Source organism: Theropithecus gelada, chromosome 9 (genome assembly GCF_003255815.1).
Source record: "Theropithecus gelada isolate Dixy chromosome 9, Tgel_1.0, whole genome shotgun sequence".
Taxonomy (NCBI): domain Eukaryota; kingdom Metazoa; phylum Chordata; class Mammalia; order Primates; family Cercopithecidae; genus Theropithecus; species Theropithecus gelada.
Window position 1 is genome coordinate 58,626,989 of NC_037677.1, and position 72,089 is coordinate 58,699,077.

Genomic DNA, 72,089 nt, shown 5'->3' on the forward strand with positions numbered 1-72,089 from the left:
ATCACGAGGTCAGAGGTTTGAGACCAGTTTGACCAACATAGTGAAACCCCATCTCTACTAAAAATTCAAAAATTAGCCGGGCATGGTGGCGCATGCCTGTACGCCCAGCTACTCAGGAGGCTGAGGCAGAGAATTGCTTGAACCCGGGAGGCAGAGGTTGCAGTGAGCTGAGATCACGCCACTGCACTCCAGCTTGGGCGACAGAGTGAGACTCTGTCTCAAATTTAAAAAAAGAAAAACTGAGATGGACTATCGCATCCATGGGGGACCCCTAGAAATAACCAGAGACCCAGCAGTGCCTCCTTCCTTCCAAGTTCTGGGCCCATGGTCTGTCTCAGGTTAGGACACAAGGACTCTGCCTTGGGAATGTGCAGTCATTCCCCAGATATCACAAGTGCGGCTCCTAAGGGGAGCCAGGTTTCCCTTAATAAACTTTTATGGCACTATCATCCATTAACTTACCTAAACCTGCTCTCTGAGCTTGGCCAATCTTCCCGTTTGCAAAGGATGCCTCTTTGCCACAGAAGTCGCTTTAAAGTCACCATCTCACCACACAAGATGTTTTTTCCATTCCTCAACATGTCCTGTCTTTGGATTTCCAATAAGCTATTTTTAAACAGTCTCAGGCTTTGGATGGTTTACTTGTTTTTCAATGATTTCCCATGAATTTTTTTTCTAATTAGTCTCTAATTTGATGAGACTTATGAAACATCTCTTCTAGAGTCTTGGGGCCCTCTATTTGCCCCAGTTCTCTCAAGCTGGGGCTTTCTGGACTTTGTATTACTTTGCTGTGGGTGCCTGTCTCTGGTTTCTGCTCCCAGGGGCCCTACCACTGCCAGACTTGTGTATTTCAGGTCAGTACGCCAAGCTAGTGTCCTTTACTCCAGGGCCTGGTCAGGGCCGTGAACAGTGACCACCTCAAGACTGTCCTTGGAGAGCTTTCATGTTTATTGGGGCACAGTTGACAGGATTGTCCCTGAGATGATCAAGGAAAAAAAAGTAGAAAGTAGGCATTATGAAGTACTTCATTTCAGGGAGGAAGGAAAGCAGGCTTTGGGTAGGAGCGTCGGGTAAAAGTAGTCAGAATAGGCTTCCTAGCGATGTCAAGGCTGGAATTCTCTGGCTTCAGCGCCCAGTCCATCAGACCCACAGCTTTCTTTTATTACCAGGTTTGTCACGCCCCATTTATTATCTCAGAATGGAAAGCAGAGATAACATAAGCAACCTATCCATGGAATTTTTAAAAAATCAATATATTGACCCAGCTGTAAGGTAAAGGAGAAATCAAAGGAAAGTCAGTTATAATAAAATATGTATTTCAATATGTAAATGCTCAGGAATAATGAAAAAGTGGAATGCTTGCACCTAAAGACAGACCCACCCAGCGGGAGTGCGGTCAGTGTCCTGGTGACTTAAGGGCCACAGTATGGCTGCATGAATGGTGGTTTCTGAAATGGTGCACAACTCTTGGTAAGGATCTGTGCAGAACAGAGGACAATTTCCTTCTCAATTGTCACAAAAGTTGCAATCCTAGAAAATCCAGTGTATATTACAGCCATGCAAAAATACTCTGTGCTAATATGTAGAACAGCTAGGTTTAGAGCTCTAGTCACTGTAAACAGGTTTTTCCACTGGGGTGACTGTCAAACCTAGGACCCCTCTGATGGTTGTGCAGGTTGTACACTGCACAGCCATTTACTTCATCATGGAAATGAATAGTGCCCCCTAGGGCTGCGGAGTTCACAGCGACCTAGGTGGGCATTTCAAAAGTTGTATGGAATGCGGGAGAATTATTCGCTGAGTGAGACTGTCCTGCACATTGCAGGATCCAGACAGCACCCTTGGCTCACGCATACACACATACACTAAATGCCAGCATTTCCACATGGAGAAACAGAGACAGAAGGGTTAGATAACTGGTCACTTCCTGGCCATGGCTTTGAGCAAAAGAGGTGGGGGGCATCTCCAGTCTCTGAGAAGGATGCGCCTGGACCCCACAGAGAATCACAACAACCCACAAGAGGATATTCCCCAAGGCCTGGCCGCAGGGGCTGCTCCAGCCAAGTCAGCTGATGACAAGAAAGACCCACAATATAGCCCCAAAGGGTCTGCTCAGCTCCATCCTGGGCCTGTCTCCCTGGCTGGGTGCTGTGACTAGACCTAGCTGTGGGGTAAAGGTGGACTGGAGCCTCCTCTTCTGGGCTGCTGGGCATCCATAGCTGGCAGGCCTGATAAAGCAATTCCTTTACAGGGAAGGGAAAAGTGTGTGTGTGTGTGTATGCATACACACACACACACACATGCCCACACACTGACTCCTGCCACCTCCGCTGCTGTCTGACACGTGGGCAGACATTCAAACCCCTCCTTGTAGCTTTCACACCCAGGGGTGGGGACTTGGCCAAGGCTGGGGTGGGGGTAGAAGTGGAATGGGCTTTGAAGAGGGGGAACTCTGAGATTTCATGCCAACCATTTTGAACAAGACCAGGTAGGAAGGCAGGAACGGGGAGCTTCGATTCCCAGCTGAAGCTGCTGAGGCTGAGCAGTAGTTCCCCCACCCTCACACAGGGCCTGACTCTAATGTCTTCTGATGGGACAAATTGGTGAGCACAACTATTAGCTGAGTGACATCAAAAGGCATTAATCTCTGGTTCCTGAGCAAGACCAGCACCACATTAGTGCCTCACACCCAGTCATTATTAAGACTTTAGCCCAAGGGTGTAATAAATGTTTTATGGCATGCAAACCAAGGTAATGGAATGCAAATCCCATAATATAGCCATACATTTATTTTCTAATGGAGCAAATGATGATGTATTTTATCTGAGAAGAGCTGCCTGATAGGGTCTGCTTTGGAAATTCGAAGTTAGAGACCCAAAGGGTGAGTGGGTGGCTCTCCTCTGGTGTGGACTGGGGGTGAACAAGGTGGCCATCACGGTGGGACTTCCCAGAAATGGTCAAGCCTTCATACACACAAACCTTTCGGACAAGCCCATCACTCTTGCTCTACGTCCTCTAAGTACTGCCCCCCTTTTGGGGCATATATCGAACATTCTGAGGCTTAATTACATCCCCTTTGCAGAGTGCCCCCTCCCAGGATCCCCCACCCCTAACCAGAGCTGCATACCAATAAGCTACTCAGCCAATACGAATTGGCTTTCCGAAAATATGGCCGCATTAAGGTGCAAAATATTAATGGATGGAAGGGCGCAGGGCTATTTCTCCAGTGAAGTTAGGGCTTTGCGTTGGTCCTGTTTTTATTAAGAAGCCAACACTGTTCAGTTGCAGCCCTGGGGCTGGTAGGGAGGCTGGGCTAACTAGCTCAGGCCACTGCAGCCTTGGGAAGGGCTTTGGTCAACCCAATGCCCCAGGTCTTTCTGGCTGCTGCTGCCCCAAGAAGAACTTCCTGATTATTACAGTTGTCCAAAAAGTGTATGGGCTCCCCTCTAAAGTCAAAGGACCTCTTCATTCCCAGGAACCCCTTTAGTGCCCTCTCTTTTGTCCTTCCCAGCCCCGGGAACACAGCACCCACCTGGGCAGCTATCAGGCTCATGGGCCTTATACTGATGTCCAGGGACCCACTCTGTACCTAGATTTATGGGGGCATCAAGAAGCCTAAGACCTGTTCCTGCCTTCAAGGTCCTAATGATGTAACTAGGGAAAAAGACACACATATGGAAAGAAATTAACAATGTAAATGATTTAATGGTCACCTGAGTGGTGTGTTTGAGGAGTACAGATTTCCTTGCTGGATTTTTTTTTTTAAGGCATCCATTGAGAAAAAAGAAATGAACACTGTCAGAGAGGAATCCTGATGGAGATACTGCTTTGGGCTAGAGGTACTGAAGATCCCTTAAGATCGAAAATGTAGGACTTGGCTCTTCCCCCAGAGAGCTCATACTAGGTGTTCAATTCACACTGGTTTCTGAATGGCTCGAAAACAATGATATCAGTTCTCAGAGGACTGAAACTGGATCTAGAATTGGCATTTCAATGCTTGGCAGTACTTTTGATCTAATATGCCCTCTTGTTTTCTAGAACAATAACTGACAACAATAATTCATTGAAAATTTACATCAGACCCTGTGCTAAGCCTTCGTTATTTTACTGAATTTTAAAACAACACTAACAAGAAAGTACCTTTATGATTCTATTGAGAGATGATAGAAGAAACTAAGTCTCAGAGTGAGTCTTACCCAACTTAGTAAGAGCTGGGATTATAACTGGACCTCCCTGCCTGCAGAGCCCATACTATATTGTCTGCCTCTCCAAATCACGGTAACAGGGGTCAGAGGAGTAAAGCATTGTATTCAAGGACACAGAGAGAGCCTCTGGCTTCAGGCCCCTGCTGTCTGCTGCACCACAGTGAGCAGCTCTTGGTTTTTTGTGTGTATTATCCCAGGGGAGGTCTCCCCACACCCAAGGGTCTCTCTCTCTCTCTCTCTCTCTACCTTCAACTAGTCTGAGCCTAGGAAGAATATCTTCTTACTCTAAGGTATGTCAGATCATGGATGAACACAACTAAGATCTGATAACAGTAAATCCAGTGTCCCAAACGGATTCTGAGCCTAATTTGAAGATTCTCTATGGATTTGATTTCTCTGTGCTTGGATGCTGTAGGTTGATTGCCCTTGAAGGATAGTTAGGCTGGGATGAGCTACGTTGTTGGGTTCTTCTCCGGTTTGACCTGGTAAAGCTTCAGAACAGGCCTCTATGGAACATTATCTTCCAAAGTCTAGAGAATGGACCAAGCCCACCTGTGGGGGAAGAAAGATAATAGCGATCAACTCTAAATTCTTCAGACTGGGTTCAGGGACAGATAGGGGTGGACTTCCAGCAGCCTAAGCAGGGCCAGGAATAGGGAGAAGAGAGATGAACCTAGGGTACAAAATTTAAGGAGGCACTCACTCTCAGAGTCGCACAAGTGCAAACCTTAAAAACAAGGGCCCCCCAAATGATGCACGGCCAGACCCTGACCCTGAACTGCCCTGGCTCTATCACAAACGGGAAAGTAGAGGGAGGTGGGGACCATGTCTCCTTGGCCCATCCTTGAGTTGGAAAGTAAAAGTAGAGGTTAAGAAACCTTTGGCAGCCACCCAACATCCTTAACCATCTTTTTCTTTCCATTTCTTAGCTCCGCTTTCCTTGATATTCTGCTTAGGCACAGACTAGTTGAAGGGAGACAGAGAGTCTCTTGGGCCTGGGTAATAAATACACCTAAAAACCAAGAGCTTCTCATTGCGGGGCAGGAGACAGTAGGGACCTGAAGTCAGAGGCTGTCCCTCGGGAGCAAATGAAGTGATGGGCTTCACTCTCAGGTTCATGAAGCCTCTCCCAAGTGAGGGCAAGATTGTTACTAGCAGCTCCAGGCTTACTTCTGGCCAGTCCCAGTGGAAAAAGAGAGCTCCTCCTTACCAGGAGCTGCAGCAATAGCTTTCACTGGCCCAGCCCGAGCCTCATGGCCATGGCTGAAATGATCCCTGTGGCTGGGGCCTAACCTGCCCTGAATGGCTAGCTCTACTCATGGGCTGACTCCTGGGGCCCCCAGACATTCAACCACATTTGGAACCACATAGATTTAGTGAAGATGTGGGTTCTCCAAAGAAGAATCTGGGTGCTCTTGCAGGAGGGATGGGTGCTGAACAGGCAAACTCAAGAGTGGTCAACTCAAGAGTGGGAGATGCTTCTAAAACTCTGGCTTCTCTGGAGGCCCACAGGACTGCTGCCCAAATCTGCGTTATTTGCAGGCCTCCTCTGCAGGCTTTCCTAAGGCATGAAATACTTAAAATGCTTCTTGCTCATCTTCAGCCACCTAACCCTCTTCCCTAAGGCTCTGGTCAATGACTTGTGCGTTACACTCACTCAGGAAGAATTTGCTGACGTTATGAAAGAATGAATGAGGAACTGTGCTAGGACTGGGCCCAAAACTTTTATTAACTGCGAGGTTAAAAGCTATCGAGGGTCAGGGGCACTGCAAAGGGGCAGAGGGAGTGAGTCAATTAACACCTGCCTTTTTATTTCCAAATCGAATTGTTGCATGAGGTTTGGGGATGATGTAACCAGTCAGCAGGGTTGGGGGCAGGATTTATGAGCTAGGGTATGTGGAGCAATGGTCTGAGCAGGAAGCTGGTGAGAGGCACTTACCCTGACTGCCCTCACTTGGAATCCTCCCGAAAATAATAGCTGTATGACATGAAGGCATCTTGGCAGAAGGACTGCTGCACCCAGGGTGGACCGGAGCTGAATCACTTTTTCCTGGGTTGGTATGGAAGGGTGTCCAGTTCAGGCATGGCTTGGTGTTGGGAGGGGAAAGGAGTGGGAACATTAGGGTGAAGGGGCAGTCAGGATAGCACATTAACGCAGCCTTGGGGCCCGGGAATGGGGACATGCACCATTGGAGTCATCCTAGGTTGAGTAGGGAGTGGCATTAGCCAACACAGGGAATCCATTTGTTAATATCCATTCATTGTCTCCTACCCAAGAGGAGCAGGATTAACCTCGGCTGGAAGTTTCTGGGAATGTGGCTGGCACGGTACAAACTCGCTCACCACTCCATGGCCTGCTGTAGGACTCGGGAGGGAGAGAGGAAGGCAGGCCTCCCCTACTGCCTTTCCCACCAGTGCTTGGGTCCAAACGATGAATTTTCGACTGGGTCATTAAATGCTGATTAAAGTACTGGAGAAAAGAACAGAAGAAAAAAACCAACATCAAGTGTTGTATGTACATACACGCTCTCACCCTAGGCCCCCCTTTCCCTTTCTGAGGCTGCCTCGAAGTTCGTTCCAACCCTCCATTGGAAATGCTATAAAAGGCCAGGTTAATTAAGTCCTATATATTACCAGCGCAAACACTTCCAACTTTATTCCGGCGGCTCGGTGAGTGAGGAGGAGGCCGGGCAAGGTCCAGGCAGCTCAGGGTAATAAAACAGAAGACTCAATTACCTTGTACATTTGCAGTTTTATAAAATCATTTAAAGTTCTGCCAATGAAAAAAAAAGCACAGTGGAGAGGGATTGGAATTCTGACATCCAGCAAAAGCTTAGGGAACCAGGGTTCCCTTAGAGTTGCCACAGATAGCAAAATCATCCTGGCCATCTCCCTGTTCCCTGGGCAGGAAAGTCCTCTCCATAGAGTGGCCCACGGCAAAATATAGAGGAAGGGAAAAAGGAAAGGGACTCTCCAACAGTGCACTGAGCACCCACTGGGTCTGGAGTGCTGTGCTAGTGCCTTACATAACTCATTCGGGTGGGTATTATCCTCATTTCCAGATGGGAAAACTCATTTCCAGATGGGGAGACTCAGAATGAGTCTTTGGTGTCTAACCAAGAGAGATCCAACACCCAGCGCCTGCGTGCCTCACCCGTTATATTCCAATTCCTGCCTCTCCCTTTAAGCTACCAGGCCTGCTAGCTGCATATCATGGCCCAATGTTAGAGGACAGTTTCTGAAGCCCATGGGCCTGGATTCAAATCCCAATTCTACCACATCTTAGCTGTGTGCTCTTGGGCAAATTACTTAACATCTCTGGGCCTTAGAGATTTTACTTTTCTCATTTGTCCCATTTAATCTGCTAACAATGCTATCAGAAAGGTACTAATATCGTTTTCACAATGCCGTATAAAATGCTCGGAGCCCAGAATATGATATATATTGGTTATGATTGTGATTATTTTCTTTCTTTCTTTTTGAGGCAGTCTTGTCTGTTGCCCAGGCTGGAATGCAGTGATGCCATCTTGGCTCACTGTAGCCCCAACTTCCTGGGCTCAAGCAATTCTCCCACCTCAACCTCCCGAGTAGCTGGGACGACAGGCGTGCACCACCATGCCCAGCTAATTTTTTTTTTTTTTTTTTTTTTTTGGTAAAGACGAAGCCTCACTATGTTTCCTAAACTAATCTTGAACTCCTGGGCTCAAGCAATCCTCGAAGCTCTGCCTCCCAAAGTGTTGGAATTATAGGTGTGAGCTACTGTGCCTGGCCCTATTGTGATTATTGTGCTAGCTATACCTCCACTTGTCTTGACCCACTCATTATGCTTTCCAGTATAATAGCCAGTGAACCAGCTATACAAGCCATGTTCCTGTGCTAAAGAAAGGATTAGAGGAGCTCTCCCAACTTCATTTTCTATACCACAGTGACCTAATTCATACACAGATTCTCCCATTTCTAAGTCCTACGGAAGGGCAGAAACCTCCTTCCAATTGAGGAACCCTGTTTTTTCTTGTGGGATGAACAAAAACAAGAGCTATATATAAATAAAAAACAACTTATTTTCTTCTTCAATAAATAGAAACTGTTTGACATGCCTACACCTTGAGAAATGGGAGTAAAAACCTTCCATTCAACAGCAGCACCCAGCGGGAGGAGTTATTCTCTGGGCTATAGCCACAGTGACCCACAGCAATGTTTCCCAGGAGGCTGGAGAGAAGCCCAGAGTTCTCTTGTCTTGATCAAACCTGTCCGGGCCTCAACGGAAGAACCTGGGTGGGGCTGGGGCTGAAAGGCAGTGTAGCTATTGGCCACCAGGGGCATGAGGAGATAGCAGCTGGCACATGGTAGACTCTGATCACTTGTGCTGACTGACTGAATGACATTCTAACACCCTGAGCACCTCCCAACCCCTCCCACCTGGAGAGCTTCCTCTGAGCTAGGCAGATGAGCTACGTGATGCTTTCTTAAAAGATTCACTAGGCCGGGCACAGTGGCTCACGCCTGTAATCCCAGCACTTTGGGAGGCTGAGGTGGGTGGATCACCAGGTCAGGAGATGGAGACCATCCTGGCTAACACAGTGAAACCCCGTCTCTACTAAAAATACAAAAAATTAGCGAGGTGTGGTGGCGGGCACCTGTAGTCCCAGCTACTTGGGAGGCTGAGGCAGGAGAATGGTGTGAACCCAGGAGGCAAAGCTTGCAGTGAGCCAAGATTGCGCCACTGCACTCCAATCTGGGTGACAGAGCAAGACTCTGTCTCAAAAAATAAATAAAATAAATAAAAATTTTAAAACAGGTTCACTGTAGTATCTCCAGTGACACCCCCTTTTCTAGAATCTTGACATCCTCGCTCCTTGAAATTGGGCAGAACTTGCAAATGAAACGTAGCAGATGTCATGCGGCACAACTGCCAAAGGTAAATCCTAAGAAGTAATGTGACTTTCACTTGTCACTCTCTCCTGGGAACCTGGCTGCCATACTGTGAGGAAGCCCAAGCTAACAAGAGAGGCCACACATAAGATATTCTGGCCCAGAGTCCCAGCTAAGGTCCCAGCTGACAGCCAGCCCCACCCACCAGACACGTGAGTGAACAACCCTTCTGATGATGCCAGCCCACAAAAGTTGAGTCACCTTCAGCCTTCGAATCTTCCAGCTGAGGCCCATATACTGTGGGGCAGAGACAAAGCTTCTCTGCTGTACCCCATCTGAATTCCAGACCCATGGAACCTATAATCATAATAAATGGTTGTTTTACACCACTAAATTTGGGGTATTTTCTAACCTAGCAATACATAAGTAGGATAGCCAACTGTACCTTTCAATGTTAGTTTCAGTTCTGGGGACAGCTGTGTAAGAAGGTCATTGACCAGCTGAAGAAATTCCCAAGCACTGTCATCAAGGGAGAGGGGCCTGGAACTCTGACACAGATGTTGATGGCTAGATGGGAGTGGAGGGTGAGCAGGACTCAGTCATGACCCTCCTATCCCTGAGGGAGGAGTAGGCTTGTTCTGGGGCAGCAGGGAGGTATCACGGGAAGAGAACAGGCTTCAGACAGGGATCATAGTGTCTCTCTTGCAGGACACTTATGCAGATTAAATAAGTGGCAAGCTTGATGCAAAGACTCTGAATAAATAATATCATGAAAGGTCTTTTGATTACCCATTCCAATCTGCAAATAAATAGGAGGTTTTTATTTAAAAAAAAAAAAAAAGCGCTGTAGGATGTCTCCTCCGATTTAAGGAGGGGAAGGAAAATTAAAACCTAACTCTCCTTGTCTCAAGGTTTTAATGTGTAGAAAATAGGCATAAGGAGGAGGATGTGGATTGAAGCTTTGGCTTTACGAATAGCAGCAGATGGCTGGGTACTGTGGCTCACACCTGTAATCCCAGCACTTTGAGGGGCCAAGGTGGGCAGATCATTTGAGGTCAGGAGTTTGAGACCAACCTGACCAACATGGTGGAACCCTGTCTCTACTAAAAATAAAAAAATAAAAAAAAAAAATTAGCTGGGCGTGTTGGCACATGCCTGTAGTCCCAGCTGCTTGGGAGGCTGAGGCAGGGGAATCCCTTGAACCTGGGAGGCAGAGGTTGCAGTGAGCCAGATCATGCCTCTGCACTCCAGCCTGGGCGACAGAGTGAGACTCCATCTCAAAGAAAAAGAAAAGAAAAAAAAAATGAATAGCAGCAGATGTCCAATAACAACAAAGGAAGGGCAGCTATCGGAGCCTGGCATTCTCTGTGCGGCGATCTTTCATTCAAGATTCAAGTTCTTTTTTTTTTTTTTTTTGAGATGGAGTCTCGCTCTGTCACCCAGGCTGGAGTGCAGTGGCGCGATCTCAGCTCACTGCAAGCTCTGCCCCCTGGTTCACGCCATTCTCCTGCCTCAGCCTCCCGAGTAGCTGGGACTACAGGCACCCACCACCACGCCTGGCTGATTTTTCGTATTTTTAGCAGAGACAGGGTTTCACCATGTTAGCCAGAATGGTCTGGATTTTCTGACCTCGTGATCCGACCACCTCGGCCTCCCAAAGTGCTGGGATTACAAGCATGAGCCACCGCACCCGGCATTCTCTTTTTTTTAGAGACAGGGTCTTGTTCTTTTTTTTGAGACAGGGTCTTGCTCTGTCTCCCAGGCTGGAGTGCAGTGGCATGATCATAGCTTACTGCAGCCTCAAGTGATCTCCTGGGCTCAAGTGATCCTTCCATCTCAGCCTGGGACAGGCATGCGCCCCCATTCCTAGCCAATATATATTTTTTTAATTTTGTAGAGACAGGGTCTTACTATACTGTGTGGGCTGGTCTTGAACTCCTGGCCTCAAGCAATCCTCCTGCCTCAGCCTCCCAAAGTGCTAGGATTATAGGCGTGAGCTACCAAGCCCAGCAGGATTCAAATTCTTTCATTGTTATAGGATTATTCAGGCTTTCTATTCTTTTGTCAGTTTTGGTAATCTGTGTTTTTCTACGACTTTGTCCATTTTGTCTAAATTTTCACGTTTATTGGCATAATGTTGCCCAACTGCCTTTTTAATCAATCGGGAATTTCCCTCTTTGATCAAACCTCCAAAATTGTGTCGTGGGTAACCCCGTGTTCTCTTGTCTCGTCGTCATGGAGGTAGTGGTTTTGCCACCACCACTTGTAGCCACTGCCGCATTTTCCTGGGCTTCCCAAGGCAGAGTGGAGAATGCATTCTGAGTATCAGTAAGTTAGAACTGCTGTTCACCCAGAAAGTTCAAAGAAAAGCCAAATCCCTTCCCAGCACAGTCTCCCGAAGACAGCTCAAATGTGCCACTGGATGATGAGGGTTTGGGGCAGCAAGCCATCTTCCCCACCCCACTTTCAGCGAGTAGCTCCTTTCCTCCTTGCCGATTTCCCAAGCTGAGCCAACGCTGAGCTCACTTTGGCAGGAGTGGTCATGCATGTTCCACTCTCGTGTCTATTGCTTGTTTATCCCCCACTGAGGACAAGCAGTGTCTAGCAAGCTGGGATCAATCTGGGGGTGAGAGGAGAGCTTATGGGGCAGCAAGGGGTTATCTATTCATCCCAGAGTGATCTCCCATTTGCTTATGCTGAAGTGAGGATGGACGGGTGTCACCTTAGCAATGGTTCAGTGAGCTGCCGGTTTGGGAGGTACCCTGCTGTTTGCCTTTTCCAGGGGAGCCCCCTCCCTTCTTGATAGTTTCAGAAGAACTGCAAAGGATGGGACTGGTGGGTGGTTCTACCGAGCCCTGGCTTTTTGGAGAGTTCCTGACTAGCAGTCTTCAGACTCTACCTGCTTCCTCAGTTGGGTTTTCCCTGGCACCCCCCTGAGCTCTGCCTCCTTCCAAGGGTGGCTGCCCTGAGGGTCCTGGCTGTGCTGTCCTCCATCTGGCCGCTCAGCTGAGGAGAGTAGAGGACACAAGCAGCTGCTGTGCTGTCTGCCAGGGTCAAGGGTCTCCACAGAGTCAGCCAGGAACTGGCCGTTCAGTCAGCACTGGAACCTGATGCTCTGGGGGATGAGTGAGAGCCCGGGTGGGCACTGAAGGGGTTAAAAGAACGTGGTAGAAGACGGGAGAATGGAGGCACTGCTGGAAAAAAGCTACCCCTGTGCATGGATAATTAGAACTGAACATCAGTAAACAATGCCTTTTCCCCTCATTAAGGACAAATCTGTATGTATAATGTGCCTATTTTCTCTTTCATTAACTTATAAATGGCCACTACTTTAAAGTCATTTAACCAGCAGTTTTGACTTGCCCGTCAACTCAGGGTCTGACGTGTTTTCTCCCCTCCTACGAGTACAGAGGTGCCCCCGCTCGGCACACAGCTCCCATGGGGAGAGGTTGTGTAGGTGCTCCTCTAAAACACCACCTACAGACCTGTAGCAGTTTCCAGAAGGCAGTGCAGACAGGCGTGGCTGACGGAGGCGGAGGCCTGGCTCCCATGTGGTCCTTCTGCCCTAGGCCCAGGCAGCCCCTCCCGGTCCATGCCGTACTCTCAGCTGTCCTTGATGACTCACTCACTCTCATGCTCTGAATTGCTTTGTCTGTGCCCTTGAGTTATTTAAGGACCCTGACTCTTTTTTAGATAGGGAGCCCCTGAGAATGTGCCCAATCTCCAAGCATTCTTCAAGATGGCCAGCAACAAGCTGGGACCAGAGGTCCCAAAAGTGAGATAATATGCTTGCATTCAGGCAACTCAGTCCAGCTGAGACCAGCATGCATTCATACATAGGGAAGTGGTGCCTGAAGACAGGTTCATGTCAAGTGGAAGTCCTCACCGAACCTTGGGGAGGCTTTCCAGATGACAGTGTGTTTCCTCCATCAGCCTGGAAACTTCCTGAGAATTGATATCAAATCAAGTCTCCCTCATCAGGCGAGGTGCTTCAGAGGATATTGACGAGGCCCCTCCCAACAGGCTAGGAGATCTCCTGGGGAAAAAGACCAGGTCTCTAGACCCCAGGGTTAGGAACTATTGCTCCTATCAGATTGAAGATCCCATAAGGCAGAGATCTATCCGAGGGCAGGGCCTTGCCTCTCTGTCCTTTGCTGGGTAGCCCTCCCAGGACCCTGCATAAAGACAAAGCCTGGCCCCTACAGCAGCCCCTTTGCATCTTTACCTCCTTTGGGGGGCTCCAAATGTGCCCCAAACTTGTGCCAGGGCTTGGGAAGACTGGAGTTAGTGGCAAATGGGGAGAAGGACAATCCTTGCTCTCTGGAGCACCCATAGACATTCCAATATTGGAGTGGCACTAATCCACATAGAACAATGGCGAGAGGGGAAAGGGGACTAGAGTGAACACTTAGGGAGCGCTCCCCTTGTGGCGGCAAGGGGCATGTACATGACCTGTTCTGTTATCCAGCATATAAACTCATAATCCCAGGAGGTGGATAATATGTCCCCATTTGTAAAATGGGGAAGAACTGGAGGCCCAGAGAGGTAAAGCAATTCACTGAAAGTCACACAACCAGTTGATGGTGGAACTGGGAATCAAACAGTCTGTCCCGTTATAAAGTCCAGGCTCTTTCCACCATATCCAAATGCCACCTTGGGTAAGTAAAAGAGCCTCATGAATAGTAGAGGAAAGGGAAGATGAGGAATAAGGAGTGAGAATGGAGGAGTCGATTCTCCTGGGAGCCTCTGCTAAACCTCAACTACAGGAAAGATTTGGAGAGGCCAAAGACCTTCTGAGGATCTTCTGATGGTGAAGCTGGGGAGAGCCCCACTTCTGAACCCCATCTGTATCTTCCCTGGATATGAAAAGTGGAGAGTCCTCAGGCCTAGTGAGGGACCATGTGCATAAATTCAGTTGTGGCTCAAAAATGCCACCTCCTGGCTGGGCATGGTGACTCGCAACAGTAATCCCAGCACTTTGGGAGGCCGAGATGGGCAGATCACTGAAGGTCAGGAGTTTGAGGCCAGCCTGGCCAACATGGTGAAACCCCATCGCTACTAAAAATACAAAAATCAGCCGGGTATGGTGGTGCACGCCTATAATCCCAGCTACTCAGGAGGCTGAGGCACAAGAATCGCTTGAACCTGGGAGACAGAGGGTGCAGGAGCTAAGATCACACCATTGCACTCCACTCTTGGTGACAGGATGAGACTCCATCTCAAAAAAGAAAAAAAAAATGCCACCTCCTGATAATATTTTAACGTTAGGCTGACTTCTGATGGATACCAGGTTGTTCCACTGTTGAGACAAGATCCCCATAATCATGATCATTAGCACTGTTAATCATTCCAAAGATCTGGAAGCAACCTGAATACCCGTCCGCAAGAGCATGTAGATGATTCAGATTTGGAATATGTAGAATGCTATACAGCATGCATTGCTCAAAAAAATGAAGTAGCTCCATGTGGCAGGACATGGCTAAATCTCCAAGACATACTGCTGAGTGAGAAAAGACAGCTTGCATGTTGATATATTTCATGTGATATTATTTATGTAAAAAGAAAAAGTGCCAGGTTGGACGCAGTGGCTCATGCCTGTAAACCTAGCACTTTGGGAGGCTGAGGCAAGAGGATCACTTGAGGCCAGGAGTTCAAGACTAGCCTGGGCAACATAGTGAGACCCTGTCTCTAGAAAATAAATAAATAAATAAATAAACAGCCAAGCCTGGTGGTGTGTGCTTATAGTCCCAGCTATTTAGGAGGCTGAGGCAGGAGGATCGCTTGAGCCCAGGAGCTCCAGATTACAGTGAGCTATGATCATACCACCACACTCCAACCTGCGACAGAGTACCTGTCTCAAAAAAACAAGAACAGAAAGGCCAAAGCGCTTTCAATGGCTACATATTGTACTTAAAAGGTCTACAAAATACACATCAAGCTGATAACAGTGGTTACCTCCGATTGGGGGTGGTTGTAACCAGATGGGAGGATTGAAGGGGACTTCAGGTTTCGCAGGGTAACCACCTGTCCCAGTTTGCCCAGGATGGCTTCTGTTTTCTCTGTTGCTGGTGTAACTAACAACAGCACTGCCTTGCACTCCCCAAAGCATTCGGTTTCTGTGATAAATTATATAGACCCTGCTTATCTGCAATGTTTAATTTTTTACAACTAAGAATGTATTAATTTATCACTTGTGTCACATCTAATAATGCATAAGGTAGAAGGTAAAGTCCTCCTCCAGCCCTCCAGGCTCCCAGCCCCATTCCTCAGAGGTGAATATTGGTAACAGTTTTCTAGTGTCCTTCCTGAAACTGTAAATCCACATGTAACCACATAAGCTTCAAACGGAAAAAGAGACATATGTGATTACACAGTATGCACTGTTCTAAAATTTGCTCTTTTCACTTAATGTTGTCTATATCAGGATCATCAGGCGAACCTAATTCACTAGATCCTCAGGGCCCACCAACTGAATTGCAGATTCAGTGGGTTGACAGCAGGGCCCACAGATACATATTTCTGACAGGCTTTCTGGGTGACTCTGGTGACACTGGTCCATGGACTCCATGCTAACTTTTGTCCACAGAACAAACATTCATTTGTTTGTTCAATAAACAATTTGGACCCGGGTTCTGGGGTTGGCCCTGGCTAAGCTTGGCATTCTGCAGAGAACAGAGTGGAAGCCCTGCCTCCAGGCACAGCCTCAGGTCTCCTTCCAATGGGACCAGCTGTCACTGGCAGTAGTGATTGCCACTACAGTAGTTGGCTGCAGTGGTTATGGGCATGGGCACTGGAGTCAGACAGACCTCATCCCGGCCCATCCTCTTTCTATGTGACCTTGGGAAAAGTACTCAGCCACTCTCTGCCTCAGTTACCTCATCTGTAAAATGGACACAATAATCCCCACATCACATGATGGACACTCAATATATTGCAGTCATTATTATTAATAATAAATTAATTATAAGTAAAAAAATAAGGTTAACATTAAAACTCATGCGGCATTCTTGCCAAAAATGTTTAAACTGAGTTCAATCATGAAGAAACAGACAAATCCAAACTCAAAGACATTCCCCAAAACTGGCCTATACGCTTCAAAAATGTCAATGTCATGAAAGATTTTTTGTAAATGTAGAACTGTTCTACATTTAAAAAGACTGGCCAGGTGTGGTGGCTCATGCCTATAATCCCAGCACTTTGGGAAGCTGAGGCGGGTGGATCATGAGGTCAGGAGATCGAGACCATCCTAGCTAACATGATGAAACCCCGTCTCTACTAAAACTACAAAGAATTAGCCAGGTGTGGTGGTGGGCGCCTGTAGTCCCAGCTACTCTGGAGGCTGAGGCAGGAGAATGGTGTGAACCTGGGAGGCGGAGCTTGCAGTGAGCCAAGATTGAGCCACTGCACTCCAGCCCGGGGCGACAGAGCAAGACTCCATCTCAAAAAAAAAAAAAAAAAAGATTGAAGAGACATCCAACTAAATGCAAAGTGTGTCCCAAGATTGGATTATTGATTTTAAAAATATATATATCCATAAAGAACATTATTGGGATAACTGGGGAGATGTGAATATAAACTTATATTACATTGTAGCCATGTTAAATTTCTTGAGTGTGGTAATTGCACTCTGCAAATGCCCTTGTTCTTTGGAGATGTGTGCTGAAATATTTAGAAATAAGGTGTCATAATGTCTACAAATAACTCTCAAATTATTCAAAAAATGTGTAGTGGTGGGAGAGAAAAAAGAGAAACAGAAAGGGGGAGAGAGAGAGAGTATATAGCAATATGTTAACAACTGGTATATTAGGTGAATATATAGGTGTTCCTAGTCTAGTCTTCCAATTTATTGTATAGATTTGAAATTTTAAAAATTAAAAAATTAGGAAAAGTGAAATCTAATGGTTTTAAAAAGCAATAGGGGCCAGGTACGGTGGCTGACGCCTGTAATCCTAACACTTTGGGAGACTGAGTTGGGCAGATCACTTGAGGTCAGCAGTTCAAGACCAGCCTGGCCAACATGGTGAAACCTTGTCTCTCCTAAAAATTCAAAAATTAGGCCGGGCACAGTGGCCCATGTCTGTAATCCCTGCACTTTGGGAGGCTGAGGCAGGCGGATCACTTGAGGCCAGGCGTTCAAGACCCGCGTGGCCAATATGGTGAAACCCCATCTCTACTAAAAATACAAAAATTAGCCAGGCGTTGTGGCACATGACTGTAATCCCAGCTACTGGGGAGGCTGAAGCAGGAGAATCGCTTGAACTTGGGTGGTAGAGGTTGCAGTGAGCCGAGATCGTGCCACCGCACTCCAGCCTGGATGACAGAGCGAGACTGTCTCAAAAAAAAAAAGAAAGAAAGAAAACAAAAATTAGCTGGGTGTGGTGGGGGGAGCCTGTAATCCCAGCTATTCAGAGGCTGAGGCAAAAGAATCACTTGAACCGGGGAGGTGGAGGTTGCAGTGAGCCAAGATCGTGCCACTGCACTCCACTGTACTCGAGATGGGACAGAGGAAGATTCCATCTCAAAAATAATAATAACAACAGGAAAGGTAGTGGTGAATTTGCGAAGAAGGGAGTAACTGGGCGGGGAGCTCACTGGGGACTTCCAGGATGTCCTATTTCTTGACCTCAGTATTTGGGAGGATTTTTGAGGTGGGAACCTATTATTTCTCCTCTTTTGTGTGTGTATGTTAGGTGTCAACAAAAAGCTTATTTAGAATAATCATCATAATAAACCATCCTTCACAATATCCTGTCCTCTGATCTCAATCTGGAAATGTGAGACAGGCTCGAGGGGAGAGAAGGCTGGGGCTGGGTCCCCCATTTTGACTGTGGTGCCATCTCAGGGAAGGGCAATGAGGCCTGAGTTAAGGACAGCCTGCCCCCTAGCCTGGCCCCTTGGGGAGGACGCAGGCTGCTTCCAGGAGGTGCTCTATCCCACCCTCCTGAGCCATGCCTGACTTCTGCTGCCAGCCCCTCCGGCAGGAGGTTGGCCTTGACTCCACACTTCTCGGGCTTCTGCGTTCTCCTCTCTTGTCAGCCCTGTGGGCCCAGATGGATGTGGGATTAATGAGGCATGTCTTCTGGTGTGAGAAGTAAGTCAAGGGGTCACATTTTCCTCTCCTTCATTGTTTCCCTATGTACTTGATCTGATCTGCTTCACTAGCTGGAGACATGAACGTAGTCACATCCCTGTATTTTGCAAATTAATTGCCAGAGTCCTCACTTGCCTCAATTAATAGGCATGATAGCAATTGCTAACACTTACACGGAGCTTACTACATGCCATACCCTGCTCTAAGTATTTTATGTGTCTATAACTCATTTAATATTCACAACAACACTCCGAGGCAGATAATATTTTTAAAATACGTTTTAGAGATAGGAAAACAGAGGCATAAGAGAAGTAAATAGTTTGCCCAGACATGACTGGCTATGTAATTTGCAGGACTCAATGCAAAATGAAAATGGGGGGCCTGGCCAGGCGCGGCAGCTCATGCCTGTAATCCCAACACTTTGGGAGGCTGAGGCGGGAGGATCGCTTGAGTCCAGGAGTTTGAGACCAGCCTGGGCAATATAGGGAGACCCTGTCTCTACACACAAAAAAAATCTTTTTAATTAGCTGAGTGTGGTGGTGCACGCCTGTAGGCTCAGCTACTCAAAGAGGCTGAGGTTACTGGGTATGGTGGCTCACATCTGTAATCCCGGCACTTTGGGAGGTCGAGCCAGGCAGATCACTTGAGCTCAGGAGTTTGAGACCAGTCTGGGCAACAGGTCAAAACCCCATCTCTACAAAAAAAAATACAAAAAACTAGCTGGGCGTTGTGACATGTGCCCACAGTCTCAGCTACTTGGGGGAGCTGAGGCAGGAGGATTGCTTGTACCCAGGAAGTTGAGGCTGCAGTGAGCCAAGATTGCAGCTCTGTACTCTGGCCTGGGTGACAGAGCAAGACCCTGAAAAAAGAAAAAAAAAAGAAAAGAAGAAAGAGAACAGAAAGAAAGGAAAGGAAAGGAAAGGAAAGGAAAGGAAAGGAAAGGAAAGGAAAGGAAAGGAAAGGAAAGGAAAGGAAAGGAAAGGAAAGGAAAGGAAAGGAGAAAAGGAAAGGAAAAAAGAGAAGGGACGGGAAGGGGAGGGAAGGAGAGGGGAGGAAATAGGGAGCCCTTGTTCAAAAATTACTAAGACTTTTGAGACGCTAAACTTCAAGCCAAGCATAGGGATCTATTTAAGGGCAGGGCCCTTCACATCTGTGAAGCCAGACCTGTACACAAGGTAAACCAGTAAGTAGCAGAGCAGGAACACAAACTGAAGCCATCTGGCTCCAGAGCCCATTCTCCTAACCACTGGGCTATATTACCTCTACCTCTCAGGATCTTCCTCCCCTCACCTCACTTCCTCCAAACTGTCCAAGAACAAGAGACACTTACTCTTTTCATTAGGATCTGCTGTTTCTAAAAGCCAGGTGCAGACAGAACTGAACAGTCTTATCAGTCGGCTGCCACAAGAGGTTACTGTTGAACACTGATCCCTCACAGTTTGACCCCCCTCCATATCCACCAGCAAGTGACGCTCTTGTGCTCCAGATGCCTGGATGCACACAGCACAGTGGAGCCCCACTGTGCGCTCCAGTCTACAATTCCTTTATTTCACACTCCTATGTGTAACCATTGTTCCCACAGCCTGGAACGCCTGGGTCCAGGAGCATCTCTACCCTGCCACATGCTGGGCTGGCGCCAGCCCCCATAACAAACATCTAAGCCCGATATCAACTTGGCTCACCTATTCCCACTCCCCATTTCCTGACGGTGAGCTCCCCTCTGGGGTCCTTTTTCTTTCTTTCTTTTTTTTTTTTTTTTTAAGAAAGAGTCTCGCTCTGTCACCCAGGCTGGAGTTCAGTGGCACGATCTTGGCTCACTGCAATCTTCGCCTCCCGGGTTCACGCCATTCTCCTGCCTCAGCCTCCTGAGTAGCTGGGATTACAAGCACCCGCCACCACGCCTGGCTAATTTTTGTATTTTTAGTAGAGACGGGGTTTCACCATGTTGGCCAGTCTGGTCTCGAACTCCTGACCTCATGATCCACCCACCTCAGCCTCCCAAAGTGCTGGGATTACAGGTGTGAGCCACTGCGGGGTCCTTTCTACCTTTTCATGCCAAAGGGTCTTAGAGAGACTGACTCAGTTCATCAGAAAGGCTCTAGTAACGTTATACCCCAGCAGGTAAAGATCAGTCACGGTCTTGATCTCAGTCCTGCCAGGAGACTGCCTGGCCCCTATGAAATATCCCAACCTCTGTGACCAGCTCTGCACACCCAAACCTGCTCAGCATCACAGCATTCCTTGTCACACCCCTTTCCCAGAGCAATGCATTTGCCTACTTACCTCAAAGTCACACAACTAAGAGAGGAAACATTGTTTATCTGCCAGAAAATCTACTTTTGCCTTACCAGGTGCTCCATTGCGTAGAGTTTAACATCACTGATATATCAATGTCACACCAGATACTTTCTGAAACTTTCTTCATGACATGGGTGGCTTAAAGGGGTTAGATAATGAGACTTTAAAGAACAAAGAAGTGCAGAGGCTACATGACTGGAGGGGCAGAGCTGGTGACACTGGGTTACTGTTACCACTATAGCCTCTCTCATGCCCCATGGCTGGCGAAGCTTGGGGATGTCCGAAGTACTCTATGGACCTTGGACATTCTGCAATGAGGCTGGCACCAACCAGAATTCCCTCTATATTAGAAATGTTGCTGGGCACGGTGGCTCACACCTGTAATCCCAGCACTTTGGGAGGCTGAGGCGGGCGGATCACGAGGTCAGGAGATCGAGACTATCCTGGCTAACACGGTGAAACCCCGTCTCTACTGAAAATACAAAAAAAATTAGCCAGGCACAGTGGCGGGCGCCTGTAGTCCCAGCTATCGGGAGGCTGAGGCAGGAGAATCGCTTGAACCCGGGAGGCGGAGCTTGCAGTGAGCCGAGATCGTGCCACTGTACTCCAGCCTGGGCAACAAAACGAGACTGTCTCAAAAAAAAAAAAGAAAGAAAGAAAGAAATGTCTTTGGCTACAGGTAACAGAATACCCAGCCAATAGTGGCCTAAACAAATAGAGATTTATTCTTTTCACATAACAAAATCTAGAGGTAGAATGGTTACTGGCATTGGTTTATCAGCAACAATGTCAGGGCTAGTGTCACTACAGTTCTCTTGGTCTTTCCTTCATAAAGGCTGATGGCTGCAGGAACTCCAGCCTTCAAGTCTTCATTCAAGGCAGCAAGCAGAAAGGGCAAGAAGGGGCAGGACCAGCGGCATCCAATGTCTTCCATGAGGAAAGGAAAAGACTTCCTAGAGCCAGGCTGAAGGTTTCAGCTTATGCCTCATTGGTCTGAGCTGTGCCATCTGGTCTTCCTTAGCTGCAAGGGAGTCTGGAATTTCTTGTCTGGGGCTAGGCACATTTTCACCATGAACGGAAGTGGAATGTTGAAGCAAGGAGGAAGAGATGCCATACCTTTCCTCTGACAGTCATCTCAGCTGCCACAGGGCCCCAAGGCCCCTTCCCAGCCATCCCAGGGACCCTCAGAGAGGAGCCTCTGTGGCCGTCTCAGTGCTACAGACAAGAAGGGCCCACCCAAGGAGCCTGATTTCCCCTGAGCCCCACGGCACTGCTGCTGGCTTTCTCCTTCGGTGATTAATGGTGCTCTGCCAAGCTGGGGAGGCAGCTAATTAGCTATAGACTGATTAAGGACAAGGCAGGCAAAGTCCCAGACATGATAAATGTGAACTTTCCTTCTTCCTTTCCCCTCCACCCCCAGTCCTGCCACCACCAGCTGAAGCCAAGCCTGTGGCCCCCTCACAGTCTGCCTGCATGGGGAGGCCCAGCAGATGTCACCTCCGGCACAATTCACAAGGCCTGGCACCCACCAGGGCATCGTGTAACAGGGGTGGGCATACTGGGTTTCCTTTCAGGGCTCAGCTTCTCCTGCAGCCTTTTCCCAATCTCTGTGCTCTGGAGCAGGCCTGGCACCAGGCATGGGATTTCTCAAACAAACCAAGTCTCTGCCCTAAAGAATCTGCAGCTGAGGGCCGTAGAAATCCAGGGAGGGCTGAGCACAGCAGGACCTAGAGTCGCTGGGCAGGGCTCCAATGAGGGGATTTGGGTGGATTTTGTGCATCAAGAGGGTCACTGCAGAGAGGGGAGGCCCCCTGAACAGGTGTGGAGAAGAAATGAAATGAACAGGCCACAGTCCTGGGGCAGTGGGGAGTTGAGACAGGCCTGGAGCGGTAAGGGTGGGCGCAGAGTAGATAAGGACAGATGGGAAACACGGGCTTAGGTGTGGGGTGGCCCAGCTGTTTCCACCCTCAGTTCCTCCACAACACGCAGCATTTGTGTGCAAACCCCTCCCTGGGCAACCCCGGGTTAGGCCCCCTCTACCTCCAGCGGTGATGCCTTGCCTGTATGTACCAGTCCAGAAAGCACATCCAGATGCAGGTGATTCCATCCCACAGCAGCCTGGGCTGAGTTCTGGTGGAAATGAGCTCGCGAACACATGAATCCTGTACAAGATAAGGCTGTGATACGGACAAAGGATACATTTCAGCAACAGATAACAGGAGAAATTCAGTGAGCATGCCTTTTCAGTTATGTTTCCTCCTGGGAGACACGCACAGGAGGTGGCAACGCTGAATGCCTGTCCAGGGCAGGCTTGGGAAGCACCACCTGCCCCCCATTTTGCCTGGTTCACTCTTACCCAGTCCTTGGGTCTCCTTAAGCGTCACGTCTTTGGAGAAGCCTCCCCTGACCGCTCAGATTAGATCAGATTCTCTGTTTCCCTTCGTCAAGTGTATCAAGTTCACATGAATGCATTTAAGTGACTGTTTGTCTTTAGTCTTATACATTCAATCAGCAAATATTAATGGAGCTGTGAACTGGGCTAAGGTCTGGGGATACCATGACACATGAGCCTGCCCTTCTGGAGCTTATGGTCTAGGCAGAAGTCCCAGCAAGGGTTCACTCTAACACCAAAAGCAACACTTCCCCCAGTGCCAGCAGAACAACAACTCGTGCACCAAAGCTATCAAAGCTAGCAGCAAACCACACCCACAACCCTCTCTCCACTCTCCGCCCTCTGCCCCACCCTCCACCCCGCCACCGGGAGGCACTGCTTTGAGAACTATCCCCAGTGTCAGTTTTACTTGTTACTAGTAATGAAATCCCCTATTAAATCCTCATTGGCTGTGGTCATTGGGCTGTCACCTGCCAAGCCATCGTTGTGTGGTTAACAATTTGAAATAACAATCCCCACCCATTGTCTCAATTCAAGACATTCTGGAAGGATGATTCCCAGCTTCAGAGCTTTCCATGGAATTGTTCAACTTCTTCTGCACAGTCCTGCTTCCCTCGCTCCCATACAGGGGTGGTAGTTCCTGAAAGCGTTCCCCAATAAGACTCCTGCATGCAAATCCCGAGTCTGTTTCGTGGGGAACCTGACCAAAAAAAACAAGTGAGAGCTGAAATCCACCATGGTGTGTGACCACATCTGTCTGGAGGAAGGGACCCCTTTTTCTTTTTTTTTTTTCTTTTTTTTTTTATTATTATTATACTTTAAGTTCTAGGGTACATGTGCATAACGTGCAGGTTTGTTACATATGTATACTTGTGCCATGTTGGTGTGCTGCACCCATCAACTTGTCATTTACATCAGGTATAACTCCCAATGCAATCCCTCCCCCCTCCCCCCTCCCCATGATAGGCCCCGGTGTGTGATGTTCCCCTTCCCAAGTCCAAGTGATCTCATTGTTCAGTTCCCACCTATGAGTACAGCCAACAGACACATGAAAAAATGCTCATCATCGCTGGCCATCAGAGAAATGCAAATCAAAACCACAATGAGATACCATCTCACACCAGTTAGAATGGCGATCATTAAAAAGTCAGGAAACAACAGGTGCTGGAGAGGATGTGGAGAAATAGGAACACTTTTACACTGTTGGTGGGATTGTAAACTAGTTCAACCATTATGGAAAACAGTATGGCGATTCCTCAAGGATCTAGAACTAGATGTACCATATGACCCAGCCATCCCATTACTGGGTATATACCCAAAGGATTATAAATCATGCTGCTATAAAGACACATGCACACGTATGTTTATTGCGGCACTATTCACGATAGCAAAGACTTGGAGTCAACCCAAATGTCCATCAGTGGCAGAATGGATTAAAAAAATGTGGCACATATACACCATGGAATACTATGGGACCCCTTTTTCTAATCTGCATGACAATATCCTCTGATGACTTGATAGTAGCCCGGCCCACCCCACCCCACCCAGCCTAGAAGGTGGACCAGGGATACAAGCCAGTGCCAAGAAAGGCCTTGGCATAGGAGAGGGGAGGGAATAGATCCTTGCAGCCAAGTGATTTAGAAGATTCCAGAGGAGAGTATATCTGTGGTAAGAAGCCCACCAGCCCCTGGAGTTTGATTCTAGCTGATTAAGAGGCACCCAGGGCCTGTATTTCAGCAAGACAACCAAGAAATAAGCCAAGGGAAATTGTTAATCTGTGTGCCAGGGATTCCCAACAATGCAGTTCCAGACCAGCCCCAAACATCCTAACTCAGACCCAGTGTGTGGGAACTTGCCTGCGTGGGAGCGGGAGGAGGGAGTGGGGGAAGCGGGAAGAAATTAGGCTTGCACAAACTTAGTAATTGAAATCATTAATAGCAGTAAAATAAGTTGTCTATCCTACATGTAATTTGTAGTAATGTTTCGTTACTGAGATTAATTTCTAGTAATGAAATACTAATTAAACCATTTATTGAGTAATGTATTTGCTTGGTGGTGGTTTATGGGTGTTCGCTTATAAATATTTTAATTACTTTTGCTAAGTAATTAGAATTTACTAAATATTTCCAAACTATTTATTAATTTCTAGCAATTCTCAGCCAACCCACAAGTAATTGTTTTACTTTATATCAGTAATTAAAGTCTTTTTAAAAAAACTTTGAGTGAAGAGGAAGACGTAAACGAAGACTTGTCTGTTCTATTCACATGAGACTGGTGTGTTACAGCAAAAAAAAGAGACAAAAGTCACTCATGATCCAACATTACTCAAATGCTGTTAACATTTTTATTTATATTTTCACAGACTTTTCCTACGGGTGCATGTACTATTTTTTCAAGGCTGAGATCATATCAACTACATGTATTCAGGATACCAAACTTTGCCAATTTTTATATTATAGTTTCTATTCTATTAAAATACCAAACTGTTCTAGAGGGGCAGTCTCTTTACAACTTTGAGAGAGTTTTTGAAAGTAATACTTTTTCTACCTCTAAGCACTACTATGTATCAGACACTATGCAAAGTAATGTGCGCAGTCTAACTGTAACCTTCACAACATGGCACTATAAACTAATCTGGAGCAGTAACCTGTGTAAAACTGGGTGTCCACACGGTGCAGTCTCAGCAAAAAAGTCACCTTTAACGAAATAATGACTAAAACAGAGGAATTTATCTCCATTTATCTATAAAAATAGGATCAGAATGAATATATTGTCCTGAGATCTGCTCTTCTCACGTAAAATATTACAACCATCTTTCCCTATCAATAAATATGAGGTGGGGTGCGGTGGCTCACGCCTGTAATCTCAGCACTTTGGGAGGCCGAGGTGGGTGGATCACATGAGGTCAGGGGTCCGAGACCAGCCTGACCAACATGGTGAAACCACATCTCTACTAAAAATACAAAAAAAAAAAAAATTAGCCCGGCTTGGTGGCGCATGCCTGTAATTCCTGCTACTTCGGAGGCTGAGGCAGGAGAATCACTTGAACCTGGGAAGTGGAGGTTGCAGTGAGCTGAAATCATGCCATTGCACTCCAGCCTGGGCAACAAGAGTGAAACTCTGTCTCCAAAAAAAAAAAGAGACAGCAGCAGTGTTCTTTTCAATAGATGCATGGTATTCTATGAAGTTACCTTCATTTATTACCCAATCTCTAATTGCTGGATATTTTGGTTGTTTTCAGTTGTTCACGACTGTGAACAAAACTCTCAAGGATATCATTATATGCTGATCTTCGTGCACTTGTCCAACTATTTTCTTAGAACACATTCCTAGAAGTGGAATTGCTGGGATAAAGTGTATGAACATTTTTAAGACTTTTGATACTGCCCAAATGCCTCAAGAAAGACCAGACAAATTTACACTCCCTCAGTGGAGTTGAAAGTCTTGTTTCACTGCACTATGTGTGACTATTATTATTATTGTTGTTATTTTGAGACAGCGTCTCACTCTGTCGCCCAGGCTGGAGTGCAGTGGTGTGATCACGGCTCACTGCAGCCTCGACCCCCACCCCCGGTTCAGGCGATCCTCCCACCTCAGTGTCCTGAGTAGCTGCAACAACAGGCGCACACCACCATGCCCAGCTAATTTTTGTATTTTTTGTAGAGATAGGGTTTTGCCATGTTGCCCAGGCTGGTCTCAAACTCCTGGGCTCAAGTAATTCACCCGCGTTACCTCCCAAAGATTATAGGCATGAGCTACTGTGCCCAGTTGATTATTATTATTTTAAATCTATGTCACTTGTTTCCACTCCCTGGTCTAAGCAGAGAGATGGCCCAGAAAAACATTCTGAACCAGAGAGTCTCACAACCCATTTCCTATGACGAATCAATGGTTGGCTGGCAGAAGACCTATAGGCTATGTCTCCATAACTTAAATAGCATCAAGATGTATAAAGCCATTTTCTACCATACCATTCACCTTTGCCCCACAATCTCCTTTCCCCCCAGGGACTCTGCCTCCTTGAAGGCATCACCAAGGCACAGGTGGCTTGGCTCCTCGCTGGCAGACACCCGCCCTGTGTGTTGGCAGAATAGGCACCTATCACTGGGCTCTCTCTTTAGCTCTTGACAAAATATCTCCCCCACCAGCGTGTCACAGCACCTTGAATGACTGCCACTGGCGGCATATACTAAGCAGTTTTCTAAACATTCAGAGGTTGTCTCAGGTGACATTTTATGAGCTAATAAGTGTTTTGGAGGCTCTCCCATCTTCTTTCCAAAGCTCCCCTCTCACCTACTGCCAAGTGACCCTGGTGCCTTTGGCCATCTGAATGCCTGACTCTAGCCCTCTTTTCCCTCTTCTGACGGCCACCTGAAGTCCTTTTTTTAAAACGAGAGAAACACCTTCCTTCTCCAAACAGAGCAAGAAGATATTTCACAGGGAGGAGATATTTCAACAACTCTTTCAATAAAGAGAGGGAGGCAAAGAGTGAGAGTGACTTGGGAGGAGGCTTAGGGTAGAGACAGAATGGGAACCATTGCAGCTGCCTCACTCCTGGCAAGATTCTCGAAGCAGGGCACACTGCTGGTGCCCAATCTGTGTTTGTTGCTTCCCTAAAGAATGGATAATTCCCACAGGCGTGTCCCTATGGCGACATCTTCCATTACTTCCTTTACTTTCTGTATCCATTTGCTCTCTCTCCAGAAAGTTCCAGATCTCAGGCACCTTCCCAAACTCTCAAAAGTCCCAGGAGAGGGGAGGAAAGGGATGAGGGCCCTGAGCACTGCTGCCACTCCCCAGAGAGGTCAGGGAAACAAGGCCCAGCTCCCCTTAGCAGAAATCCCCTCTCCCCTTGGACCAGAAAAGGGTTAATTTTATAATTGCTAACATCTATTAGATCCTTACAATGTTTCGGGCCCTCTGTTAAGCACTTTTTTCACATGATGTCATTGAAATAATAGATTTCTCCTAACTTACCTGTTGAGAAAGTGAGACTTGTAGAGTTTAAGTGAGAGGCATCAGGATCAGAATCCAGGTATCTCTTTTTCCAGAGCCAAAGCCTTAAGTACCATCTTCTGTTGTCTTCTACAGTAAGTGTTCCATAAACTCAGGAGGTTTATGAGTTGAAAAAAGGTGAAAAAAGGAAAAGAGAGAGAGTGAGGGAAAGAGGGCAGAAGGAAACTTTATGTCATTGTAATACAGGGGAAATAGCATCATTTGCCATAAGTAGAAGGTAACATTAACATAAAGACATTATGATCACAATTTAAAATGTTGGTCTACACGTCATCTAAAGTCACTGTTTCTATTCTTAAGAAACACTGGAACATTTGATCTCTGAGGTCCATTTCTAGCACACAATTCTATAATTTCCAAGGATTAAGTAAGCTGTTTTCTTAAGATAAACTTCCATGGACCTTGGATGCATGGGTAATAAAATCCTAAGGACAGATGCTGGGTCTTATTTATCTCTATATTCTCTGTAAGCATTTAGTACAACATCTGGCCCAGGATGGATGTGTAGAAGATTAATTATAAATTTCTTTCCCCTCTCTAGGTATTGGTGTTCCAATCCAAAGAATAAAAGCCCTGGATTAGGTGATCCTGAAGGGTGCTTTTTGCTCTGCAAGCCACTGGTCCACTGAACCTAAGTGGTCCTTTCCTTACTGGTTCTCTGGCTTTCTGCTTCATCAGTCCTGTGGTTGGCAAAATTCTAAAGATGGTTCCCCAAGGGTCCCATACCCTGGTTATTCAACCAAACACTAATCTAGGTACTGCTGTGGAGAATTTTTTTTTTCTTTTCTTTTCTTTTTTTTTTTTTTTGAGATGAAGTCTAGCTGGAGGGCAGACTTCCAGCCTCCCAGGCTGGAGGGCAGTGGCATGATCTTGGCTCACTGCAACCTCCACCTCATGGTTTCAAGTGATTCTCCTGCCTCAGCCCCCTGAGTAGCTAGGATTACAGATGCCTGCCACCACGCCTAGCTAATTTTTGTATTTTTAGTAGAGATGGGGTTTCACTGTGTTGGCCAGTCTGGTCTCAAACTCCTGACCTCGTGATAGGCCCACCTCAGCTTCCCAAAGTGCTGGGATTACAAGTGTGAGCCACCGTGCCCCGCCGATAATTTTTTTTTTTTTTTTTTAAGAGAGGGTCTCACTTTGTTGTCCATGCTGGAGGACAGTAGCACGATCTCAGCTCACTGTAACCTCAGCCTCCTGGGCTCAAGCCATCCTCCTACCTTAAGTCAGCCTTCCAATTAGCTGGGACCACAGGCACGCACCACTACGCCCAACTAATTGTTATATTTTTTGTAGAGATGGGGTTTCATCATGTTGCCCAGGCTGGTCTCAAACTCCTGGGCTCAAGCAATTCACTCGCCTTGGCCTCCTAAAGTGCTGGGATTACAGCTGTGAGCCACTGCACCCAGCCAGAATTTTTCAGATATAATTAAAGACTCAAGTCAGTTGACCTTAAGATAGAGATTAGCTGGGCGGGCTTAACCCAGTAAGGCAAGCCTTTTAAAAGCAGAGAGTTTTCTCCAGCTGGTAGCAGAAAAATAAGTCAGGAGAATTCAATGCATGGGAATTCTCTGTTGCTGAGATTAAGGGGGCCACATGGAAGGATCTCAGATTGTCCTCAATAGACTGAGAGTGACCCCCTAGCTAGCAAGAAGATGGGGACCTCAGTCCCATAGTTACCAGGAACTGAATCTGCCAACAACCTGAATGAGGTTGGAAATGGATTCTTCCTCAGAGCCTCCAAGAAGGTCCCAGCCTGGCCAACATCTTGATTTTGGCCTTGTGAGATCCAAAACAGAGAAATCAGACAAGCCACCTGGACTTCTGACCCACAGAGCTGAGACACAATAAACCGGTGTTGTTTTCAGCTGCTGTGGTTCTGGTCATCTGTTATGCAGCAGAAGAAAGTAAGTACAATTCCCTATCCTATTCCTACCAACCCATGCTCCTCCCCAGAGCTCCCTAACATTTAGCAACATGTGCCTCACTTCTAAGGCAAATAATAATAATAACGATGAGGATTTGAAAATCAGTTTTGGGAATTTTCAGCTTAGGCTTTTTTTTTTTTTTTTTTTGACAATTCTGTGTAGGTCTAACAAGAAAGAATTAAATATTGAGTTTCTACTGTGTTTCCAGGTCCTCCATTGGAACATATAATTTGAACCTAAAATTGTGAATAGATAGGGTGAGTAGAAGCATGAGAAAAGTGGAAGAACAATGTGCACTGGAGATGCTTAGTAGGCGTAATAGAAGAAGCAAAACTCTGAGGTGGAATAGACTGCAAATTAGCAGAGAGACGGGAAGGAATAGATATTCTAGGCTGCTGAGGTAGCCCAAAGAAACAGAAGTAGAAATGAGAATGATGTTGGCCAAAGTCAGTTCCTGAGGGTATGCCAGGTTTCTCCAGCCTTATGTTTGGAAGCTAGTTACCATGCCATGCTGCCAGTTGATAATGTCAGGGAAACAGATGAAAAGTGTGTTTCTAGTGAGGAATGGGGGATGTCTTAGTCTTGGACAGAGAAAGGTGAAAAATCTTCAGCAAAAGGTCTGGAAGGAGGAGTGGAAGAAGAACAGAAAACAAAAGAACACATGGCAAACATTGCTGTGAAACTGATTCAAGTTATGATGAATCAGAAATGAAGGCCAGGAGGGAGGGACAAAGACAGAGGTTCATGCCTGCGTTCCCATCCACACCACCATGGAAGCAGGGGAGAAGAGATAAACCATCAGCTTCTGAGCCTTGCATGAGCCACCAGGAGATCATATAGGTGGAAGTCTGGACCTTGAATAAATAGGCTCACTACAAGGAAATGCCCATGTTGGGATAAAGGAGAACTATGGTTAGAAAGATAGGTTGGGACTAGACTGTTAGTGATCCTGAGAGCCAGAGGTTTGCAATCTTGGCTGAATATTGAAATCACCTGGGGATCTCTTAGAACTACTGATATTTAGATCCTATCTCAAAAACTCTAATGTAATTGGCCTGGTTTGGCTGGGTTCTCAAGAGTTTTAAAAGCACCACAGATTACCCTGCTATTCTACCAGGACTGAGAACAGCAGATATAGAGTTTGGACCTTATCCCGTAGCCAGTGGAGGCCATTAAGGATGTGTCACTGAAATTATACAATGGAAAATAATTGGAAAGAAAATTTAGTCAAGTAAAAATAATGATAGCAAACACCAATATAGCATTTTTTGCATCTCAGTGTTCTGGGCACTTTTCTAAGTTTACACACACACATACATTCTAAATTATCACAACAACCCTATAAGGTAGCTACTGTATTATCCACATTTTAGAGATAGGAAAACTAAGGCTCAGAAAAGTTAATACCTTGCTCATGATCACAATGCAAGTAAATGATGGAATATTGAGATTTGAATCCTTGAAGTTTGATTTCAAAGTCCATACTCTTAATTTTGCTTCTGGATATGGCAGATTGACTCATATCAGACCAGCCTTCTTGCCAAAAACAACTAGGAAATCTGATTTGAAAATGAAGAAAAGTTAACAGGGAAATGAAGACAAAGATCATGAAGAAAATGAGATCATTCATGTGAAGCAGACATCTGACTGCATTTTTCTCCAGAAGCAATTTGTAGATTTGCACACAAATAGTTGAAGGATCCAGAAGCTGAGCAGAGATTTCAGCAGTCTCCTGGGACTCAGGGTTAAAGAAAAAAAAAGACTTCTAGGCTGGCATAAGCATAGGAACCTAGAAAGCATCTCCAGCTTTCCACTGGGACTCCTGATGGGATATAGTTTTAAAATAAGGCCTAACCTTATTTCTAGAATATATAAATAAATCAGCCATTGCAAAAGCTGAAGCACAAATTTAAACCAGCCTGATCCAAGATGAGATTAAGATGATTTGACCCTGACATGAGACAAAAGAAAATCCTCTCTGGAGGAAGAAAGTGTTACCTAGAGCCTCAAATCTGCACTACAATTTCTTATGCATAATGTCCAGCATTTAATAAGAAATTATAAGACTTACCAGGAGATAAGACCAAGTGACCAAAAACCGGAGAAAGACTAAATAATAAAAATGGACTTATAGGTGACTTATATATGGGAGTTCTCAGAGTTTTTTTAAATGTCATTAATATGTTAAAGAAAATTAATTCCAAGTGGAGAATTTCAAAGAGAACTTACATATGTTTTTAAAAATAATCAAATAGAAAAACTTAAACTGAAAAACACAATAACTGACATTAAGAAATGGATAGATAGGCTTAACAGCAGAGTAGACACAGCTGAAGAGAGAATTAGCTAAAAAAATCAGTAGCAAACATACAAGCTGAAACAAAAGGAGAAAAAAGGAAGACAAAATTAAAGATTTGGAACATGGTGAAAAGGCATCACATATGTGTAACTGAAGTCTCAGAAGGTGAGGAGAGAGAAAATAGAGCAAAAATAATATTTAAAGAGATTATTGACTATGAATTTTCCCCAAACAAAAAACATCGAGCCACATATTCAAAAAATGCTAAGACATCCAAGTAGAATAAATACAAGAATACTACACCCACACTTTTGGCACATCAGAATAAAACTGCTCAAAGACAAAGAAAAACCTTTAAAAACAGAAACATAGACTGAAGGTGAAGGACTAGAAAAAGATATTCCAAAAAAAAAAAAAACAAAAAACAGAAACCAGAAGCAAGAAGAAGTAGTTATACTTAGATAAAAGAAACTTTAAGTCGAAAACAGTAAAAAGAGACAAAAGTGTCATTATATAAGGATAAAGGGATCAATTCAACAATAGGGTATAACAATTGTTAATATACATGCACCCAACACTGGAGCACCTGCTATATCAAGCAAATATTACTAGATATAAAGGGAGATACAGTAGCCAGGCACCAAGGCTTGTGCCTATAATCTCAGCTACTTGGGAGTCTGAGGCAGGAGGATCACTTAAGGCCAGGTGTTCAAGACCAGCCTAGGCAATATAGCAAGACTTCATCTCTACATTTGATCATAGCCAAAAGGCCAAGAAGCAAATGAGAATCCATCTCTAAAAACAAATTTTTTTTGAGTTATGCATGGTGGCACACATCTGTAGTCCCAGCTACAAGAGAGACAAGAGAATCACTTGAGCCCAGGAATTCAAGGCTGCAGTGAGCCATGATCATGGTACTGCATTCTCACCTGGTGACAAAGTAAGATCCTGTCTCTGAAAAAATAAAATAAATTAAATTAAAGGGAGAGATAGACTCCAATATAAAATAGTTGGGGACTTCAACATTCCACTCTTAGCATTGGACAAATCATCTAGACAGAAAACCCACAAAGAAACACTGGATTTTCACTGCACTTTAGGCCAAATGGACCTAGCAGACATTTACAGAACATTTCACCCAACAGCTGCAGAATGCATATTCTTTTCATCAGCACATGGAACATTCTCCAGGACAGACTGCATGTTTGGCCACAAAGCAAGTCTCAACAAATGTAAAACAATCGAAATCATATCAAGTATCTTTTCTGACCACAATGAAATAAAACTAAAAATCAATAACAAGAGGAACATTTGAAACTGTACAAATACCTGAAAATTAAACAACATAGGTCAATGAAGAAATTAAGAAGAAAGTTTTAAGAACACAACATATCAAAACCTACAGGATACGGCAAAAGCAGTGTTAAGAGGGAATTTTATAGCAATAAATTCCAACATCAAAAAAGTAGAAAAAGTTCAAATAAAAAACCTAACAATGCATCTCAAGGAACTAGAAAAGCAAGCATAAACCAACCCTAAAATTAGTGGAAGCAAAGAAATAATAAAGGTCAGAGAAGAAATAAATGAAATTAAGGCCAAAAAATACAATATATTAACAAAATGAAAATGTGTTTTTTTAAAAACATAAATTGAATGGACAAACCATTAGCTAAACAAACCAAGAAAAAAAAGGAAAAGATTCAAATAAATAAAATCAAAAATGAAAAAGGTATTACAACTGATACCACAGAAACACAAAGGATCATTAGAGACTATTATAAACAACTATATGCCAACAAATTAGAAAACCCAGTGGAAGTGGATACATTCCTGGACACACACAACCTATCAAGATTGACTCAAGAAGAAATAAAAGCCTGAACAGACCAATTACAAGTAACAAGATTCAATCTGTAATAAAATTCTCCCATCAAAGAAAGCCCCAGGACCCAATGGCTTAACAGCAGAATTCTACTAAACATGTAAAGAACTAATACAAATTCTTCTCAAACTTTTCCAGAAAATTGAAGAAGAAAGAATTCTTCCAAACTCATTCTATGAGGCCAAGGTTACCCTGATACCAAAACGAGACAAAGACACAACAACCAAAGCTCTCAGCCAGTCTCCCTGATGAATATAGATGCAAAATGCTCAATAAAACATTAGCAAGCCAAATCCAGCAGCCCAAAAAAAAGATCGTTCACCATGATCAAGTGACCATGGAACCCCTGGATTCATTCTAGGGATGCAAGGATGATTTGATATAAGCAGGTCAATAAATATGGTACATCACATCAACAGAATGAAGGACAAAAACCATATGATCATCTCAATAGATGCAGAAAAAGCAGTTGATAAAACTCAATATTCATTCATAATTAAAGCTCTCAATAAGTTAGGTATAGAAGGAACACATCTTAACGAATAAAAACCATAAATGACAAACGCACAGCCAACATCATACTGAACGGGAAAAGATCCTGTAAGAGCTGGAACAAGACAAGAATGCCCACTGCACCACTTCTATTCAGTATAGTACCGGAAGTCCTAAACAGGGCAATTAAGCAAGATTTTTTTAAAAAAAAAGGATATCCAAATCGGAATGGAGGAAGTCAAACTGTCCCCGTTTGCGGACATCATCTTATATATAGAAAAGCTTGGCCAGGCATGGTGGGTCATACCTGTAATCCCAGCACTTTGGGAGGCAGAAGCAGGAGGATTATATGAGGCAAGGAGTTTGAGACCAGCCTGGGCAACAAAAAAAGACTCCATCTCTATTTAAAAAAAAAAAAAAAAAGGTTTAAATTAGCTGGGTGTGGTGGTGCATGCCTGTAGTCCCAGCTACTTGGGAAGCTGACACAAGATGATCACTTGAGCACAGGAGATCAAGGCTGTTAGACAGCTATAATCACGCCACTGCACTCCAGCCTGGGCAACAGAGCTAAACTCTGTCTCTGTAACAAAAAAAAAAAAAAAAAAGAAAAGGAAAGATGTTGTTTTATGATAGTCTCAATAAAAAAGAGAAAAAAGACAGAAAAGAAAACCCTGAATGTGCCACCAAAAAAACTCTTAGAACAGATAAATGAATTCAGCAAAGTTGCAGGATACAAAATCAACATACAAAAATCAGTAGTGTTTCTATACACCAATAATAAACTAGCTAAGAAAGAAATTAAGAAAGCAGTCCCATTCATAATAGCTACACAAAAAATCAAACACCTAGGAATAAATTTAACCAAGAAGGTAAAAGATCTGTATGATCTTTTACTATAAAACACTGATGAAAAAAATTTAAGAGGATATTAAAAAATGGAAAGACAGGCCGAGTGCGGTGGCTCATGCCTATAATCCCAGCCCTTTGGGAGGCCGAGGCGTGTGGATCACCTGAGGTCAGGAGTTCTAGACCAGCTTGGCCAACATGGTGAAACCCTGTCTCTACTAAAAATACAAAAATTAGCTGGGTGTGGTGACATGTGCCTGTAATCCCAGGTACTCAGGAGGCTGAGGCAGGAGAATCGCTTGAACCCAGAAGGCAGAGGTTGCAGTAAGCCAAGATCGCACCATCGCACTCCAGCCTAGGGGACAAGAGCAAGACTTCGTCTCAAAAAAAAAAAAAAAAATGAAAAGACATTTCATATTCATGGATTGGGAGAATTAATATTGTGATAATGACCATACTACCAAAAGCAATCTACAGATTTAATGCAATCCCTCTTAAAATATCAATAACATTCTCCACGGAAATAGAAAAAAAATCCTAAAATTTGTATGGAACTGCAGAAGACCCCAAATAGCCAAAACAATCATGAACAAAAAGAACATAGCTGGAGGCATCATAATACCAGAATTCAAAATATCCTACAAAGCCATAGCAACTAAAACAGCATGGTACTGGCATAAAAACAGAAAACAAACATATAGGTCAATGGAACAGAACAAGAACCCAGAAATAAATCTGTGTGTTTACAGCCAACTGATTTTCATCAAAGGTGCCAAGAACACTCACTGGGGAAGGGAGAGTTTCTTCAATAAATGGTGCTAGGAAAACTAGATATCCACATGCAGAATAAATGAAACTAGACACTTATCTCTCACCATATAAAAAATTAAAATAAAGACTTATATGTAGGACCTAAAATGATGAAACTACTAGAAGCAAACATAAAGGAAATGCTTCCAGACATTGGTCTGGGCAAAGATTTTACAGAGAAAACCTCAAAAGCATAAGCAACAAGCAAAAATAGACAAATGATATTACATCAAACTAAAAAGCCCCTGTACAGCAAAGGAAACAATTAACAGAGTGAAAAGACAACTTGAAGAATTGTAGAAAACATTTTCAAACCATTATCTGACAAGATATCTAGAATACATAAGGAACTCAAACAACTGAACAGCAAAATAATAATAATTATTGTTATTTGATTTTAAAATGGGCAAATGAGCTGAATAGACATCTCTCAAAAGACAGCATACAAATGGTCAACAGGTACATTTTTTAAATGCTCAGCATCACTGATTACCAGAGAAATACAAATTAAAATCACAATAAAATATCATATCACCCCAGTTAGAATGGCTATTATCAAAAAGGTTTTTTAAAAAATGCTGGTGAAGATGTGGAGAAAAGGAATTATTACACACGGTTAGTGGAAATGTAAATTAGGACAGCCATTATGGAAAACAGTATGTAGCTTCCTCAAAAAACTACAAATAGAACTACCATATAATCCAGCAATTCCACTACTGGGTATATCCAAAGAAAACGAAATCAGTATGTCAAAGAGATTATCTGCACTCCTATGTTTACTGCAGCACCATTCACAATGGCCAAGATATAGAATCTATATAAGCATCCACCAACAGATGAATTGATAAAGAAAATATGTTACATCTACATAATGGAATACTATTGAGCCATAAAAAGAACAAAACGCTGTCATTCGTGGCAACATGGATGTGCCTGGAGGACATTATGTTAAGTGAAATAAGCCAGACACAGAAAGACAAATACTAAATGTTTTCACTCATATGTAAAATCTAAAAGGGTTGATTTCACAGAGGTAGAGAGCAGAATAGTAGAATAGCGATTCCTAAAGGTAGGGAAGGGTAGGGGCCAGGGGCAGCGTGGGTGGGAATAGCCAAAGGTTGGTTAATAGATATCAAAGTAGAGCTAGACAGGAGGAATAAGTTCTAGCATTCTAAAACACTACAGCGTAACTATAATTAACAACAATTTGTTGTCTATTTTCAAATAGCTAGAAAAGCAGATTTTGAATGTACCTAACACAAAGAAATAATAAATGTTCGAAGTGATGGAATGCTAATTACCATGATTTGATCATCACACACTGTATACATGTATCAAAAATACCATGCTGGGCTGAGTGTGGTGGCTCATGCCTGTAATCCCAGCACTTTGGGAGGCCACGGTGGGCAGATCACCTGAGGTCAGGAGTTGGAGACCAGCCTGGCCAACATGATGAAATCCTGTCTCCACTAAAAAAATTAAAATAAATAAAAATTAGCCAGGCATGGTGGCATAAGCCTGTAATCCCAGCTACTTAGGAGGTTGAGGCACAAGAATCGCTTGAACCCAGGGGGCAGAGGTTGCAGTGAGCCGAGATGGCACAGAGCGAGACTTCGTCTGAAAAAAAAAAAAATCACACTGTACCCCATAAGTATGTACAATTAATTATGTGTCAAGAAAAATAATAATAAAACAATAAACATTTTAAAAGTCAGACAAAAAAAAGAAAGACTGCCTTCAAAGTAGCAGCAATAACTTACTTCTCTATAAAAACAATGAAGACCGGAACAATGAAAGATATCTTGAAAGTCCTAAGTTAAAAATAATTGCCAACTCATCATTATATATTTTGCAAAAATATCTTTCAAAAATAAATGGAAAATAAAGACATCTCCAGCCAAGCAAAAATTGAAGCATTTATAACCAGCACACTTATATCAAGAAAAAAAAGAAAGAAAGAAAGATCTACAGGCAGAAAGGAAATAACCAGATTAAGATCATGGATATTCAGAAAAGAATGAAGACCTAAAGAAATGGTAAAGATGTCTGTAAAACCAAAATGCATATGTTGTTTATATAGAAAATGCCAAAGAATTTACCCAAAAAACTCTTAGAACTAACAAGTGACTTTAGCAAGGTCATAAGATACAGGGCAAATATACAAAAAAATCTATTCTATTTCTACATACTAGCAATGAACGCTGGAATTCCAATTTTTATTAGGTTGATGCAAAAGTAATTGATGTTTTTGCCATTATTTTCAATGGCAAAAACCACAATCGCTTTTGCACCAATCTATTAAAAGCAATACTGCAGTCAGGCATGGTGGCTCATGCCTTTAATCCCAGCACTTAGGGAGGCCAAGGCTGGAGGATCACTTGAATCCAGGAGTTGGAGACTGTAATGAGCTATGATCACACCACTACACTCTAGCCCAGGTGACAGAGTGAGACCCTATCTCACAAAAAAAAAAAAAAAAATTAAGAAAAAAAAGCAATACCATTTACAACAGCACCCCCAAAATGAACGATTTAGTTACAAATCTAACAAAATATGTGCAGGATCTGTGTGTTGAAAACTACAAAATACTGACAAAAGAAATCAAAGAACTAAATAAATGGAAAGATATGCCATGTTTATGGATTAAAAGAATCAAATCATTAAGTTGACAATTCCCCCCAAATTGATCTATAGATTCATTGCAACCCCAATCAAAATCTCCGTATACTTTTTATTATCACTACCAACAAATTGATTCTAAAATGTATATGAGAAAGGCAAAAGATCTAGAATAGCCAAAACAATTTCAAAAAGTAGAAATAATGTTAAAGAACTCAAACCACCCAATTTCAAGACTTACTCTAAAGCTACAGTAATCAAGATAGTGTGGAGCTGGGTTCTGTGCCTTGCACCTGTAATCCCAGCTACTTAAAAGCCTAAAGCAAGAGGATCACTTGAGCTTGAGAGTTCAAGGCTGCAATGAGTGAGCTGATTGTGCCACTACACTCCGGCATGGGCAACAAAGCAAGACCTTGTCTCAAAAAAAAGAAAAAAAAAAGTATGGTATTGGCAAAAAGATAGACATGTAGATCAATGAAACAGAACAGAGTCTAGAAATAAACCCAGACAAATAGAGTCAGCTGATTTTTGACAAATGTGCAAAGGCAATTCAATGAAGAAAAGATAGTCATTTCAACAAAAGGTTCTAGAATAATGAACCTCAATCCATACCTCACGCCTTACACAAAAATTAACTCAATACTCCTAGATATATACCCAAGATAATTAAAAGCATATTTGTGCTCAAAAACATGTACGTGAATATTCATAGAAGTATTATTCATAATAGCCAAAAAGTGAAAACAACCCAAATGTCCATCAAACGATAAATGGATAAGTAAAATGGGTATATCCATAAAATGAAATATTATTCAGCCATAAAAAGTCATGAAGTACTGACACATGCCACATAATGGATGAACCTTGAAAATATTATGCTAAGTGAAAGAATGTACAGAGACAAAAAGTAAATTAATAGTTACTTAGGGCTGAGGGGAGGAGAAACTAGGAATCCCAGCAAATAAACATGGGAATAAAATGCCCTAGAATTAGATAGTGGTGATAGTTGCATAACTTTGCAAATGTACTAAAGACCACTGAATTATGTAATTTAAAGGGGTGAATTTTATGGTATGTGAATTATATCTCAATAAAACAAATATATATACATATATAATTAATTCTAGGTGGATCATAGGCTGGATACAGTGGCCCATGCCTATAATCCCAAAAATTTAGAAGACTGAGGTAGGAGGATCACTTGAAGCCAGGAGTTTGAGACCAGCCTGGGCAACAAAGCCAAACCCTGTCTCTAAAAAAATTAACAATTAGCCAGGTGTGGTGGTGTGTGTCTGTAGTCCAGCTACCTTGGCAGGTTGAGGTGGGAGGATCCTTTGAGCTCAGGAACTTGAGGCTGAAGTGAGCGATGACCACACTTTTGCATTCCAGCCTGGTTGCCTGGGTGATAGAGCGAGACCCAGTCTCAAAAAAAAAAACAAACAAACAAAAAAATAAGATCATACACCTAATTGTACGATGTAAAACTATAGTACTTCTATTAGAAATACAGGAGAAAATAATAATGACCCTAAACATGATCCAAAAAAGCATTATCCATAAAAGAAAAAATGACAATTTTAACTTTACTACAATTAAAAACTTTTGCTTTGCAAATGACATTGTCAAGAGAATGCAAAAGCAAACCATAGATTGCAAGAAAACATTTGCAAATCATGTTTCTGACAAAGACTTGCATATAAAATGTATAAATAATGCTCAAAATTCAACAATAAGAAAACAAGCAACCCAATTTTATTTTTTCTTTTTGAGAAGGAGTTTCGCTCTTTTTTGCCCAGGCTAGAGTGCAATGGCGCAATCTTGGCTCACTGCAACCTCCGCCTCCCGGGTTCAAGCAATTCTCCTGCCTCAGCCTCCCAAGTAGCTGGGATTACAGGTGCATGCCACCACGCCCAGCTAATTTTTTGTATTTTTAGTAGAGACAGGGTTTCACCATGTTGGCCAGGCTGGTCTTGAACTCCTGACCTCAGGTGATCTGCCCACCTTGGCCTTCCAAAGTGCTGGGATTACAGGCGTGAGCCACTGTGCCTGTCTGCAACCCAATTTTTTAAATGGCAAAAGTTCTGAACACACACTTCACCAAAGAAAATATATGGAGGGCTAATAAGCACATGAAAAGATGCTGAACACAATTAGTCATTAGGGACATGAAAATTAAAACCACCATGAGATACTAAAAAAAAAACACAAAACAAAACAAAAACCTGACAATATCAAGACAATGTCCAAGTACTCCACCAAAGTGTGGAGCAATTGGAAACCTCAAATATTGCTGGTGGAAATGCAAAATGGTACAGCCACTTCGGAAAACAATTTGGCAGTTTCTTAAAAATCAAACATACACATGCAATACGAACTAACAATCCCACTCCTAGGTACTTAGCCAAGATAAATGAAAACCTATGTTTATAAAAATAAATAATTTTTTAAGAGCTTTATTTATAAATACCAAAAACTGGGAGTAACCCAGAGGTCTTTCAGCTGGCAAATGGATAAACATTATATAGTGCAACCATACAATTAAACACTGTTCAGCAATAAAAGGAACAAACTATTGGTTCACACAACATGTATGATGAATCTTAAATGCATTTTGCTATGTGAGAGAAGTCAGAGCCAGAAGGCTACGCAGGAAAACAGATACATCCAGGGGTTAGAATTGGAGAGAGGTTGACTGCAAGGGGAAAACACGGAACAAGGGAATTTTGGAGTAATAGATTGTTCTAAATCAAGACTAGTGGTGGAGGTACAACTGTGAATTTCACAAACCTGTAGAAGAGTACACAGCAAAGAATAAAATTTATTGTACGTAAATTTAAAAAAATCAACCAGGATGTGGGGAAAACTCAAAATGAAATACAAATTATAACAAAAAAATAGATATTGGTTGGTTGGTTAGTTAGTTTTGAGACAGGGTCTCACTCTTTTGCCCAGGTTAGAGTGCAGTGGCTTGATCACAGCTCACTTCTGCCTCAGATGCCTGGGCTCAAGCAATCCTCCTGCCTCAGCCTCCAGAGTAGATGAGACTACAGGTATGCACCACCATGCTCAGCTAATTTTTTTATTTTTAATTTCTTTTTTTGTAGAGATGGGGTCTCACCATGTTGTGCAGGCTGGTCTCCAACTCCTGGCCTCAAGTGATCCTACCACCTCAGCCTCCCGAAGTGCTGGTATTATAAGCATGAGTGACAGTGCCTGGCCAAAAAATAAACATTGTTTCCATAGAAAAATTATATCATGTGTGGTTTAACATATATGTAGAACTAATATAAATGAAAACAATAGCATAAAAAATTGGCAGTGGGCCGGGCATAGTGGCTCATGCCTGTAATCCCAGCACTTTGGGAGGCCGAGGCAGGGCAGATCACGAGGTCAGGAGATAGAGAACATCCTGGTCAACATGGTGAAACTCCATCTCTACTAAAATACAAAAAATTAGCCGGGCGTGGTGGTGAGCACCTGTAGTCCCAGCTACTCAGGAGGCTGAGGCAGGGGAATCACTTGAACCCAGGAGGCGGAGTTTGCAGTGAGCCAAGATTAAGCCACTGCACTCCAGCCTGGTGACAGAGCAAGACTCTGTCTCAAAAAAAAAAAAAAAAATTTGGTGGCAGTAAATAAAGCTAAAGTATTCCAAAAGTATTCCAAGGTGCTTGCCTAGAATGAGAAGTGGTAAAAGTACTATTTCATATTGGACTTTAATAAATCAAAGATGTATATTGAGTGCTCCAGGCAACTATTAAAACAGTTCTAAGAGAATGTATATTAAGATACTAGAAGAACAATAAGAAAAATACTTGTTATTAGTTATACAAATTTCTGTAGCCTCCTTAAATTTCTCCCTGAAAATAGGCTTTTCTTTTCTGCCAGATGACCAAGCTTCAAATTTTCCAAACTTTTACTCTCTGCTTCTCTTTTAAATATGCTTTAGTTTTAGGTCATTTCTTTGCTCGTGCATCTCACTGAGCTTTCTTAAAACAATTATTTTAAATTATTTGTCTAGCAATTCACAGATCTCCATTTCTTTGAGGTCGGTTACTGGAATATTATTGTGTTCCTTTGGCAGTGTTGTTTCCTTGATTTTTCATGTTCCCTGAATTCTTGCATTGTTGTGGCATCTTCACATTTGAAGAAGCCTCCACTCTTTACCAGCTGGCTTTGGGAGATAAATGACTTCACTCATGTGTTTCCTCCACATCTCTTATTCCTTGTTAAGGGGGGTGAGAGTCTTAAGATTGTATGCTTTCTCTATATTTCGCAAAGCTATCCAAGACTCTGAGGGTCTCTCCTTTGTTTTCCTTAGGTCAGTGCCCTGAAATGTTCAAGTTCACGTCCCTTCTCCCAATCCCACAGATTTGAGTTGGCTGTTTACATGAAATATTTGCACCTGCTGTCTGCAGGGGCATGCCCAGGAATCCAGGTTGCTGGAAGAGTTGCAGAGCATTTGGGGTGCCCACAAGCCCAGTGGGGACCACAGGCAAGGCATCCCAAGTGGGTTCATGGAGAAGCTTCTTGACGAGGTCCACAGTGTTTAGTAGAGTCCCCAGACTCTCTTTCCTACTCCTATCCTCTGCCACCCACTTAGCTTTGCTAATCACCTCAGTATCCTGGGTTGTGCAAAAAATAAGTGAGCAGCATCCCACATGGCTGTGGGAACCAAATGCTCACTCAGTGTCCTTAAAGATGAAGTGAATTTCTTGTAGTGTCCTTAAAGGTGAAGATGTTGGGATGTTGGACCAGGTGTGGTGGCTCACACCTGTAATCCCAGCACTTTGGGAGGCCAAGGTGGATGGATCACTTGAGATCATGAGTTCGAGACCAGCCTGGCCAGCATGGCGAAACCCTGTCTCTATAAAAAATACAAAAATTAGCCAGGAGTGGTGGCTTTTCCATACTGACAAGATCACAGGTCTATGGGGGTCTCTCTTGGGACTGAGCTGTGCCACCTTGCGGGAGTGGTGACATGAGTCTAATACAACTGTTCTTCTTACCCTCCTGAACAAGTCGATTCTTGGATTTGTTGCTCAGTGGTATGCTGGAACTTGTCCATTGGATTTCTGAACTCCCACAAAGGTATTCTCATTGTGGATAGGAGACAAATGCAAAAAGCCCCTATTCTACCATCTTGCTGACATCACTCTACCTCCATGGTTTCTAAAGAGAAACCAACTGTATTAGTCTGTTCTCATGCTGCTAATAAAGACATATCTCAGGCTGGGTAATTCATAAAGGAAAGAGGTTTAATGGATTCACAGTTCCACATGGTTAGGGAGGCCTCAAAATCATGGCAGAGGGCAAAGGAGGAGTAAAGTCACATCTTACATGGTGGCAGGCAAGAGCATATGTGCAGGGGAACTCCCATTTATAAAACCATCAGATTTCGTGAGACTTATTCACTATCACAAGAACAGTATAGGGAAACTGATTGAATTATCTCTACCTGGCCACACCCTTGACACATGGGTATTATTACAATTCAAGGTGAGATTTGAGTTGGGACACAGAGTCAAACCATATCACCAACTATTATTCTAATTGTTTTCTCATATAGTTAAGGTGATATTTTGTTTTTTTAATCTGTCTGCTTTCAAGATTTTTTACATTATCTTTAGTTTTCAGTAGTTTAATTATCATATATCTTAGCATGGATTTCTTTGGGTTTACCCTATTTGGAGTTCACCCAGCTTCTTGAATTGTAGGTTGATGTCTTTTGACAAATAGTGACGTAAAGGTTTCCACCATTATTTCTTTTCAAACTGTTTTAGCCCCACTTTCTTTCTCCTTTCCTTCCCAGATTCTGGTATCCTGAATGTTAGGTATTTTGTTATATATCTACATGTCTCTGAAGCTCTGCTCATTTTTGAGTCTATTTTATTTGTGTTGTTCAGATTGGGTAATCTCCATATTTCCATATTCTAGTTTGCTGATTCTTTTCTCTTTCTTCCATTCCACTTTCCTCCGATCCCATCCACTTGACTTTTTATTTTAGTTATTGTATTTTTAGTTATAATATTTTTATTTGTTTTTCCTTTTATATCCTATTTTTTGACTGAGGCTTTCTAGTTTGTCATTTGTTTCAGAATGTTTTGTTTTGTTTTGTTTTGTTTTGTTTGAGACAGGTTCTCACTCTGTCACCCAGGCTAGAGTATAGTGGCGTGATCTCAGCTCACTGCAACCTCCACCTCCTGGGTAGCTGGGAGGCAGAGATGCTAAAATTATCTGACAGATTTGAAAGCAGCCATGATAAAAATGCTTCCATAAGCAATTACAAACATTCCTGAAAAAGGCCAGGCATGGTGTAATCCCAGCTGTTTGGGAGGCTGGGGCAGGCGGACCACTTGAGCCCAGGGAGTTGAGAACAGCCTGGCCAATACGGTAAAACCCCATCTCTACTAAAAAAATTAGCTGGGCGTGGTGGTGCACGCCAGTAGTCCGAGCTACTTGGGAGGCTGAGGCCTCTACCTCCATGGTTTCTGATGAGAAACCAACTGTATTAATCTGTTCTCACACTGCTAATAAAGACAAACCTGAGACTGGGTAATTTATAAAGGAAAGAGGTTTGTAAAGGAGGCCTCAGCCTCCCAAGTAGCTGGGAGGTGTGCACCAACCACCACGTCCAGCTTTTTTTTTTGTATTTTTAGTAGAGATGGGGTTTCAGCATATGGGCCAGGCTGTTCTCAAACTCTTGGCCTCAAGTGATCCACCTGCCTCAGCCTCCCAAACAGCTGGGATTACACTGTGCCCGGCCTGTTTCAGGAATGTTTATAATTGCTTATGGAAGCATTTTTATCATGGCTGCTTTCAAATCTGTCAGATAATTTCAGCATCTCTGCCTCTTGGTGTGGCTACTTATTGATTGTTGCAATGGTTAATATTGAGTGTCAACTTGATTGGATTGAAGGATGCAAAGTATTGTTCCTGGTTGTGCCTGTGAGGGTGTTGCCAAAGGAGATTAACATTTGAGTCAGTGGACTGGCAAAGGCAGACCCACCCCGAATCTGGGTGGGCGCAATCTAATCAGCTGCCAGCATGGCCAGAATAAAAGCAGGCAGAAGAACGTGGAAAGACTAGGCTGGTTTAGTCTTCTGGCCTACATCTTTCTCTCATGCTGGATGCTTCCTGCCCTCAAACATCAGACTCCAGGTTCTTCAGCTTTGGGACTTGGAGTGGCTTCCTTGCTTCTTGGCTTGCAGATGGCCTATTGTGGGATCTCACCTTCTAATTGTGTGAGTCAACACTCCTTAATAAACTCCCCTTTATATATACATCTATCCTATTAGTTTTGTCCCTCTAGAGAACCCTGACTAAAACAACTGTCTTTTTAAATTCAGTTTGACATCTTCCTAGTTTTTGAGAAGACTTTTTGGTTTTTTATTAAAACCTGAACATTTCATATTATGTTAAGAGATGATGGGACTTTTTTAAGCCTCTGTTTTAACTGACTTTTTCTGACACTGCTGTGGTTGGGGGAGGGAGGAACACCATGTCATTATTGCTAAGTGCAGGTAGCAGTCCAGTTTCTCCACTCAGACTCCATTGATACCTGAAGATGAGAGTTCCTCATTATTTCCACGCAGGGGCGGGACTTCCAGCTTCTCACATGGTCTCCACTAGACTACAGGAAGGTACTGCATTACCAGCTGATAAGAACAAAAGTCCTTGCTCCTTACTTTGCATTTTCTGATATCATTCTGGTAGAGTTTTGGAGTACTTTATTACAGACTTCCAAGGGTTAAATATAAGCTCCTCACTTAGCCTTTGCTAGTGGGAGTGGAGACCTGTGTTTTCTGTGGTGTTTAGCTACAGTAGAATGATTATTGTCTAAAAGTTTCCTATCTGGCTAGGCTACCCTTTTCCTGGTCCTTTGACTGGAAAGAGCAGGCTTTTGTTGAGGATTTATTTTGTTTTGTTTTCAGTCTACCCTCTTTGGCATTTCTGAGTTGCCAGCTTCTTTAGCTCCCAGCCTGGGATATATGAGACAAACATAGAGAGTTCACCAGGTCATTTCTCAGGTCCCAAATGTCCCTTGAGTCCATTGAGTGTCTTTCTTCTTTTATCCACCCTTCAGAGTTTTCTAATATTTGTTTACATATAATGACCATGGTTTTTAACTATACTTAGAGAAAAGTAAGCCCACTTCATATTCCTCTAAGTGGAAGTTCTAGAATATAGATCTAAAGTACAAAATGCTCTTGATCTAATGGACATATTTTAGAGCACTGTATTCATAAATTTCAGAATTCATTTTCTTTTCAAGATGGACTATAAGACAACTCCCAAGAAATTTTAAAGTATAAAAATCATATGGAATGTGTCCTTTGACCATGATGAAATTAAGCTAAAAATCAATAACAAAAAAATAACCAGTACCTTACCTAACACTATATACAAAAGTTAACTCAAAATGAATTAAAGACCTAAACAAAAGTTAAAACTATAAAACTCTTCAAGGAAAAGATAGAACAAAAGCTTCATGACATTGTATTTGGAAATGATTTATTAGATATGACACCAAAGACACAGGCAACAAAATAAAAATATAGTCACATCTCAGAGATAGTGCGAGCTCAGTTCCAGACCACCACGATAAAGTGAATATTACAATAAAGCAAGTCACATGAATTTTTTGTTTCCCGGACATATAAATGTTCACATTATACTGTAGTCTATTAAGTGTGCAATAGCATTATGTCTTAAAAACACTGTATATACCTTAACTTAAAAATACTTTATTGCTAAAAAATGTTAATGATCTTCTGAGCCTTCAGTGAATCATCATCTTTTTGTTGGTGGAAGGTCTTGCCTCAATGTTGATGGCTGGTGACTGATCAAGGTAGTGGTTGTTGAAGGATGCAGTGGCTGTGGCAATTTCTTAAAATAAGATAATAATGAAGTTTGCTGCATCAATTGACTCTTCCATTCATGAAAGATTTATCTGTAGCACATAATGCTGTTTGATAGCATTTCACCCACAGTAAAACTTCTTACAGAGTTAGAGTCAATTCTGTCTAAACCTGCTGCTGCTTTATCAACTAAGTTTATGAAATATTCTGAATGCTTTGTTGTTATTTCAACAATGTTCACTGCATCTTCACTGAGAGTAGTTTCCATCTCAAGAAACTACTTTCTTTGCTCATCCATAAGAAGCAACTACTCAGCCAGGCACGGTGGCTCATGCCTGTAATCCCAACACTGAGAGGCTGAGGCAGGCTGATCACTTGAACTCAGGAGTTTGAGACCAGCCTGGGCAACATGGTGAAACAGTATCTCTACCAAAAATGCAAAAAATTAGCCAGGTGTGGTGGCATGCACCTGTGGTCCCAGCTATTCAAGAGGCTGAGGTGGGAGGATCACTTGAGCCCAGGAGGCAGAGGTTGTAGTAAACCAAGATCACACCACTGCACTCTAGCCTGGGTGACAGAGTGAGACCCCCATCTCAAAAAAAAAAAAAAAAAAAAAGAGAGAGAGAGAAGCAACTACTCATCTTATCTGTTTAAGTTTTATGATGAGATTACAGCAATTCAGTCATAGGTTTGGGCTCCACTTCTAATTCTAGTTCTCTTGCTATTTCTACCACATCTGCAGTTACTTCCTCCACTAATGTCTTGACATCCTCAAAGTCATTTATGAGATCAGATGAGGGTTGAAATCAACTTCTTCCCAACTCTTGTTAATGCTGATATTTTTACCTCCTCCTATGAATCACAAATGCTCTTAATGGCATCTAGAATGATGAATCCTTGACAGAAGATTTTCACTTACTTTGCCCAGATCCATCAGAAAAATCACTATCTCTGGCAACTATAGCCTCTCAAAATGCATTTCTTGACTATTAAGACTTGAAAGTTGAAATTGCTCCTTAATTCATTGACTAAAGAATGGTTGTTGTGTTAGCAGGTATGGAAATATCAATCTCTTTGTACATGTCCATCAGAGTTCTTGAGTAACTAGATGCATTGTCAATGGGCAGTGATATTTTAAAAGAAATCGTTTATTCTGAGCAGTAGGTCTCAATAGTGGGCTTAAAATATTCAGTAAACTATGCTGTAAACAGATGTGTTGTCTTGCAACTTTTCCATATAATGAAAGTAAAGGCCAAAAAAAAAAAAAAAAAAAAAAAGATGTGTTGTCACCCAGGATTTCTTTTCCCATTTAAAGCATACAGGCAGATTAGATTTAACATAAATCATTTTTTCATTGCCTCTCTTCAGCATAGCATAATTCCTTTGTTTAAAGACAGGATCTTGCTATGTTGCCCACACTGGAGTGAAGTGGCATTATCATAGTTCACTGCAGTCCCTTAACTCCTAGGCTCAAATGATCCTCCTGCCTCAGCCTCCCAAGCAGCTGGGACTACAGGCATGTGCCACCATATCTAATTTTTTTTTTATTTTTTGTAGAAATGGGGTCTTGCTATGTTGCCCAGACTGGTCTGGAACTCCTGACCTCAAGTGATCCTCCCACCTCAGCCTCCCAAAGTGCTGGGATTATAGGCATGATCCCACCATGCCTGGCCTAGCATAATTCTTAAGGGCCCTAGGATTTTCAGAAAGGTAAATGAACACTGGCTTCAACTTAAAGTCACCAGCTGCATTAGTCCCTAACAAGAGAGTCAGCCTGCCTTTCCTTTGAAGCTTTGAAGCCAGACATTGACTTCTCTTCTCTATCTATGAAAGTCCTAAATGGCATCTTCTTCCATTAGAAGGCTGTTCCATCTAAACTGAAAATCTATTGTTTAGTGTAGCCACTTTCATCAATTGTCTTAGCTTGATCTTCTGAATAACTGGCTGCAATTTCTTGATCAGTACTTGCTGCTTCACCTTGCACTTTTATGTTTTGGAGATGATGGCTTCTTTCCTTAAACCTCATGAGCCAGCCTCTCCTGGCTTCCAACTTTTCTTCTGCAGCTTCCTTACCTCTCTCAACCTTCATAGAATGGAGTTAGAGCCTTGCTCTGGATTAGGCTTTGGCTTCAGGGAATGCCATGGCTTCTTTGATCTTCTACCCAGACTAGTAAACTTTCTTCATATCAGCAATAAGGCTGTTTCACTTTCTTATCATTCATATGTTCACTGGAGTAGCACTTTTAATTTCCTTCAGGAACTTTTTTTTTGTATTTACAATGTGGCTAACTATCTGGTGCAAGAGGTCTAGCTTTCAGCCTATCTTGGCTTTTGATGTGGCTTCCTCACTAAGCTAAATCATTTCTAGCTTTTGATTTAAAGTGAGAAGTGTGCAGCTCTTTCTTTCACTTGGACCCTTTAAAGTCAGTGAAATTTCAGGTCTAATATTGAAATTGGCCTAATTTGAATTGGCCTAATATTGAAATTGGCCTAATTTCAATATTGTTGTGTCACAGGGAATAGGGAAGTCCAAGGAGAGGGAAAGAGACAGGGGAATGGCCAGTTGGTGGGGCAGTCAGAATACACACAACATTCATCGATTAAGTTCACCATCTTACAAGGGCGTGGTTCATGGTGCCTAAAACAATTACAATAATGACACCTAAGGTCATTGATCACAGATCACCATAACAGATACAATAAGAATGAAAAAGTTTGAAACACTGTAAGAATTACCAAATTGTGACAAAGAGACACGAAGTGAGCACATGAACACATGCCGTTGGAAACATGGTTCTGATAGGCTTGCTTGATGCAGGGTTGCCAAAAATTTTCAATTTGTAAAAAGCACAATACATTCAAAACACAGTAAAACAAAGTGCAATAAAATGAGGTATGCCCATACACAAATTAAGCATCATGAAAATTAAAAACTTTTGTGCATCAGACGGCATCATCAACAAAGTAAAAAGGTAGCCTACAGAATGGGAGAAAATATTTATGAGTCATATATCATATTACAGATTTATATCCAGAATATGTAGAGAATTACTAAACTCAACAACAAAAATATCAGACAGACCAATTCAAAAATGAACAGAGGACTTGAATAGACATTTTTCCAAAAAAAAGATATATAAATAGTCAATAAGCATATGAAATGACACTCAACATCACTAATCATTAGGGAAATGCAAATCAAAATCACAATGAGATACTACCTCACACCCAATAGGGTGGCTGTTATTTTTTAAAACCCAGAAAATAAAAAATTGTTGGCAAGGATGTGGAGAAATTGAAACCCTTGTGCACTGTTGGTGAAAAGTAAAACAGCAGGGCCATTATGGAAAACATTAAGGCAGTTTCTCAAAAAATTAAAAACAGAATTACCACATGACCTAGCAATTCTTCTGCATATATGCACCAAAGAATTAAAAGGAGGATCTTGAAGAGATATCTGTACACCCATAGTAATAGCAGCATTATTCACAACAGCTAAAACATGGAAGCAATCTAACTGTCCACTGATGAATAAATAAACAACATGTGGTATATCTATACAGTGGAATATTATTCAGCCTTAAAAAGGAAAACAATTCTGACACATGCTACAACATGGATGAACTCTGAATATGCTATGCTAACAGAAATAAACCATGAATAGACACAAAAAGTCACAAAATGATAAATACTGTATGATTCCACCTCTATGAAGTACCTAGAGTAGTCAGACTCATAGAGACAGACAGTACAAAGGTGGTTGTCAACAGTTGGGGAGACTGGAAAGTTACTGTTTAAAGGTTATAGAGTTTCAGATTTGTAAGGTTAAAAGAATTTTGAAGATGGATGGAGGTAATGGCTGCATAACAATATGAATACTTAACACTACTTAACTGTATACTACTTAAAATGGTTAAGATGGTCAATTTAATGTTACTTATATTTTACCAAAATAAAAAAACTTGTATTAACAAAAGATAGTTAATCCCCAAATATTTAGAAATTAATTATATACTTTAAAATAAAAGTAGAAAACATAATGTGATTGTGTGATCTCTATCAGTATGTTACACTTCTTATTTGACAACATGTATAAAGACATTTTTTTGTGAAATGGTGCTTTATACAGTAGAGGCCTTCTTATTCCATACAACCTGGATTTGAATTTAGTTGATTTATCAAAAAAGTCTGTTAATTTGTTACAGAATAGGGAAGGAGCCTTTTTGGTTTTATATGAATAGTCTATGAAAAATAAATAAGAAACTGACATCATTAGCTACCTTTAGGGAAAGGAATGAGGAAGATGCCTACTCAGAATGATAAAATTTATAAAATATTTTGATAATGATAGCAACTGGATAATATTTATGATAATATTTTTAAATATTTAAAGTAAGTTAAAGTAGCGTAATCTTACACATTTTCAGTTAAAGTATACAATTATGCATTTATCTAGCCATCTTTTCATCTAGACCTAACCCTCACAGTTCGACTGTTTGGATTTCTACGTAGCTTTTCTTACAGAAAAACTAAACTTTCAGTGAGTCATCTGTGAGTTCTAGTTTTGTATTCTTTAAGGCATAGTGAGAATTTAAAAATAATCTTCATGCAGAATGCTTTACATATGGAAATTCCTTCTGAAAATTGGTGATTTTTTTCTCCAATCTTTTCTAGTTTTCACAGCACTCTAAATTCAAAATAGTATTTTTGTTATTTGTCTTTATTGAGGCTTTCTAAAACATTCTATCTAGTTAACATAGAAAAACAAAATATTTATTTCTGGGTATAGTTATATTTAATTATTTACATGATCTAAACAAATTATTAAAATGACAAGTACAACTGACATAAGCAGGTTTACGAACATATACAACTGATTTGTAGTAGCATCCAGCACAACTGGTGGACATATTGAGAGTAGTAAACCAGTCACGAGTGTTTATTGTACTAAAGGCATCACTCCATATGTTTTACAGAGAGAATGAAGAAATATTTAAAAGGAGGTCAATTAACAGAGCTTCTACTATACATTTGGAGATCATGATATTTTCACTAATAACCAAGTTTACTAAATGAGAGTCTCACTGGGCCTGCTTTAATGAATAATGACACACATTAGTAACTAGCAAGATTAATTTGAAAACAGACAAAATGCTAGAGGCTTTAGACAAAGTAAGGTATTTTAAATAGTTTAAATATATTCTCTGCAATCTTGTTTATGCTGTTCACCTAATAAACAAAGACTGAAAAGAACAAACCAGAGAACAAAAAGAACAACCCAACCTGTCTGTAAAGATTTAGTCAGGTTGCTTTAGCCAGGCATAGTGGCTCACACCTGTAATCCCAGCACTTTGGGAGGCCAAGGCAGGCAGATCACTTGAGACCAGGAGTTCGAGACTAGCCTGGCCAACATAGTGAAATCCCATCTCTACTAAAAATACAAAAATTAGCCATGTGTGGTGGTGCATGCCTGTAATCCCAGCTACTCAGGAGGCTGAGGCAGGAGAATTGGTTAAATCCGGAAGGCAGAGGCTGCAGGGAACTGAGATTACGCTGCTGCACTCCAGCCTGGGTGACAGAGCAAGACCCTGTCTCAAAAAAAAAAAAAAAAGATTTAGCCACTGTCATCCAGCCACTGAAAGGATCCTTGGCCTTCAGTAGGCTGTAACCTTGGGAGGGTAAGGGCCAGTTGTGCCTTGTTTACCATAACATTCTCACCATCTAGCACACCATCTGACACAAGTGAGTGATCAAATACTGCTTAAATGCATGCATGGATAAATGAGTGAATGAATGCTTGCAGAGAAGTGTAGAAACTATACTCAACATTAGAGTGTCCACTCACTCCAGACAGAGACAAGTGTGAACTAAGAAAGAATCAGGAGAAGGGCCAGGACAGGGCAAGAGTGAGGCAAGAGCAGTTCAGCCTGAACAGGCCCACTCTGCTGGCCTTATACTGGCTTTACATGGTGCAATGTGGACCCAACAGCCTTGCTGTCCACTACCCCAATCCTCCCTGAAGCAGACCCTCACGCAATCCTTATTTACATCACTAAAGTCGCCCAGAACCACTTTCTAACTATATGTGGGATCAGTTAGACTGGGGTGGAAACCACAATAAACAAATTGTGACATACACCTGTCCCTGGAATCATGCAATTGTTTCTCTCAACTGAAGTTCTCCCCTAGCCTTCCCACTTCTTTCAAGGCAGAGCCAAGCAGCCACCTATGAAATGGCTTGGAGGAGGGGCATGGTCCAAGCCTGTTTCGACCAGTCAGATTCTTGCTATTGGAAATTTGAACTGAAAATATGGAGGACAGAGGTGTTTGGTAAGTAACAGAACTAGAAGCTCTGAAAATATACCAAGGGACTTCTGACTTCTCACATAATGGAGTTTGGAGGTCTACAGAACCTCTCCCCAAAAAGCAATGATGAAGCTGAACAAAATTGTCAAAAACCACTTCAGCACTCTAGAATTCTACCAAAGGGATACAAAAACTGAGAAATATTTTTAATGAAAACTACTAAACTTTAGGTAAAAACAATATGAGTCTATAGCTGCCCACACCCCATGTCCCTAACCCCAGCGCCTTCTGGCACCATGACAACCAACAGCTTTGCCACTGATAATGGAAAGGACACACTTGATTCAGAGCACTGTCAGATGAAGTGATCTCAATGGCAAGCAAACAGGAAGGACCAGTGGCTCCATCAATCTGAGGCTCCAGTTCCATTTCAGCTAAGCAAAGGACTGATGGACTAGTGGGGATTTATCAGTAAGTTTTAAGAGGTAAAACTTAAGCCACAGGGGATTCTTCACATATCCTGGGTTGGCCAGAGGCTGTGTGTATGTATAATAGACACCAAAGAGGACCAAAGGTACCTACACATCCCTGGCCAACAGAGCCTGTGCACATGTGCAGAGGAGATGTAAAGAAATGTTAAGGGTACCCACATATCTGTAATTAGCATTCTAGAACAAGAGTAGAGAGAAGGGGCAGAAAAAGTATTTGAAGATAAAATGACCAAAATCTTCCCAAATATAGCTTTACACATCTAAGAAGCTCAATAAACCCTAAGTAGGATATATAAAAAGAGATCCACACCTAGATCCACAGAGTAAAACTGTAGAAAGCCCAAGATAAAGAAAAACTCTTGAAAACAGAAAGAGAAAAACAAGTCACCATGTACAGAAGAACAACAAAACAATGGACAGCTAACTTCTCATCAGAAACAATGGAGGCCAGAGACAATGGAATGACACATTTAAAGTGCTACATGAAAAGAAAAATGTTCAACTAAAAATTCCATATACAGCTAAAATAATCCTTCAACGTGGAAGGGAAATAAAGATGTTCACAGATAAACAAAGACTGAGATTATGTGTTGCTAGCATGCCTGCCTTACAAGAAATACTAAGTTAAGTCCTTTAGGCTAAACAGACAAGAAATACTAAGTAAAGTCCTTTAGGCTAAACAGAAATGCCCCTACATGATAACTCTACAAAAAGAAACAAAGAGTGCCAGAAATGATATATATGTTAGTAAATATAAAAGATTCTTTGTGTATATTTTTTCTCACTTCTTCTCTTAGCTTCTTTTAAAAATGCAAGGTTGCAATAAAAAATAATTATAACACTGTATTATTGGGTTTATAACATATTTAGATGTAATATAAATGACAATAGTACAGAAGAGAAGGGAAGAAAAGGAGACATATTGGAGTAAAGTTTCTATATTTCACCAGAATTAGAGTAGCATTTTTCTGAAATAGATCGTGATAAATTAAATGCAGTTGTAATCCTTGGAGCAACCACTGAGAAAATAAAATGAAGATAATTGAAATTGTTATTTTTAAACTAAAAATACGATTATTTAACATAAAATAAGGCAGTAAAAGAGAAACAAAAAATACATTAAGCAAATACAAAACAAATAGAAATGGTCAGGCATGATGGCTCATGTCTGTAATCCCAGCACTTTGGGAGGCCAAGGTGGGTGGATTGCCTGAGCTCAGGAGTCTGAGACCAACCTGGGTAACATGGTGAAACCCCATCTCTACTCAAATACAAAAAATTAGCTGGGCATGGTGGCACATGCCTGTAGTCCCAGCTACTCAGGAGGCTGAAGCATGAGAATTGCTTCAACCCAGGAGGCAGAGGTTGCAGTGAGCCAAGATCACACCACTGCACTCCATCTTGGGCAACGGAGCAAGACTGTCTCAAAAAAGAAAAGAAAAATGGCAGGTGTTAACCCAGTCATATTATTAATCACATTAAACGGGAACAGACTAAAATATCCATTCAAAAGTCAGAGATTGTCAGACTGGATGAAAAAGCAAGATCCAACCGAATGCTGTCAACAAGAGACACAAAAATAGGAAGAGATATTCCAAGCAAACAGTAACCATAAGAGAGCTGGAGTGGCTATATTACTATCAGACAAAATAGATTTTAATACAAGAAATGTTATTAGAGAGGCCAGGTATGGTGGCTCCCACCTGTAATCCCAGCACTTTGGGAGGCCTAGGGAGGGTGGATCACGAGGTCAGGAGTTCGAGACCAGCCTGGCCAACATAGTGAAACCCCATCTCTACTAAAAATACAAAAATTAGCAGAGTGTAGTGGCATGCACCTGTAGTCCCAGCTACTCAGGAGGCTGAGGTGGGAGAATTGCTTAAACCTGGGAGGCGGAGGTTGCAGTGAACTGAGACTGCACCATTGTACTCCAGCCTGGGTGACAGGGTAAGACTCTGTCTCAAAAAAAAAAAAAAGAAAGAAAGAAATGTTATTAGAGACAAAGGATGTTTTATAATGATAAAATTGTAAATACATTAGGAAATACCAATTATAAATATATATGCACTGAACAACAAAACCCCTAAATACATAAAGCAAAAACTCATGAAAATGAAAGGAGAAATAGATAATTCGACAGTAATACTCAGAGATTTCAATAGCTTACTCAGTAAATGCAGGAAAAAAACACCTGACAAAATCCAGTGCAAATTAATGACTTGAAAAATCATTATGGACATTTGAAAAGTCACTTGGACAACTGGATATCCATATGCAAAAAAATAAACTTAGATTCTTACCTCATACCATACACAGAAATTAACTTTAAATAGATCACATGCAAAAAGTTAAACAAGGCTGAGCATGGTGACTCACAACTGTAATCCCAGCACTTTGGGAGGCCGAGGCAGGTGGATCAACTGAGGTCAGGAGTTCAAGACCAGCCTGACCAACATGGTGAAACCTCATATCTACTAAAAACACAAAATTAGTTGGGCATGGTGGCACACACCTGTAATCCTAGCTACTTGGGAGCCTGAGACAGGAGAATCACTTGAACCTGGGAGGTGGAGGTTGCAGTGAGCCAAGATCACACCATTGCACTCCAGCCTGGGCAACAGGAGTGAAACCAAAAGTTAAATTTACACCAAGCATGGTAGCTCATGCCTGCAGTCCCAGCACTCTGGGAAGCCAAGGCAGGTGGATTGCTTGAGTTCAGGAGTTCAAGACCAGCCTGGGCAACAAGGTGAAACCCTATCTCTCTCTATTTAATAAAAAATAAAACATTGTTTTAATTTATATAAAAAAATTTTAAGTTAAATATACTTAGCACATGACCTAGCAATCCCACTCCTAGATATATGCCCAAGAGAACTGAAAACATGGCCACACAAAAACTTGTACATAAATGTTCGTAACAGCATTATTCATCATAAGAGCCAAAAAGTAGAAACAATCCAAATGTCTATCAGCATAGGAATGGATGAACAAAATATTGTGAATCCATATAATGGAATATTATTTGGCCATAAAAAGGAATGAAGTTCTCATACATACTACAACATGGATGAATCCTGAAAACATTCTACTGAGTGAAAGAAGCCAGGCATTAAAGGCCACATATTATATGATTCTATTCATGTGGAATGTCTAGAATAGGCAAATCCATACAGACAGAAAGAAGATTAGTGATTTCCAGGACTAAAGGGAGGGAAAAGTGGGGAGCGACTATGAATAGATATAGGGTTTCTTTTTGGTAATTAAAATGTTCTGGAATTAAATAGAGGTGATATTTGTAGAACTTTGTAAATATACTAGAAACACATACTTTTACCTTTCTTAGGTGTAGGCTTAATGGTATGTGAATTATATCTCAGTAAAATTATTTTTAAAAAATGGATCACAGACCTAAATGTAAAACCTGGTTGTCTGGGGCTGGGGTTGGGGCTGGAACTGAGTACTAACTGAAAATTGACTCAAGAGGATTCTTTGGGATGATGGAAATGTTCTAAAACTGGATTGTGATCATTGCTGCTCTTTATAAACTTACTAAAAATCATTGGATTGTTCATTTATAATGGATGATTTTATGATATGTAGGTTTCACCTAAATAAAGCTGTTTAAAAAATGAATCCAGTGAAAACAGAAATCAAAACATCACATAGTAAATAGCTGGGGAGAAGCTGGGATGAGAATTTATCTTAAAAATGAAATAAAGGAGGATAGGAGGTACTAGGGTAATGAATGTTATGTTTCTTCACCTCTTTATGGGCTATAGTTCGTGAAAATTCATTGAGCTGTACTTTTGGGATACATGCACTTTTGTGTATGTATTTCATATCACAACAAAAAGTTTCTTAAATGACATGGGCCTGGGAGGGGCCATGAATGAGCCAATTAACAAGTTATAGAAGCTAAGAGGCTCAGCTGTGCAGCTGCTCTTGGGTCTCTATGAGATTTTCTGCCTTCCTTATTGCCACCATTTTACAGTAATACCCATTTCTAGAGCTAGCCTGAGCAAGTTTCTGTTTCTTACTATTTAAAAGCCTCATTAATACATCCACAAATACAGCTACTGAAATTAATGAAATCCACAAATACACCTCCAGAAGGGCAGGGGATTTTGTACATTGCTAAATCCCCAGTGTCTAGAACAGTATCTGCCAGGTTCTTATGTATATTTCTTGAATGAGTAAACGAATGAGCAGAGGAATAGCTGTAGAGAAAGGAAGGTGTAGAGCAAGAGACTTGCAAACACAGACATTTTTCAATGCAGCCTGGCCAGTGTCAGGGGTGGGGGTCAGAGGATGAATAATGCCTCCTGGGAATGTCAGGAAAATGTCACAGAGGAGGAGACCTGAGAGCTGGGTCTTGAAGAATGAGTAGGAGTTTGCCAGGGAAAGAATACAGGAGAGTAGGATAGACAGAAATAAACACAGATAGAATCACACTGTTCTGAAAGAGGCTGGCATTCTTGGGGACCCTAAGAAGGCTCATGTGGCAGAAGAGCAGGGTCACAGTTGAGGACAAGCAAGAGATAAGGCTGGAGAGAGAAGCTGGGGATAGACGGAGAGGCTCACCTATTCCCAGCCAAGACATTTCAACAGACTCCCGTAGGAATCACAGCCAGAAGAGAATTTTCACCGCGGATCAAATTGGCTTTTTAGGAAGCTCACTTTGGCTGGGGCAAGGAGAGTTTCTCCTCTGAGTTCATGGGCCATCTCCTCTGTTGGTATCGACACGTCCTCTCCTCAATGTCTCTCTCTTTCTCTACATTCTCTTCTCTCTCTCCCTCCCCCGCCCCATGTTTTCATATCTGGATATCTCTTTTCTGCGTGTGGATTTCTTTCCATTTTTCTCTCAAGACATCACTCCTTGAAAATGTCCCTCAACCCTTTCCATCTTACTTGTGCCCAAACAGCTTTGATTCCATCTTCAGGACTCATTCATCTCCACCAGGCTGGAGTCCTTCATAAAGAAGTAACACAAGATTTCCTCTTGAACAACAAGCTCTTCCCGGCTTCACCAGTTACAGATGAGAAGCCTGGAGGAAGGGAAGTATCTGAGCCACCCTCTACCTGGCCCAGAAAGAGTGAGCCACCACCCTCCAAGACCTGCATGGATCCAATGAAGCAGAAACACCATGCTCTCCTCTCAGGCATCCTGATGCCACTCACAATGTGAAAGGGGCCAATGGCTCAGAAGCCACTGCCCTTCCGGCCTCCTCCAGCAAATCCTAATGCCCAGTTCTCATGCCGATGACCTTCCACTCTGAAATGCTTCCTGGCATCCACCCATCCTCCCAGGAGCTGGACAAACCGATCAAGGAGAAAACAGCCCCTCTACCACGCTGAGCCAGGGACCCCCCTCTCCAGGACAATTCTCTTCCCTGAGACAAGAGGGTCAAACTGCTCTTCTAGATATGACCTCAGAGATGTGCAACCAGGGCCCTGGCCCAATTTATCACCACGGGGCTATAATTAGGTTTGTTAACATACAGTCTAGTGTAGTCTTGTTGACTAGGAACTTAATCACGTTACTATTGAGTTCCTGTACGCATTGCTCGGGGTGACTGTTTTACTTGTAGAGTTATAGCCAAGCCCAACGGGAGGAAATTAGCTTTGGACACAAGTTTGGAGGGGGGTTCTTTTTCCTCTTGACTTTGTCTCTCTCTCTCCCCCCTTCCATGTGAAAATATTTAGCAAACAGTGACAATGATGAAAAACAGTAGGAAACAAAATGTTCTACATTAGTATAAAACATGAAAAATGCAGAAGGACCCTTAGCGGTACAACATGTGTTATGCTGGCTGGCAGTCCATTAGCTCTGATAGACATTTCACTTACCTAAGTCAAATATAACAGTCGAGTATTCATTAATATAAGAAGGGGCTGTGGAATCAGAGCTACCATCTGGCTGGGCCGACAGAATAATCTACAACTCATGATTAGGTCTAAGGAGTGGGGTTTCACTTTAATCTTTCTCATTGCTCGAAATTTCCATCTGCGCAGTTCGGCACATCATTTTTCTTCAAGACAAATGTGCTGTTTTTCATGTTCCAAAATTAGATCAGAAGAAAACGATTAATCATGTCACGGCCTGGGAAAGGAAACAAAGCTCCGATACTCTCCTGCTCTCGCTCCCAGCTCCCGCCCCTCCCTGGCCCTGGACGGTTGCAAGTTTCGCTTTTCCCCCATCAACCTCTGGGTCTGCAGCACAACTCTGGGAGAGGCCGCCGCCGGCCGGGAGGTGGAGGCCGGGACTGCAGGGAGAGGCGTGGGGGCGCCCTGGAGCCCACGAGGGGGCGTGCCCCTGCCTCCTCCCGCCACCCCTCCCGGGGGTCGCCCCCGTGGGCCCACCCCGCGCTGTGCCGCCTGCCCCTCGAGTCGGAGTCAGGGGCCCGGCGTGACAGGAAGGGCCCGGAGCCCGCCTCCCGCGCGTCCCCTCCCGGCCGCCGCGGCCCTGTCTGTCAGGCGGCTCGCAAGTCATAACAAATCCCTGGCGCGGGGCTGAAGCTGAGCATTTGCCGGAGCGTCATGGGGATGATGAATGACCCGTAGGCCTTTGAAGTGCTCTGCCAGTTCAGCTGGGTCCGCGGTGCTGACAGAGAAATATACACAACAGCGTAACCAATAATGAGAACATTAAACATTCCTGCGCCGTGACAGGCTGACAGAAAAACCCGGGCCCGCATCAATCATCGCGCAGATAGAACCCTGACAGGCGGCCCCTCGCTGACACCCCCTCCGCGCGCTCTCCCGGGCCTCCCCCTCTTCCTCTCCCGGGTCTCCCCTCTTTATTTCTCTCCGGGCTCCCCGCCGCCCCTCCTCTCCTTCCCCGCCCCTCCTCTCTCTTCCTTCCCCGCTCCGCTCTGTGTCCTCCCCCTCTGCCCTGTCCCCTGCCCCTGCCTTTGGGCAACTGCCTTCAGGGCCTCTCAGAGGTCAAGTGAGGTCTGGGCCACGTCCGTTCTGTGAGGCTGCCCGTGCCTGAACAGTGAAGAGATGCCACCCCTGAGTGAGAAGAGTGCAGTCTTTGAAATTCAGCGTTAATAATTTGTGGCTTTTCACCCATGCAAAAAAATAATAATAATACAATCACTTATATGAAACCTCATGTGGAACTAGGATCAAAAGTTGAACGCCAAGCCCTTAGGGAAAGGGAGCTCCAGAGGAACCCCGTCCGCCCTCTTCTTTGGGGGAGGTCTTTCGGAGTGTCTTCCTGTGTGACTTTGGCAAGGAATCCTTTTCTTTGTGCCAGCCTCGGCCTCGGCCCCTTTCGTTTCAGATGGATTTATCTGACTGAGATCTGATGTCTGGTCTGTCTGAAAGGGAAAAAACAGAGAAGAAACACAAAGATCTCTTCCTTTTCCTCCACCAGGAAATGAGATCTGCCCAGATAAGGTATGTGGGATGGACTCTCACCCTCTTCCCAAAGGAGACGCTGGTGACCTCTTAGCTCCTTCCCGGAGCCTCTAAATCCTCTCTGGACTTGGTTTGGGCTGAGCTTTTTAGGATTGAGCCTCTACTGCATCCTTGCGAAGGTGGGGCATTCCCCCACTCCTGTTACATATAGACCACCCCTGCCAGGCCCACTCCCCACTGCCCCTGAGGGCTCAGGGAAGCTGGGCTGGCAGTAAAAGCCAGGGTTCTAGTCCCAGCCGTGAGAATTTGGGCAAGTCCAGAACTTTCGTGGACCACAACATGACAACAGAAATCTCCACCTTAGGGTGCTTACAGATCTCTTTACATTCTCCAAATGCAAAGGGTTATTTTTCCTTCCTTTTATTCTTGGAGCTTTTTTTTTCCATTCTTGGCTTTAAGGAGAGAAGAAACTCCTTGACTTTCCAAAACATCATGAAAAACTCCCCATAACCTACACACACACACGCGCGCACACACACACACATGCACACACAGATGGTGAGTGGACAGAGGGGCACTCCGTGGTAATTCAAGGACAGAGGGTGTTATGAGAAGTCAGACAGAAGCCTCAGGAAGACCAGTGCTTATACTCTGAGGAAAAGCTCCCCAATGGACAGGACACTTCAAATCTATTTGCATATTTGTTCAGCAGGGCCAGCTCAAGTGTGAAGAAAAGAGCATCTGCTGAGGCAATGTCTCCTCCACATGGCACAGAGTCATGTCCCTTCCTTCCTGCCTACCTGGAAAGGCCAGCTGCACTCCCACTGCCTCCAGGCAACTTGTTCTATGTGTTCTGGCCCACAATAACCTGGCCCTCCTCTGATGTCCTATGACCTCTTCTGGACCAGATGAGCCTCTCACCTGCTCAGCTAGACTTGAAACTACTCGAGAGCAAGACGGTGCCATGCTTTGCTGTTCTCTGGCTCACCTGGGACCAGCAAGATATCTCGTTCTGAAATGCCTGCCCCACACACAGCACCCCCTTCTCCAACGAACTGCCCCCTACAGGCCAGCTGAAGGGGAAGACCACCTCGGAAGCTGTGTTTATACTACAAATCCCTAACCCTTGCCACAACTGATGGGTCCAGTATTTAACACCTATCCCTGAAACCCATCGGATCCTCTCTTCCTTGAAAATCTGAACTCAGTCACAGGTGGTGTGGAGCTCTCGAAAGTCACATAGGGCTCGGGGCTGGGGCAGCCATTTTGAGCCATGTACATACATGCTGAGGAAGAAAAAAATACCAAAGCCAATGTTCACAGGGAAACAGAAGAACGAGGAGGTAGGCAAAAAGAAGCAGACACGATATCCCAGGGAGACCCCAAAAGGCAGCTTAGCTTCTGTTTCTGACTTGCCTGTCCCCCCGAGGTCTGGGTATCCTGTTTCTTGCCCTTAGGTACCTGTGGAATCACTGGCCACTGGGAAAAACATATGACCGAAGACTGGCCAATCATTCTATCCCATCTTCCTGCTAATAATGATTGGCCCAGGAATAGGCATGTGAAGCACGTCGGACCAATCAGAGTCCTTCTCTGGGATTTTTGTATATTGATTCCAAAGGAGATATGCTCTTCAATCCTTTTGGATTGCCTATAGTAAGGCTAGGACCCCAGAGCTTCTAGCAGCATGGCTGCTGCTATCTGGAAGAAGCCAATGTATCATAGGAGTAAATGACGACAAATCCCAATGCCTTTTTCCAGTCCATAGATCTAGTCAAGCCTGAAGCCCACTCCATGCTTGGCCTTCCCAACAAGTGAATCAATGCATTCTCTTTCTTGCTTACTCTAAGTTTAGTTTGTTTTCTGTCTCTTGCAATGAAAGAGAGCCCTCAGACTTGTGTTCAGGGAACATGTCAATTTCGGAGGATTCACCTAAAATAAATACATGATTCTACTCTCTTTTTATGTTTATGTACACGAATAAGAACCCACTGAGGCAGAGAACAAGGAGGGCTGTGGTGGCCTTTTCTGATCCTCTCCTCCCCCATGGTCCCCTCTGTGACCTCACCCCTCATGCCAGGTAGTCAGTCTGAATAGTCTGCATGGATCTAACTGTTTCCAGGTGAGGGCCAAACCACTTGAGCTTCTGAGCCTGTCAGTAATGGTACTTCCCTATCCCTATGATTTGTGCCCATCCGCAAGCAAGACAGGAACAGGTACTGGGTACTGCAAGTGTCTGGTGGTCCTCACGCCTCTGAATGAAGCTGTGTGTCCTGCCCCCACTGCCATCCAGCAGAAAGCCAGAGCTGCCACTAACCCCTCCTCTACCTTGGACATGACCACAGGTCCCAATCTTGAGACACATTTTAATCTCAGAAGTCCTGCGGGGCCAAAAATTGACCTCTGGATGTTCATCCTTATCCTAGTCCTGGTGTGATGACAAGATTCCTGGACCAATGGGAGAGACCAGGGCAGCAGCAGTTACAGTGAAAAATGACTGGAGGGTTTCAGCTGACTGCAAGTTTAAGATGAGCCAGCCTTGTGTGATAAGGTTTTGTGGGGATTTTTTGAGACAGGGTCTCACTCTGTTGCCCATGCTGGAATGTGGTGGTGCAGTCACAGCTCACTGCAGCCTCGAACCCTCGGCTCAAGCAATCCTCCCCACTCAGTCTCCCAAGTAGCTGGGACTACAGGCATAAATCACCATGCCTGGCTAATTTTTCTATTTTTAGTAGAGATGGGGTTTCACCATGTTGGCCAGGCTGGTCTCGAACTCCTGGCCTCAAGAGATGCTCCTGCCTTAGCCTCCCAAATTGCTGGAATTATAGGCTTGAGCCACCACACCCAGCCATGATATGACTTCTTTAAAAAATAAAATTAAAAAGATGAGCTAGGTTAGACTAGAGCAACATGTCCAAATGATGTTTTAGGAATTCTGAGAAACTGTAACACAGGCAAAGGTGATGAGCAGTTAGGAAATTCAGTCTTTCAGGAAAAGGAGAAAGACTTCAGGATGGCAAAGTGACATCTCCATCAACACTGAGAGGTTTGACACACGCTTGTTCTCCATGAAATGACTGTGAAACCCCCAGGCACAGGCTGGCACATGGATAGCACTAAAGAGTGGAGGTTTCCTTCTAGCTTACTGGTCCTCATTCATCAGAGGCAAAATCGGAGACAATGAAAGAGCCTTACAGAGAAGCAGTTTTTATCACAATCTAAGAACTTCTTGACAATCTCAACCATGCAACAATTGAAATGGTCCCTTTGTAAGGTAATGATCTCCCCATCACTACAGATATTCAAGCAGAGGCTGGATGCCTAGCTCCCAGAAATGCTATAGAAGGAATCTAAATTGAATGGATGTTGGGCTTTCAGGGCCCTTTTTCAGTTCAATGACTTTGGCAGCCTCAGTTTCTCACTCTGTGAAGTGCATGTGAGGCAACGCCTCTCATCTTCCTGAGTTTACAGATGTGGTAGATGGATTTTCCAAAGATGTAGTTGGCTGTGTTTTCAAAAATGGCTGCAGCAATATCTCATTCCACATGCTTCTCTTACAACATAACCTTGCCTCTCTCCATGAAGAGAAGGAGGTTAATTCCCATCCTGTTCTACCTGAGCCTGCTTGGGACTGTTTCCACCAATAAAATGTGGCAGAAGTGACACTAAATGATTTCCATGGCTACCATAGAGGGGCCATACAGCTTCTGGTAGCTCTCCAGCAATGCTGGCTCCTAGAATCCAGTTGCCATGGTGTAAGGAAGCCCAACTAGCTTATACAGAGAGTTCACACAGAGAGGCCAACAAAGGTATCTGATCCACAGCCTAGCCAAGGTCCCAGCTGACAGCCAACATCATTCACCAAAAGAGAAAGAAGACTTATTCATAACAGTATTATTCTTGATAGCTAAAATATGGAAACAACCCACTTGTCCATCAATAGATGAATGGATAAACAAAATGGGGTATATGCACACAGTGGCATATTATTCAGCCTTTGAAAAGAAAGGAATTCTGCAACATGATACATCATGAGTGAACCTTGAGAATACTCTGCTAAATGAAATAAGCCAGTCACAAAACCACAAATACTGCATGGTTCCACTTCCGGGTGGAAGTGGACTACTGAAGTAGTCAAATTCATAGAGACAAAAAGTAGAATGGTGGCTGTTGGGGGCAGAGGGAAGAGAGAATGGGGAATTATTGTTTAGTGGGTACAGAGTTTCTGTTTTACAAGGTGAAGAGGTCTCAAGATAGATGGTGGTGATGACTGCATAGCACTATGAAAGTGTTTAATAACACTGAACTGTACACTTAAAAATGGTTACAGGCCGGGTGCAGTGGCTCACACCTGTATTCCCAGCACTTTGGGAGGCCAAGGCGGGCGGATCACCTGAGGTTGGGAGTTTGAGCATAGCCTGGCCAACGTGGCAGAACCCCGTCTCTACTAAAAATCCAACAGTTAGCTGCAGTCCCAGCTACTCAGGAGGCTGAGGCAGGAGAATTGCTTGAACTCAGGAGGCGGAGGTTGCAGTGAGCTGAGATCACACCGCTGCACTCCAGCCTGGGCCACAGAGTGAGACGCCATCTAAAAAAATAAAAAATAAAAATTGTTACCATGGATAGTAAATGTTATGTGTACTTTACCACAATAAAAACAATTGAAGACATGAATGAAGATGTTTCCAAAAGATTCCAGCCCCCAGTCTTCAAGTTGGCCCTTATGAAGTCTCAGAGACAAACCATTCTCAGTGTGCCGTATCCAAATTCCTGACCACAGAAACTGACATAATAAAATCATTTTGAGTGGTTTATTACGTAGCATTAGTAACCGAACAATAGGGGCAAGATGGTCAGGACATGCTGAGAGGCCTGTGGGCAGGAGGCAAGTCTAGGGCCGGGACTAGTCCATGACTCAGTTTATCACCCTCTATTGTGCCCTGGCCCTTCCTTTCCCCCAGCATGGCCCTCTGTCCCACCAGATTTTATTACGATTCGCAACTAGGCCTTGCCCCTAACATAAACAGTCTTTGCTCCCACTCCTTCTCACCTCGAAAATCTGCTCTGGCCCCCTAAGTAGCAAGAAGTATTACGAGTGCAGGAGTTGTACTCATGGAAAGATTCACCCTCCAGGGCTCTACACCCAGACCCTCTTTCCATAGCCCTGGGGCAGTGTGTCTACACCTCCAGCCTTCCCCATAGTAACTCACAAGAGAGCTGGGCCAGTTCAGAGAGGTCCATGGAAGTGGGCCACTGCAGACAAAGCCAGATCAGCCCCCCTCAACCAAGCGCCTGGTCCCTACTGTACCTGGTGCAGGCAGATCACAGAAAAAACATGGATGCCTGGATAAAGGGGAAATTACACACGCAGCAAAGTTTAGGGAAAAATACCTTTTGTTCTATGACTGCCATTGAGACCCCCACCTATGAATTCAAAGTGTCAGTGAATTTCCTTCTTTGTCCTGAGCCCAGTTTCCTGTGGGCAAGTGCCCTGCATCATCACAGGTTCTGAGTCGCCCCCTTACCCTGAGTTGTTCCACAGCCCACCTGCTGGGATTTGTGGAGCAAGCTGGGGCTCTGCAGGCCAAGTGAGTCCAGGTGGTGGCATATCTGAGTGTCCACTGTATCTGTGACTGGTGAGTGGCAGGGAGCCCCAACACAAAAGGCAAGGTTCGGCTCCCAGCTGACCCCACTGGAGCCTTTGGGAAGCAGTCTGATTTGTTACTAGAAGACTTGTTGCTGCTACTATTTGGGAACTGATGGCTCAAGAGTTCTCCATGGTGATAGAGAACAGCGTGGTAAAGGCCTTGAACATGCAGCCCAACTGCACAGACTTCACCTGCTGCCCAGCTCCTGACATCATCTCGCAGCTCTGAGGCCCCAGGCCCAGGCACACTCCCTCTACTCTTGTTTCATCTGCCCAGAACTAGGCAGTGCACCTCAGTCAAACCTCGGCTGGGGCCACCCCATCAGAACTTTGCCCAGATTTCTGCAATTAATACTTCTGGTTCATTACATAAATAAAAAGATTATGATCTTGCTGCCAATGTAACTGTGGCTCTCTTGAGACAAATCCTGACAGAGCAGGATCATCTGTGTTTGAACTCAGTGCCCCATGTGGCTTGGCTCACAGGTGTGGCTAGTGCTGGAATGTCAGGGTCATCCATCTCAAGGGTCGTCCATCTCCACCTGCAGGGCAGTGATGTTTTCCTTGCTCAGCCTTGCATCTCCTTTTCTCTGGACAACACCATATCTAACCATGCACAAGAGTGGGCAGGGGGCCCCGGCAGACCGACCCCAGTACCCTATCCTGGACAGTGAATGGTCCAGGGTTAAGCACATATCCCCAACTTGGACAACTGGAGTCCTTCCTCAGGAATTTGTAACTAGATTCAGGGATAGATATCCTTCATCCTCCAGGGACATGGATATGAGGTCATAGCTCTGGCAGCCATGCCCTGATGTGAGGAAAAGCTGGGCGGAGGGAATGAAATCAACACGAAGCAGCAGAATGAGGAGGAAGACCTGGACCCTGATCTTGTCGGAGGCCCTGGTTCACTCACTCCTGCCCTGCTCAAGGCTCACTCTGTTCAATCTACTCTCAGGAAGCCTTAAGTCACGGGTCCAGAAAGTATCACAAAGGCCAGACCCTGGTAAGTGGGTATGGGAGGGTAACAGGAATGGGAGACTGAGGAATGAAATGGAAAGAAATCCCAGAAGGAGAGAGTAGAGGGTGGGCTCCAGGGTAGGCTGGAGAGAAAGCCAGAAAGTGGGTCAGGAAAGGATGGGGAGCAGGCATGCATCCAGGCTGGTAGATGGATATGTCCCCTAGGACCAGGGGACAGCGGCAACTGGAAGATGGGAGAGAAGAATATAGTGTGCTTGTGTTCAGAGATTGTAGGGGAGATGCCTGGAGTGAGGAGACGTGACAGAAGAGCACTGCAATCTCCCTGAGCTGGGGCCAGGGAGCTGCAGCATGGGAGGTGGCAGACTTGTGGCAGACACCCAACAGATGGTCACCACCAAAAGCACAAGGAGAGGACCAGGACCCCCTCCTGCTAGGATCAGAAGCTGACCATGCAGAGGGCACTTCTGACCCCATGGGGGCAGAGACAGACTGGCTCAAAGCAAGTGGAGGCTGCAGAGTCCCGCATACCTGTCTGGCATCCTTCCCAGCTGACCCACCTGCAGATTCCAGGGTCATGCCCCTTTAGCTGGAACCTCCACATCACGGTATATGAGACACCAGGATCACACCTCACTCCCAGTGGTGGGAGCTTAAGGAACACAAAAAGGTTTGCAATAGCTGCTAGGAGTGTCATAAGTAAATTAGAAAGATACAGTTCACACACAACTATGAGGATGTGCAGCTTCAGTGGAGGAGGCCAGCTCCTTCTGGAGAGGCGATGCAGCCCCTCTGTCTCAGCCCTGGCCCCGTGTACAGCCCTGGAAGCCAGGAGGTTGGTGTGGGACACCTTTCCCCCAAGAGAAGAGACAGTACAGGGAAGAAATGGCAGCAACATTGACCATATATTGGGAACTTCTCATACACCAAGTCTCTTCCCAGCATCTGATGTGCATCTCTGTCAGGCTTCACAGCACCCCTACAAGCAGGCACAATCCATTATCCTCATCTCACAGAAGAGAAAACGGAGACACAGAGAAGCTAAGCAACTTGTCTAAGGTCACAGAGAAGAGAAGGGGCAGTTTTCTGGCTCCATTCTACCTTGCTCCAAGGGTGGAGAAGAAAGCAGGAGGAAGCCAAAGGAACATGACCCAAGACAGTGGGGCTCATAGAGAAACATGGGCTCCACACACAGACCCATAGCCCTAGCCCAGTATTTAATCATGTAGTGGAACTGCCTTATATTTGAGTAAAAACATAATTAAATTCAAGTAAGCTTTATTTCTTAGCTCCAGGCTCTTTCTTTTTTTTTTTTTCCCCCCCCCGAGACGGAGTCTCACTCTGTCTCCCAGGCTGGAGTGCAGTGGCGTACAATCTCTGCTGACTGCAACCTCCACCTCCCGGGTTCACGCAATTCTCCTGCCTCAGCCTCCCGAGTAGTTGGGACTACAGGCGCACGCCACCATGCCCAGCTAATTTTTGCATTTTTAGTAGAGACAGGGTTCCACCATGTTGGCCGGGCTGGTCTTGAACTCCTGACCTCAAGTGATCCACCTGCCTTGGCCTCCCAAAGTGTGGAATTACAGGTGTGAACCAACGTGCCCAGCCATCCGGGCTATTTCTGAAAATAGTTTTTTACCTATTCCTATGACTGAGGCCACCCGATGCAAATGAGGACAAACAGCTTGAGACCCGCTCCCTCAGCCGCAAAGCCAGGTCTATCTAGAACACCATTCTCTTGTCTCCTTCTCTGGTGCTCCCTGCTCTCTCCTCAATGGACACAGACTGTCAGGAGGTTGCCATCAGCTACAGCCTAATGTTTTCCCCTTCCCAAGGACCTCTTGGGTCCTCTCCAGCGGTGTGCTGGTCAATGCTTAATGACCAGCTCTTCAGGAAAATAAACAAACACAAAGACCTGACTTGTAGCATTTGCCATTTTTCATAGTGTAAATATTCCTATCATGTCAGTGTCTGGCTTCCAACATGATGTCCCTGAATGGAATCGGGAAGACTCATCCATGTCACCGTTTCTCCCACAGTTGAGGAAGGATTCCAGATTAGCAGGTGTTCACTGCAAGGGCTTACAAGTCAACCTAACAGTCTCTCTCCAATTTAGTTTGAAGTCAATGAGTTCACAATCCATGGAGGCCCAGAGTGGGAGGGATGCTGAGAGCAGAAGAGAAAAAATCTGTCCAGGAGGGCATCTGCTGCCAAGCAGACCAATGACATTAACATTCTAGTTAATGTCATTAACTAGAAATTTAAATGATTCATTATGAATTCAGGAAAATCTGGTGTCAGGGTTTAGAGCATAGACTCTGGAGCCAGATGGTATGGGTTTAATTTCTAACTACCTGTGAGACTTTGGACATGTAACTTAACCTGTCTGTAAAACGGAGATGGTACCAGCACCAACTCTGTAGTGGTTGTGAGAATTCAATGAGAAATGTGAACACAAAGCTTGCAGCACAGTGCCTGGCACATAATAAGCACTAATAATAACAAATAATAAACACAGATGTTAGTTATGCTGATAACTCAAGTCAGGGTTTTTGGCTGTTATTATCATTTGAGTGGAGGTGGAAAACAAACCATGATCAATAAGTAGTAATGGATCATTGGACTAGAAGCTCCATGAGGGCAAGAACCTCGTCCATCTTGGTCAGTGTAGTAACTCGATACCTAGAACAGTGCCTGACTTATCTGTTAGGTAGGCACTCAAATATTGGTTCCATGTTGAGTATTAGGAGTATGGCATCTAATGGCGCTTAAATACTTGTATTTCTTTAGCTCTTGCTTTAATTGCATTCTCTGTTTAAAATAACTATCAGTAACTCCAGCTAATAGTAATTGTATTTTTAGAGTCCATTTGAGTGTAAACAAATACTGACCTTCCCCTTAGTTAACCACACTCATGGAAATCGCTGGTGCAGACTATAATCCAACCACTACGTCCACTCGGTGGTGAGACCATCAACTTGAAGGCAAAGGGCCCAGATGAAACCGTTTCTGGTATTAGCCTTACACACTCCACACCTGGAAGCAACAGACATAGCTAATCCCAGCCCAAGCCCTGACCCACCCCACCGTTCCCCACATCAGGTCCAGAAATGATGATGGAATGTTCTGGACCTGGGTAGGGGTTGAATTTTTTTCTTTTATTTCTGCTCTGCTCCCTTCCTGTCCGCTCTTCCCCATCGCTCCCCCGTGCAGTCCCCTTCTCCCAACCCAGTCCCCTTCCCCACCCTCCAGAGCAACCCTCATCCCCACTCCCCTGTCCCCACCCGCTGCTCCCTCTGCTGGGCCTCCCCTCCCCACTGTCTGCACTCGGAGGCTGGTTTGTTACGGCATGAAAAATGGCTCCGTGGAATAAAGATGTTTCCCCTCTGATGAGCATATTTGCAGAAGGTATGTCAGAGATCCCAGGGCTGGGGTTGGGCGGTCTTTCAAGAAAGTTGTTTTTCCTCCCCCGCACTCCCCCCCAGCTTCTTTCCTTCCCTCCCTTTTTCTCCCTCCCTTCTCTACTCCCTTACCCACCCCCTCCTTCTTTGCTTACTTATTGGAAGAGTAATAAATATTGGGTCGACAGGCCCTTCTCACAGTTACAAAGCCTACCTGTAAGCGAGCTCAATAATTAGCAGTCCTGAAGATGATATATGACTTTCATTACCCTTTGGGACTGGAGACTAAATGAGGA

General features: G+C 43.7%; 1 long non-coding RNA gene across 1 annotated transcript; it reads right to left on the bottom strand.

Moving 5' to 3' along the window:
* Positions 1 to 3,701: 3,701 nt before the first annotated feature.
* LOC112631759 lies at positions 3,702 to 60,030 on the bottom strand. The gene is made up of 3 exons (XR_003121187.1): positions 59,314 to 60,030; positions 6,145 to 6,675; positions 3,702 to 4,757 (listed from the first exon to the last, which is right to left on the bottom strand). It is a non-coding gene; the product is annotated as an uncharacterized LOC112631759 (long non-coding RNA).
* Positions 60,031 to 72,089: the final 12,059 nt, after the last annotated feature.